General features: G+C 45.5%; 3 protein-coding genes across 5 annotated transcripts; all 3 read left to right on the plus strand.

Moving 5' to 3' along the window:
- Positions 1-1090: 1090 nt before the first annotated feature.
- On the plus strand, positions 1091-40963 carry HEPHL1 (hephaestin like 1). Of its 3 annotated transcripts, XM_083436154.1 has the most exons (20): positions 1209-1401; positions 6600-6844; positions 7510-7722; positions 11220-11399; positions 13697-13951; positions 16624-16792; positions 18179-18318; positions 18534-18665; positions 19734-19945; positions 24769-24919; positions 27853-28065; positions 29445-29658; positions 30928-31067; positions 31998-32132; positions 33678-33784; positions 34432-34654; positions 36230-36369; positions 37651-37810; positions 38214-38285; positions 39959-40963. In XM_083436154.1, the coding sequence occupies exons 1-20, from the start codon at positions 1232-1234 to the stop codon at positions 40162-40164; spliced, it is 3477 nt and encodes a 1158-aa protein (XP_083292280.1). In that variant the 5' UTR covers positions 1209-1231; the 3' UTR covers positions 40165-40963. The 3 variants fall into 3 exon arrangements, with proteins under 3 accessions (XP_083292282.1, XP_083292280.1, XP_083292281.1); XM_083436156.1 differs by lacking the exons at positions 6600-6844; positions 7510-7722 and adding an exon at positions 1091-1174 and having other exon boundaries at positions 1299-1401; XM_083436155.1 differs by lacking the exon at positions 27853-28065.
- UQCC5 (ubiquinol-cytochrome c reductase complex assembly factor 5) lies at positions 20591-21344 on the plus strand. The gene has a single exon (XM_083436966.1). It carries the CDS (start codon positions 20802-20804, stop codon positions 21012-21014), a length of 213 nt encoding a protein of 70 aa, XP_083293092.1. The 5' UTR covers positions 20591-20801; the 3' UTR covers positions 21015-21344.
- A 3113-nt stretch (positions 40964-44076) lies between the features above and the next one.
- PANX1 (pannexin 1) lies at positions 44077-60742 on the plus strand. Its single transcript, XM_083436634.1, has 5 exons — positions 44077-44490; positions 52547-52686; positions 55412-55626; positions 56484-57154; positions 57857-60742. Exons 1-5 carry the CDS (start codon positions 44310-44312, stop codon positions 57946-57948), a joined length of 1299 nt encoding a protein of 432 aa, XP_083292760.1. The 5' UTR covers positions 44077-44309; the 3' UTR covers positions 57949-60742.
- Positions 60743-60948: the final 206 nt, after the last annotated feature.

Here is a 60948-nt window from a genome sequence, read left to right on the forward strand (position 1 = left end):
GGACATGCCTGACTAGTCCAACCCTCTGCAATGTAGGAATATGCAGCTGGCTGAAACGCAACCTTGGTGTTATCAGCACCACGCTCTAACCGACCGAGCTATCCAACCGACTGATTAACAGCAACTAGTTGCAATGACTACTTTATGCAGATGTTGCTAGACTACAACTCCCATCAGCCCCAGGCAGCGCATATAGTCCAACAACATCTGGAAGACACAAGGTCCATGAAGTCTGGCCTAATACAACTGGGTCAGACTGCCTAGTTCAAGAGTAGCCAACTGATTGGACTACAGCTCCCATCAACCCCGACCATTGGCCATGCTGGCTAGGGCTGATGGGAAGCAGAGTCCCACAATGCCTGGAAAGCACATGACTGGTTACCCATGGCTTACCTCACAATAAACCTGTTTCTCTTTATGAAGTGCCGTGATATTATTTGCTGCTTTTGCTGCAAGAGATTTGCATTGGCACCCCTCTGGAAGATATACCGATGCGTGCATCGAGGAGCAGTTATGTGTGAATGAACTTCCATGTTTGCTTCCATGTATGAAATCACATTAAGAACATCAGGATGTAATATGAGCCTGCGGGATCAGACCAATGGCCCATCGAGAACGTCAATTTATATGCAGTCTGTCACAGCACAATATGAGTTTGGGAGAGGGGAAGATTTGCCATAAACTCACAAATTCATGAAATAAGCTAAGTTTCGCCAATTAACACTAAGCCAAGCACTGTTTTGTTCAGTTCAGGATCACAGTGGAAAACAGAGCAAGGAGAGGCTTGTCAGAGCATGTCAGTGTACCACCCTGCAGACAGACATAGGAGTCGAAGAAGAAAAAAAGTCCCCATTGTAACACTTTTGCACCGTCCTTTTCATACAGTACGGACGGCTGGGGGGGGGGGAATCGCCCAAATTTACAAATAAAGCGCTCTCTTCATTTAGCTCGAGGGACAAACAACACTAAGTCACAGTTCCACACACGCGGGCCTTCAAAGCCTGGCAAGAGGCTCGTCGCCATGGCAACCCCACACCACAGGCCCTTTTTCGGCCAGCTGGCTCAGGTTTTCTGGCCTGTGCCCTCATCAGCCCCAAATTGCTGCCTGGGAGGGGCACGGCTTTGTCCATTGCCTCCTGGCTGACTAGTTGGAATGTGAGTGGGCAGGGCTGAGGTGAGCGCACTTTGGCTGCCTCCTGCTTGAGTTGCACACACACACAAAAACACACAAATGTCTTTCATGAAGCGAGCTGCCTGCATTCTAACCAGCCTAATCTTCTGGCATTTGTTTTTAGCAGAAGCGGCTACCAGGACGTACTACCTTGGAATTGTGGAGGAGAACTGGGACTATGCACCGAGCGGCGAGAATCTGATCACAGGACAAAATCTCACAGAGGATGAGTAAGTCAAAGCAGGAGTCCCTGCTGGCGTCTTCTAGGTTTCTGCTGTTGCTTTTAAAGTAGTTAATTCACACTTGCCCACAAGATGCATATTGGGCTCAGTGCTTTCCAAGTTGTTTGCTTGTTTGTTTGTTTCCTCCAAAGAAGGATGTCTGGGCAATGAAACACGTTTTTGAAGCGACCTTAAAATGCACCGGAAAGCAGCATAGGCTGGTTAAAACGGCAATGCGAGGAGTTTTTTTAGGCTGCCTATCGTTTCACATTTGCAATGGGCATTTAAGGCGCACTGCTACAGGTCTGCACACTTAGCAATTAAATTAAATTAAATCCCAAGGGATTTGGAGGGGAGTTAAGACCTGTGCCGCGGTCCTTTTGTAATAATGCAAACTTTCCTAAGCTTCAGTACCACAGTGCAACTGCCATTCAACTGCATTTGACTTAAACGCCCCAAGATGATTATGTATTTATGGTTGAGCTATCGTACTTGTATCGGGAGGAGTAAAGATTGCAATCTAAGCACGCTTACTAAGAAGTAAGTCCCAATGAACTCAGGCTGGTGCTTTTCAGACTATTTTCGGCCGGGAGCTTCGGTCCTCACAACGGCTGCGCTTTTCTTCAAACCAGCTTCCATTTGATTTGAAGACAGAAGCCAAAATCAAACTGTGGCGCGGAAATTTTAGGCAGTGGCTGCGCATGCGCACATGATAGCACATGCGCAGACAACATCAGTGAGTTGGAGTTTGACGTGGGGAAAGAAATCAGGTAATGTGAAGACATCTCTGGCCCCTCTCTGGTCTGACATGAAACACAGCGGAAGTGGGGGTTGACTTTGCTGCGTTTCAAGCTGCTAATGTGTTGAACTGGCCCTTGAACTGTGGCCCTGCTGATCCCCACACACATTCACACCCCAAATATAGATTTCTGAGAAGGGTCTTTGGTGTAGGCCAGGCATGTCCAAAATCCGTTTCGGGGGGCTAATCCGGCACGCCGGTTGGTTTAATCCAGCCCCTGTGATAGTTTATTAGTTTATTTCCTGGGGTAAAATCCTAAAAAACCCTCAACTACCTCAATCCTAAAAAAACCCTCAATAACTTCAATCATTAAAAAAAGCTCAGCAACTTTGGTCGGCCCTCACCGCCCTTCACTTCATCAAATCTGACCCTCTTTGAAAAAAGTTTGGACACCACTGGTGTAAGCAGACAGAAGGGGGCACTTGCGTGGCGATTCACAATTCTTCAGAATTCTCCATGTAGGCATAAATCTCTGGGACAGAAAGAGAACCATTTTTGAGAGATTAAGGTCACTACCAGACAACCTATGTACTGATCATTTATCCTAATTTGTTTGCAGAATGTTAGGGAGCTGAGATGATACGAGCTTTTAAAGCATTTATTTTGACAAGCAAGCACCACCCCACTCTCCCCAGTGCCTTTCCCCCATCACTTTCCTTATCACAGAAAGTCAGATTTGGGCTTGGGGGCGGTTGTTGCCCAAGAGCACCAAGTCAACTTTAGTTGTGCAACATGAATTAAAGTCTAGAAGCACCCAATGCTGGCATTCTACAGACGCTCTTCTGGTTTGCTACATGAAAGTCAATGGGACTTGCTTGTGAGTCAGTAAGCATGTATATGCTTGCACAGGAAAAAAAGAAAAGCTCCTATTATCAATGCATAAAGGAGATGGACGCTTTATGAAACGCTTATTGATTGCCAAGCATCTGATGTTTTCGATGTTTTCAGAGTCTGCTGTGGCCTTCAAACTTTGTGGAGAAATAATGACTTCTACATAGGCTTGTGTGTTTGCAAGTAACCTTGTAGACACAATCATTGTGAGGCACAGGTTTTATAACACTGATGAAATGTGGCCTCATCTGAATGGTTTGAGATGGATAAACAGAACAATTTGTATACATGATGGTAGAAGCTTTTCTGCAATAATAATATATGGATCTGCCCTAAATTTTCAGTTCTTTTTTTTCTTCAAAAGGCTTCAGAAGTTGAATTTCTAAGTTTATTTTAACTCATTGTTGCATGTTAAAATGTTGTTGCATAGTGTTTGCTTCTGGTTTTTCATGACCAATAGGGTTTGCAGTGCTGGACGTAGCAAATTCTTAGAATTCCAAAGCACTGACCAGTCCTTTGCAGACATTCCCCAGATCAAATGTAGACCTGACAAGTCTACTCACGGTCCCTTCCAGATTAGTGGTTTATTGCAGTTGGATTCTGCAACATGTTTAGGGTTGCCATATGTCCGGAATTTCCCGGACATAGCCAGGATTCAGCTGTCGAAAACAGTGTCCAGGCAGAAATCACTGGAATGTCCGTGAAAATCCAGACATATGGCAACCCATGTCGGAAGTGTAGATTTTGGCGAATTTCCTTTAAAATAGCTTAGAAACTTCATGTGCTGTTGTTTCTTCAGATTTTGCAAAAATAGCTAAACAACTTTGCCAAAAAAAAAAAAAGCTGAACAACTTTTGTGTCCAGATTTTCACTTTTTGAAATACAGTGGTACCTCGGGTTACATATGCTTCAGGTTACATACGCTTCAGGTTACAGACTCCGCTAACCCAGAAATAGTATCTCAGGTTCAGAACTTTGCTTCAGGATGAGAACAGAAATTGTGCTCCGGCGGTGCGGCAGCAGCCGGAGACCCCATTAGCTAAAGTGGTGCTTCAGGTTAAGAACAGTTTCAGGTTAAGTACAGACCTCCGGAACGAATTAAGTACTTAACCCGAGGTACCACTGTACACGTGTTAGCAGGTGTTTCCCTAAAATGTTCCCCGATACTTGATTACATCTGCGTCCTCGGTCATGCTCCAGCCAAGGGTTATGTTGAGTAACCAAATCTGTGAGAGGACAAACGGTCAGGGGGAAAACTAAGTACTTAATTAAGTACTTAATCCAAGGTATGGCTACCCTAATTGTTGGCACAATGACAGTGTATTAGAGGTGGGCGGGGTTTTCTGCTTTATTAGCTGTTGTGTGACGCTTCCCCTTATGCTACAACATAATTGCTATTCAGAGGGCAATTTGCAGAACAAAAAGTTACAAGATTACAGCAGGAAGTTAAAGGAAATGAAGCAGTATGGCTGCCCCAAAACCTTTTCAGGCACAGTGTTGAAAGTAGGATTGTGTCTTGGCAGAATCATGAGCACAAATCATTGTGAATGTGCAATAAAAAGGATGTATTGAGAGGCCCTTAATTAAGCAAGCTAAGCTACTGAAGTCAAAATTCCCAGCAAAGTCGCCTCTGCAATTGAATTGTGAACTAATTCATAATGGCCTCTTTTTCCGCTCCATTAGCTAGTGTTTGTTTCCTACATCCTATGTATGGTTACAGCCCTGTAGGGCCGGGAGTTGCAAAAGAAATGCATGTGCCATGCAAAGGTCAAGGTACATATTGATGCTTGCCAGGTGTGTGGGGGCTGAGAAGACAAAGAAGAGATGGCTTCTGCTTCACAAGATCTAGTTTACATTATGGGACAATGAAGGAAAAGTCATCACAAAATGGGGGGAACAGCTCCAAATATTCACTCTCAAGACCTAACTCAATGTTGCCAGCATTTCACATCTCTTCTCTGTGTTGCTTATTAATGTTTAGTTGAAGTAGAGGTGTAAAATGGTAATTTATTATTACAGTGGCACCTCTGGTTGGGACGCGGGTGGCGCTGTGGGTTAAACCACAGAGCCTAGGACTTGCCGATGAGAGGGTCGGCGGTTCGAATCCCCACGACGGGGTGAGTTCCTGCTGCTCGGTCCCTGCTCCTGCCAACCTAGCAGTTCAAAAGCACGTCAAAGTGCAAGTAGATAAATAGGTACCACTCTGGCGGGAAGGTAAACGGCGTTTCCGTGCGCTGCTCTGGTTCGCCAGAAGTGGCTTAGTCATGCTGGCCACATGACCCGGAAGCTGTACGCCGGCTCCCTCAGCCAGTAAAGCGAGATGAGAACCGCAACCCTAGAGTCGGTCACGACTGGACCTAATGGTCAGGGGTCCCTTTACCTTTACCTTTACCTCTGGTTGCAAATGGGATCCATTCCGGAGGCCCGCTCGCAACATGAAAAGAACGCAACCTGCAGCGACACGTCTGCACACATACAGGTTGTGATTTGCCGCTTCTGCGCATGCATGTGATGTCATTTTGCACATCTGCGCATGCGCGAGCGTCGAAACCCAGAAGTAGCCGTTTCCAGGACTTCTGGGTCACCACGGGACGTAACCTGAAAGAACGTAACATGAAGCGGACGTAACATGAGGTATGACTGTATTATTATTAGTGAAATGGTATCATGATATCAGGAACTGGGCAGAGGAGGAATGGTGGCGACCGCCTCCCCAGCTTGACCCTTCCAGGGAGGAGGAAGATAAAGACAGTTTAGATTTACAACAGGGAGGTCACAGCTCAGAGGGAGATGAGGAGGAAAGTTGGGAAATAATAGGAGAGGAGGAGGAGGAGGAGGAAGCAACAGGGGGGCAACAGCTGATGGACACAGTGTCTTTAGAAAGCATTCCAGACACACACCCCTCTCCCAGAACCTGGCGAGCCTTGAAAGTAGAAGAGCAAAGAGCTCAAAGACAGAGGGCATGTAGCAGCACCCATAGGAGAGACAATGAGGTTGATGAATGAGGAAGTGGGAGAGACGATGGGTGGAGATTCACTCGGGACAACACCATTATCCAAGAGCCTGGGTTCTATAGCCTCTCTCTGTAAATACTGAATAAAAAGCAGACAGTAAGAAACATTCCCTTGTCTTTGTACAGTCGTACCTTGGGTTGAAGAAGCTTCGGGATGAATATTTTCAGGTTGCGCTCTGTGGTGACCTGGAAGTAACAGAGCGCGTTACTTCTGGGTTTCGCCACTCGTACATGCACAGACATTCAAAATAACGTCACACGCATGTTCAGAAGCGGCGAATCGCGACCCACACGGACGCACAGACGCGGGTTGCGTTCACTTCAGGATGTGAACGGGGCTCTGGAATGGATCCCGTTCGCATCCAGAGGTACCACTGTACGTTCCTGGGCAACCAGCCTGACACATAATGACATTCAGTGTTTACCTGTCCCCTACATAAGTTGATTGGTTCCCACACATGGAGTGCTTGTGTTGGTGTTTCAAATCTCATCGTCCTCATCTGTTCCATATGATTCATGGATTGAAAATTAACTTAAACTCACCCCCCCCCTTTTCTACTGCAGAGAAGCAATTGTCTATGTGAGAAGAGGCCCCAACAGGATAGGTCGGGTTTACAAGAAAGCAATTTTCAAACAATTCACAGACGACACGTACTCCCAGGAGATCCCCAAACCATCTTGGCTGGGTTTTCTAGGTCCAGTTCTGAGAGCCGAAGAAAGAGATACTTTTATTATTCATTTGAAGAACTTTGCTTCCCGGCCTTATTCTGTACATCCACACGGAGTCTTCTACGAGAAAGATTCTGAAGGTAAAATAAAGATTTGCTTTTCCTCTTCTGCTGTTTCAGATTCTATCTCTTTCCTCTATTACTCCTGGGAGCCAGTATAGTGGTTCAGGTAGCATGTTGGAAACTTGACAGAGGAGACCTCAGTTCAGATCTGGGCTCACATCAATTTGTCTGCAGAGGAATGTAAGAGAGGCCTCCTGGGTCAGACCAAGAGTTCATTTACTCCAGCAGTGTGGAAACTTCATTAGCCTGAGGACCACATCCCCTCACAGGGAATCTTCGAGGGGGTGGGGTGTCACATGTCAGTGGTGGGCGGGGCCAGAAGTAAAAGTGGGTGGAGTAATAAATGTGACTCTTGCCTTCGTACAGTAGGCTGTGCAAAAGCCAAATATTTTTATACCAGTATCAGGTGGTGGGGCAGGGCAATGGTGCCTAACCTCACATCATTAATTTCAGTGGGTTTATTCTGAATAAAACCTACTTGAGTGCTGCCCTATATTTACTTAGCCGCTTTCCCACCTTTTCTCTTTTTGCAAAAGTGATCAAAGCAGCTTTAACAGAGAGAGAGAGAGAGAGAGAGAGAGAGAGAGAGAGAGAGAGAGAACAAACTAAAATGCTCATGTGTAAGATGTCTAAAAGGGCACACAAAGAACTTCAATCTTTTTTTTTTTTACGTTCCTCCTCAGGAGCCCTCTACCGAGATGGAACAGGTGGCAAAAGCAAGGCTGATGATTTTGTTCTCCCTGGTTCCAATTATACATATACATGGCTGGTTACAGATGAGTTTTCACCTACACCGGCAGATCCACGGTGCCTGACTTGGATTTACCATTCGCATATCGACACGCCAAAAGATATCAGCACTGGGTTAATTGGGCCGCTGGTGGTTTGTCGAAAAGGTACGGAACATGCCATGCCAAGTGCCTCTGCGGCAGCAAGATTTGGTTAAAAAATTCAGGTCTGCATCCACAAATTCTGATACGTTCAGCAGTTGTACCTTTGCATGACCTCTGAGTAGCCTAGCCCACTTCTGGTGTCCAATTCACACTGCTGGTTATTATGTTGAAAGCCCTAAACAATTTTGGGCCAAGATACCTAAAAGAACCATTTCCTCCCATCAAGTCCCATTGATAGCTGGGGAGTGGGGGAAAGGAGAGAGTATTCTCAGAAAGCCTGAATTGCAGCCTTACAAAGAGTTTTCTCTTCCAGCAAGTTTTTGACCTGCCAACTTGAAGATATTTTTTAACTGACCCCTCAGAATTCATATCTCTTTTACCTGCTGTGCTCCTGTACTTTAACGGCATTTTTTCATCTCTGCCAAGCTAAGCAGTTGGCTCCTTACCTCTCTTGCCCTGACCTAGCCACTGTGATCCACGCGACAGTCACCTCCAGACTTGATTATTGTAACTCACGCTACGTGGGGCTGCCCTTGAGACTGACCCAGAAACTCCAGCGGGTGCAGAATGCCACGGCGAGATTCCTTACGGGGTCCTCGCCACGGGATCACATTCACACAGTGCTATACCAGCTGCACTGACTCCCGGTGGAGTACAGGATCAGGTTTAAGTGGACAAACGCTGGCTCCCTCAGCCAATAAAGTGAGATGAGCGCTGCAACCCCAGAGTCGGTCACAACTGGACCTAATGGTCAGGGGTCCCTTTACCTTTAACCTTTAAAGCCCTATACGGCCTAGGACTCTCGTACCTATGGGACCGCCTCTCCTGGTGTGTCCCATGGAGGACTTTACAGTCTTCAAACAAAAACATCTTGGAGGTCCCAGGCCACAGGGAGTTTAGGCTGGCCTCAACCAGAGCCAGGGCTTTTTCGGCTGTGGCCCCGATCTGGTGGAACGCTCTGTCACAAGAGACTAGGGCCCTGCGGGACTTGACATCTTTCCGCAGGGCCTGCAAGACAGAGCTGTTCCACCAGGCCTTTGGCCAAGGCACAGCCTGACCCCCCCTCCTTTGGTAATCCACACAGAACTCTAGCCCAATGGTTGCCATTAATTTGATTCTGAATTGATTTTAGAATGCTGTGCTTACTTTTACTGTTGTTAGCCGCTCTGAGCCCGGCTTCGGCTGGGGAGGGCGGGATATAAATAAATTATTATTATTATTATTATTATTATTATTATTATTATTATTAATGTGATTTTTCATGGCAACTGCAGCCAGCTCCTGCCTTCCAAATGCCATGCTTCACTGCTGCTTACTGAGAAGAAGAGGAAAGGGGAAAAGCAGCAGGGAGTTAGGCAGCAGTGGCGTAGCGTGGGGAGTTGCCGGCCGCACCGGGCGCAACATCTGGAGGTTAGGGTTAGGGGGCGCAAATCCACGGGTTAGGGGGTGCAAATTACTTGCCTTGCCCCGGGTGCTGACAACCCACGCTACGCCACTGTTAGGCAGTGTGGGAGCAGCAGCAGGAACATCACATTGACTCTGCCGCCGCACCCACACCATGCCAAGCTCCCCACTGCCTTGTCCCTCTTGGGGAGCTGCAATGAAGTCTGGTGCTGGGAAGGCAGGAGAGCAATGCATTCCCATCCATCCCATTAGTTGGTTCTGTCTATAGCAGATACACACAAGTGCAATTATTGCAAATGATGTTGATAGGAGTTGGGTATGTTCAGCCTGGGGAAGAGAAGACTGAGAGCCGATAGGGCAGACATCTTCAAATATATGGAGGGCTGTTTTCTGCTGCTCCAGAAAGTAGAATGGATTCAAACTACAAGAAAAGGAGATTCTGACTAAACATCAGGAAGAACTTTCTGGCAGTAAGAGCTGTTCAACAGGGGAATGGACTGCTTTGGAAGGTGGTGGACTCTTTTAAACAGAGGTTGGATGACCACCTGTCAGGGATTCTATAATAGTAACAACAACAACAACAACAACAACAACAACAGTTTTATTATTTATACCCCGCCCATCTTGCTGGGTTTCCCCAACTACTCTGGGTGGCCTACAGCACATAAAAAATGGCAAAACATTAGACATTGGAAAATTTCCCAATACCGGGCTGCCTTCAGATGTCTTCTAAAAGTGATAGTTGTTTATTTCCTTGACATCTTATGGGAGGGCGTTCCACAGGGTGGGTGCCACTACCAAGGAGGCCCTCCGCCTGGTTCCCTATAACCTCACTTCTCGCAGTGAGGGAACCACCAGAAGGCCCTTGGTGCTGGACCTCATTGTCTGGGCAGAACAATAGGGGTGGAGACGCTCCTTCAGGTATACTGAGCCGAGGCCATATAGGGCTTTAAAGGTCAGCACCAACACTTTGAATTGTGTTTGGAAATGTACTGGGAGCCAATGTAGGTCTTTCAGGACCAGTGTTATGTGGTCTCGGCGGTCACTCCCAGTCACCAGTCTAGCTGCCGCATTCTGGATGTAGTTCTTTAGCTGTGATGCCAGCACTGCAGGATGACTGGATGACCTTTGCGGGATCCCTTCCAACTGTACAATTCTATGAATCTATAAATGCTGAAAGCAGCATAGAGCTTTTCCAAAAAGTAATCTGGAGTGTAAATACAGCAGCAGGTGATGCATTCCTTGGAGGTGGGTTTGCTGCCCCTGTAGATTCTGCTACCTGAGGCATCACCTCACCTTACTTCATGGATGGGCCGGCCCTGGCCCTTCCCCATGTACTGGTGTGCTGCTCACGAGTCAGGCCTGTCCCATGTTCTTGGTCTGTAAGTTTAAAGAGTCCCCCTGTGCAATTGCTAACAACATCATTTACGTACATAATATGTACCTAGGCCTTGAGTCTGCACACTGATTTCCTACTCGGGATTGATTTCAAGGAAAGAGTTTTTAGAACATGTGAAGTGGCTCCAAATAAATTAACTTGAAGGGTTTACAAAAAAACAAACTTTTAATAAGCCTGAGTTGTACAAGATTATGATTCTAGCTGGAAAGGCAGTTATTGCTTTGGGATGGAAAGAAAAGTCCAAATGGAATATAGAAAAATGGAATGATTATGTTTTTGAATACGTACAGATAGTGGCAGAGGATAGATGGGAAAATAAATGCCAAAGAATCACAAATAAATGGGCATTTTCAGGAACTGGATAGAAAGAGGGGAAGCCAACCCTAACATACAAGCTCAAATGAACAGACTGTGTACATGGATAAAGATATGAAGAACGAAGGCCTGACCAGGGTGGGGGCTGGAGTGGGGGGGGGGAGGGAAAAAAAAGTAAACCGGATGGTATTTTGAATTGATTTTGTTATGTAAGCCTTTTTTCAGAAACCATATATATTAATGTTATGTAGTTACGAATTGTAGTATGAATGAATTTTGTTTTGTATTCTTTGTGTTATAGAATATATATAATAATATGTTACTAAGCAAATTTAATAAAACAGTAAAAAAAACAAAAACTTTTACATGTTTGCTTTCTTAGGAACATTAGATGATGCTTCAGCGCCAGCGGCCAATGCCGCAAAGAGCTTCGCTCTGATGTTCAGCATTGTAGATGAAAATCTCAGCTGGTACCTGGATGAAAATATAAATACCTTCTGCTTGGAACCCAGCACTGTGGATAAAGAGGACGAAGATTTCCAACTGAGCAATAAGATGCACGGTGAGCTGTGCTGCAGGACAGGAAGAGCAAAGCTTGTTTTGCAATTGCTGCCAGATTTGGTTGCAGTTTCTAATTGCTGCTGCTCCTCTTCCTTTCCTTGTGAGAGGAAATAGTCTGGGGCTGTGTCAGGATATTAATGCCTCCTCTTTTGTCTACTACCCACAGCTTGAAACACAGGCCAAGCCGGATTAGGTGCCTTCAGTTCAATCCTGAGGCAGGTTCCTCAGCTTTGAGTCACCTCAGCAGCTCTTACGGGGAAAAAAGCAGAGGTTAGGCAAGCAACCCATTGTGAAATGCCTTTCATCATGGGTAGGCAAACTAAGGCCCAGGGGCTGGATCCGGCCCAATCGCCTTCTAAATCTGGCCCACGGACAGTCTGGGAATTAGTGTGTTTTTACATGAGTAGAATGTCCTTTTATTTAAAATGCATCTCTATTTGTGGCGTCTACCTGGTGTTTTTACATGAGTAGAATGTGTCCTTTTATTTAAAATGCATCTCTGGGCTATTTGTGGGGCAGAGGAGTTTGTTCATTATTTTTTTCCCCTTCCAAAATATAGTCCGGCCCCCCACAAGGTCTGAGGGACAGTGGACCGGCCCCCTGCTGAAAAAGTTTGCTGACCCCTGCCTTTCGCCATGAGTCCCTAGGACTTGAATGGAGGGCCTCTGGGTTTGTGCGCAGCTTCTCCTTGTGGTGAAACCCTGAACTGCAAGTTGCAGCATCAATCTGAGCAGTTTAGCAGCCTCAGCCCCTGGACTGACCCCATCAGGCAGGCTGTCCATAGGATTCCCCTGGGCAGGAAGGAGTTTGAAGGTCTTCCTGTTCCAGCTGCGCCTTGCTTGAGCAGCAAGGTTGTCCCTGAGCTCTGGTGTCTTCCTGTATTCTTGGGTTCTGACAGCCGGCTTGTTCCTAAATGCTGCCTCCTGCCTTTCAGCATGTCCTGTCTTTAGAATCGTAGGGTGGGATGCAACTAAGTTGTTGAATGCATGGAATGAGGTGGTCCACTTGTACAACAGGACTTTCTGTTGCACAGGAAAAGGTGCAGCAGAGGGAGAAAAGGTGGGAAAGTCTTGCTGCATGAGCAGATCTCATAGAATCATAGAGTTGGAAGAGACCACAAGGGCCATCGAGTCCAACCCCCTGCCAAGCAGGAAACACCATCAGAGCACTCCTGACATATGGTTGTCAAGCCTCTGTTTAAAGACCTCCAAAGAAGGAGACTCCACCACACTCCTTGGCAGCAAATTCCACTGTCGAACAGCTCTTACTGTCAGGAAGTTCTTCCTAATGTTTAGGTGGAATCTTCTTTCTTGTAGTTTGGATCCATTGCTCCGTGTCCGCTTCTCTGGAGCAGCAGAAAACAACCTTTCTCCCTCCTCTATGTGACATCCTTTTATATATTTGAACATGGCTATCATATCACCCCTTAACCTCCTCTTCTCCAGGCTAAACATGCCCAGCTCCCTTAGCCGTTCCTCATAAGGCATCGTTTCCAGGCCTTTGACCATTTTGGTTGCCCTCCTCTGGACACGTTCCAGTTTGTCAGTGTCCTTCTTGAACTGATTCTCCACCTGAACACCCCACTTAGTGCAATGTTGAATTCCATTCATAGAATTGGAAGGGACCTCAAAGATCATCTAGTACAACCCCCTGGCAATGCAAGAAAGTCACTACTACAGCAACCCCATGAGAGTGGCCATTCAGCTTCTACTTTTAAAACCTTTAATGAAGGAGAGTCCACCACCTCTGAGGCAATCTTGCTCTTTGGCGCTGACTTCTGGACTCATAACTCTGTGCTGACCTCAGACATCTACTCCTGGCCCACAGCTGTCAGTGTCTAGACCCCAGAAGCCATCTCTAACCCCATCTTGAAGCATGGGGACCTCTTCTAAGTGCCCAACTTTTCCCTTCTCTGTTGTTCTTCCTTTTATCTCACGTCCCCTTGGTTTTCTTTTCTTTCTTTTTCTTATTCTCTTCTTCTGTCTCTTTAACCTTTCAATTTCATATAATAATAATAATAATAATAATAATAATAATAATAATAATAATAATTTTAAATTTATACCCCGCCCATCTGGCTGGGTTTCCCCAGCCACTCTTTATCTTTAAACAAAGGAGAGAAGGGTGATGATGACTTCATTTGAAGCCATTTTGCTTCCGTTACGTTAGTGAAATAGAGAACAAGAAGGAAAATCTTAAATGTGGCACACATTAGCTATTTTAAAATGAATGTCCCTGTCATTCCTATCCCTGTAACTCATGGATTATCTTTTCTTATATTGTGTTATATCTTTCCAGCAATTAACGGGTATGTTTTTGGAAACCTCCCTGGCCTGGAGATGTGCGCTGGTGAATTGGTGTCCTGGCATTTGTTTGGGATGGGGACCGAGATCGATGTTCACTCTGCACAGTTCTTCGGCCACACTTTGCTTAGCAGAGGCCACAGGATGGATGTCATCAGCCTCTTTCCGGCCACTTTTGTGACAGCAGAAATGATGGCAGAGAATGCTGGGAAGTGGCTTTTGACCTGTCAAGTCGATCATCACATACAAGGTATCTATGCACCATTCGAGAAAGGTCAATAGACATTGCAGTTGGGCCAGAACAACTACTACTGCTAGTAATATTTTATATACAGTGGTACCTTGGGTTAAGTACTTAATTCATTCTGTAGGTCCGTTCTTAACCTGAAACTGTTCTTAACCTGAAGCACCACTTTAGCTAATGGGGCCTCCTGCTGCCGCCGCGCCGCTGGAGCACGATTTCTGTTTTCATCCTGAAGCAAAGTTCTTAACCTGAAGCACTATTTCTGGGTTAGCGGAGTCTGTAACCTGAAGCGTATGTAACCGGAAGCGTCTGTAACCCAAGGTACCACTGTATCTGCATCGGTGTAGATAGTGCTGTACAGAACAGAGCACAGGTCTCTGCCCCAAGGATCTTACAGATTCAACACCAAGGAAACAAAAATAATAATAATAAGGGGAAGGAACTGGAAGGATGAATAAGCAGAGAACTGATTGTTTCAGTTGTACTGTGTGCATAGGCTGAGGGTACAGGATGAGTTACAGTAGGACATGGGAACAAAACAAAAAAAATGCTCAAAAGGTGACATATCAGCAAAGGTTTCTAAGCTAAGAAGTTGACATTCTACACAGTACATCGACCTTGAAATGATTCCAGAAATGTATTGTGTAAACTTTTTTTTAAAAAAGCCATATAGCAATAACAGGCTCTCTTCCACCGATAATAACTGCTGCTTCTGGCGGCTGCCAATTGGGACTAATGTTTTCCTGTGGTTTCCCTGTTTGTTGCAGGGCTGTATAGGCTGCATCTAAATTAAAAAGTGCTCAAAATGATAAGCAATAATAATCAGGCAGCCACAGCAGGCCCTTCAAACAGCACAACATTTTTTAAAAAAGTATTAAGAATAGCCATAAATCCCCATATGAACCACCCCAGAGCCTGCAATCATCAGTCTGAGGCCTTTTGTGTTCCCATCCTTCACAAGACGTCCAGAGGGTGGCAATATGAGAATGGACCTTTTCTGCAGTCGCTCCCCATTTGTGGAATGTTCTCCGCAGGGAGGCTTGCCTCATGCCTTTGTTACATATCCTAAGGCACCAAGCAAAAACATTCCTGTTCTCCCAGGCCTTTGGCTAATTAAATGATCCATGGCTTTTTAAACTGGGGAGTATTTGGTTGGTTGGTTTGTTACTATGTTATGTATGTATGTATGTATGTATGTATGTATTTTTATACAGCAAACTCCACTGTGAGCTTCAGGTGAAGGGCGGTATAGAAATTTAATAAAATTTAATAAAAAACAAGCAAACAAATAAGTAAAAGCACAAGTTAAACAGTAGAGGGAAAGAACCAATAAAACCAGCATTTAACCAACCTGACTTGGCACTCATACTGTGTTCTGGTTCCCAGGAGGAGCCCATGGGGCAAGGCATTCCAGACAGCAAGGCAGGTCCATTGTTGCAGCACCACGGAGAGCTCCCAGTGGAGCCACGTGTCCACACAAAAGATGGCAGTGAACTGATACTTTCTGAGCCTCTGTCTCCAGCCCATCTCTCCTAGACTTCATCCCGTTTTAGATAATTAGGTCGCATTCACACCATTTAAAGCACTCTTGTGCCATTTTAACAGCCCTGGCTTGCCCCAAAGATTTACTGAAGCCTGTTAAGGGTGCTGAGAGTTTTTATAAGACCTCTCACTCTTCCTAGCTCCAGCGTCTTTTAAAGCCATCCAAGTTGACAGCCATCAGTATTTCCTGTGGCAGCAAATTCCATAGTTTAACTATGTGCTTTGTAAAGGACCTTCTTTTCTGGGTCCTGAATCTTCCACCAATCAACTTCATTGGATGCCCCCAACCTCTAGCATTATGAGAGGAGAAAAACTTTCCCTATCCACTTTCTTCACACCACACATCATTTTAGACTCCTCCAACACGTCCTTCTCTTACTCATATTTTCTCTAAATAAAAGTGGCCTGAATACTTTGACCTTTCATCAAAAGGGGCATTGCTCCATTGCAGCCTTGATCATTCTAGTTGACTCCTTTCTGAACCTTTTTGAGGTTAGGCCACCACAGTGTTCCAAATGCAGTCACACTGCAGATTTCTATAACTGTTATGTACTGAGGTTCTCACCCTGGGCCAGCAGGGGGATACTGTAGATAGTTTTCACTCAGGTCCACATATGCAAACAAGGAATTGAAAGTGACGTTCAGTGATTGGATAGTTACAGAAAGTTGTTACTGTTGCGTTGTAGTGGAGCTCTATATAAGCAGGCTGGCTGAACCGTTCAGTTCTGTTCTGGGTCTGTGAATAAACAAAAGCTTTTTGAAGAATCTCTGTGTCGTCTGATATGTTCAGCCACAACTTAACAATAACAGCATTACGATATTGGCAGTTTTCAGCTCCTTTCCTAATAATCCCTAGCATGGAATTTTCCCTTTGCACAATATTGTAACCTTTGCTCATAGGGGAAATTGTTCCATCCCCTTGACAATTTTGGCTCTGTTTGTTTGTTTGCTTTTTTGCTTGTTGTTTTTCTACCTCACCTTTGTCCCAACTTGTGATTCATGATGTTGGTACTCTTTTGGCACACTACTGTGCCCCCTGACAACCCAGTTTGGAAATTACAGCATTAGAATAATTGATTGCATGTTGAGACCAGATCAAATTAAAGACTTATTGTGTGTGCTTTCCTACGCTGTAGCTGGTATGATGGGATTCTACAACATCAAGGCTTGCGGTCAAAACATTACCGGGCCTTCACAGAGTGGTCAGGAAAGAAGATACTTCATTGCCGCTGAAAGAATTTTGTGGGATTATGGACCTGGTGGTTTTAATAAACTCACAGGCCAGCCTTTAAATGCTACTGGCAGGTATGTGTTGTGATATTATTTATTTCTTCTTTTCCCCTTTTAGCTGAAAGCTGACATTTTTACTGATGTTTTAGTTACTGTTATGTACTGAAGTTCTCACCTTGGGCCAGCAGGGGGATACTGTAGATAGTTTTCACTCAGGTCTACATATGCAAATAAGGGATTGAAAGTGGCATTCAGTGATTGGATAGTTACAGAAAGTGGTTACTGTTGTGTTGTAATGGAGCTCTGTATAAGCGGGCTGGCTGAACCCTTCAGTTCAGTTCTGTTCTGGCCTGTGAATAATCAAGAACTGTTTGAAGAATCGCTGTGTCATCTGATATGTTCACCCACAACTTAGCAGTTACCTTGTTGTGATTTTGTATGCTATATGCCATCTTTTTCTAAATGAAATTGCAGTCTATAAATAGTTTAATAAATAGGTTACTGAGTTAACTTATGCAGATATATGCACCAGGTTTTTGCTGTTGTTTTTAAAGCCCATGTAGAATAGCAGATTGAGTGTTTGACTTAAATATTAGAAACCTAAGTTTGAAATCAGTGGGGTAGAATTCGATATTATTATTATTATTAAAAATTTGTATACTGCCCAAATCTGTAGATCTCAAGGCGGTTCACAACATAATTTATTACAATCTGAAAAACACAAAATACATAATGAAAATAAGAATGAAAACAAACCAATAAATGGGTGCAGTTGAAAAAAGAAGCCTTGAGACTCCTGCTTGTCTCTTCCCTGATAACTTGTAGAGAAATAAAATGATGTTGTTAGATTCTGAACTGGAACTCGGCATTGTCAAATGGTGCAATTAATTTCTCTGCACGTTACCTTAGGAGAGAAAAGAAAGTGATTCAGGACTTCTGCTTTAGGCAGGAATCCCATGTCTCTCATATCATCTTTATCTTTATCTCCCCCTTCGGCTAATTAGCCTTGGGATAATGGCTACCTGTTATGTTGTGGGCGAACATAGCAGACGACACAGCGATTTCTCCAAAGCAGCTCTTTATTTGTAAGCTGGACAGAACTGAACAGCAAACAGCTCAGCCGGCCTGCTTTTATAGGCAGCCGGCTGTCGACAATGTAGCAACAACAACCCAGGGTTTCCCGCCTAAAATAACTGACGTGGACCTGAGTGAAAACTACATACACAATACTCCTGGTGGCCAGGGCGAGAACTTCAGTACATAACACTACCTATCAGTCTAACGTTCCTCACAGGGTTGCTGTGAGTCTAAAACGGCAGCTGTAAGCTCCCAGGAAGAAAGGTGGTTCTCCAAAAAAAACAAATTAATAAATCTATTTTGTGCATAATCTTACCTGTTTGCTTTAAACTGAGCATTTCAAATCAGCTGTACAACCGGTATCAATACTTTGTTCTCTCACAGCGACTCAGCACCTTTCTTCATACAAGGGGATGACCGAATCGGAGGGCAGTATTGGAAAGTTCATTATGTGTCCTACACCGATGGAAAATTTACTCGCAAAAAGAAGCAAACAGAAGGCGCCACTCACCTTGGCATACTTGGTACGCCTTGTGGTTTTGAGTCTTCTTTTTTTTGGCACTGGTTTCAGTCCCGCTACAGTCTCTCACATTGGAAGTTGCAGCCAGTCACCCTGAGAACATTTCTCCCATCTGAGCAATGCCCCTAACCAAGGGGATGGGGGCAAGTAGGGAGAGGCTTTAAAGCTCAGCGTCCCCTTCCCCAAACCAGCTCATTTCTCTTCCCTGCTCTCCCCCAGGCCCAGTTATCAAAGCTGAAGTTGGAGACACAATTTTGGTTACTTTTGCCAATAAAGCCGACAAGAACTACAGCATGATGCCTCATGGCGTAGCTTTCAGCAAATCGTCAGAAGGAGCCCCTTATGAAGATGGTAACTTTATTTATTTATTTATATTGTTATGATTTGGGGGGGGGGTCATTCTGGATGATGCCCCGAGTTCTTTCCATTTCTTGGGATCCTGTATCTGTAAGGGGTAGAATGTATAAGAGCAAGCTTGCCCAACCTGTCCCTTTGCCTAGGTAATGGCTTGGGGCTGACTAGTTGCTCTGTGCTATAGAGCAAATGGGGGAGTGTTCCCCAGCCCTCAGCTAGCTGCTAGGTCAGAGAACAATCACCAGAGTGGTGTGTGACAGTTGAGCAGAAAAGGACTGGAGGCTGAAAGCTGCAGAGAGGAAAGGGTTCTGCTCTGTTCTGGGTCCAAAGCTGTGACGAATGGAGGAGCAAAATCCTTTGGGGGTGTCCATGCTGTGAGCCTCCTCCATCCTTTGCTCAGGCTGTGTATATCTTAACATAAAATATTATATCCCTAAGACACCGCAGTCTCCATCCACCTTCGTTCCAAGGAAACCAGATGAGAGCAGGAAGCCCTAGGGTCCCTCACGGCTTGGAGATTAGAGTGGCATGAAAATATACAGTGGTACCTCGGGTTAAGTACTTAATTCGTTCCTGAAGTCCGTTCTTAACCTGAAGCACCACTTTAGCTAATGGGGCCTCCTGCTGCCGCCGTGCCGCCGGAGCCCGATTTCTGTTCTTATCCTGAAGCAAAGTTCTTAACCTGAATCACTATTTCTGGGTTAGCAGAGCGTGTAACCTGAAGCGTATGTAACCCAAGATACCACTGTACTTATTTATACATTTTTACACTGCTTTTTCATGAAAAAAAAGCATGCCTAAAGCAGTGTGCAAATTTCTTAGGTGACACAGCTGCGTGAAGAACAGCCTAAACAATCTAACAGTCAAAATAGAGGAAGAGAAAGATACTGGCTTGTCATCCAAAAAGGGGGAGGGGAGTCACATGGAAAAATTAGTCTGATCCAACTACAGTAACTCAGTTAAATCCCATTTCTTTCTATGAAGATATTTACTTGAATTATCTTCTTTTATTATTCTGTGTGTGTTACCATGAGTTTCTTCTGGGAGGGTGCTTTTTATTTTTAGGGCACCAGAAGCCGGGGGCTTATGTTAAACCCGGCGAGACCTTTAAATACAAATGGAGAGTTCCTGAAAGTGTCGGCACAACGGGCGATGATCCACCGTGTCTCACCTACCTGTATTATTCAGCAAACGATCCTGTCATGGACACCCAGTCTGGTCTGGTGGGGCCTCTAATAATCTGCAAGAAGAATGCTCTGGAACCAGACGGAACACAGGTACTAATTCTGATTGATCCATGCATTTTGAATGGCTGAGAGCGTTCGCTGAGCCCAAAGGGTAGCATGTTAAGCAAATCCAGATCTGAACTAAGTTATATTGATTGGGTCTACTCAGTGGCGTAGCGTGGGGGGTGCAGGGGGGGCCGGCCGCACCGGGCGCAACATCTGGGGGGGCACGCTCGCACTCGCAGCTCTCTGCCCCTACCTGGCTCATTCACTCTCTCTCACTGCAGTGCTGGCTGTGCGAATCCGATCCGAGCCGCCGGGTCGCCGCCCACTGTGGAGGGGAGGGTGCCAGGCGTGCGGTGCGGTGCGGTGCGGAGAGAGAGCGAGGGACTATCTGGGGGAGGGACAGTGCAGCGGGGGGGGGGCGCATATTACTTGCCTTGCCCCAGGTTAGGGGGCGCAAATTACTTGCCTTGCCCCGGGTGCTGACAACCCACGCTACGCCACTGGGTCTACTTACAACATAAGAACGTATGATCAGAAAAATCATTTTCTAGTTCTGTTTTGGGCCTCCAAGAGTCTCTAATCAAATGCCCCTTCGAAGCTCACAACAAGAAAAAGAGATAACAAGGGAGTCTGCTGCCCCTATGGATTCTTCCACCTGAGGCAGTCGCCTCGCCTTGTCTCATGCATGGGTTGGCCCTGGGTTTAGACAAAATTCATGGAGGATGCTGAAGATTCTGTTTATACACTGAATGTTGCAGAAATGATTTGATATTGCAGTGGAGTCTTTATTTCTCACTTGTTGATGTGAACCTGACTAGGTTGCATCCCAGGCATAGAAACACAAATAGAAAGTTGCAAGGATCAACCACTCCCTTGCAAGGATGATAAGTTCCTATGTAAAATGCTTGTCGAACATAAAATAAAACTACTCTTGAACATGGTGCCTGGAAAGCAACGCTTTGGAGTATATAGATTTCTCCCTTTCTTTTTTATCCTTGGAGGTGCTATGGAATGGTTTATGATCAGAGTCCGAATTGGGAAAGAGACTTTTTATGACGTTTACCGTAGAAAAAGGTCTGAGAGACAGCATGAGCGAAATTTGGAAGGAAGATGACTTTGACGCTGAATAATTTAGATGAAGTGAAATCTGAACTTCTAAATTCTACTTGCCTTTCATATCTAACTTAAGAAAATTACAAGTGTTCAGACTGAACGATGACTGTTTTGAGTCCCATGAAGTTTTTGTTATTCAGGTTTCCTTGAAGAAGATGCTGTAGTTGTCTTATTGTAGTCACAGCTACCCAGAAACTGAACAGTAAAGACCGGTTACAATATTTATATTTATTTCAGAGGCTGTAATTAATTGTACATCTAAAACATTTCATCATTGGTTTATTGATTAATCATCTGTTTTTACAAACCCTTCCACAAATAATAATAAAAAGAGATCTCTTTGTAGGGGTGGAGAGCTGTGCTCCTCCAGATGTGGTTGACTCACATCCTCCCTGAGCATTGGCCCTGTAGACTGGGGCTGGAGGAAGGTTGAGTCCATCAACACCTGGGAGGGGGTCACAGATATCCCTACCCTGCAGCATGGCCAATGGTCAGAGATGGTGCAGGTTTTGCCAATCAACATCTGGAGGGCTATGTGTTCCCCACCCATAACAGGTGCTTTAGGAAGCGGTCTGTAGCCTTGTCTTGTTACCAGTAAAAGGGAATTGCTTCAACCATCATAAAGTCATAGAATTGTAGAGTTGGAAGGGATGCTGAGGGTCGTCTGGTCCAACCCCCTGCAATGCAGAAATCTCTGCTAAAGCATCCAAGGCAGATGACCATCCAACCTCTGCTTGAAAACCCCCAAGGAAAGAGAGTCCATCACCTTCCAAGGGAGTCCTTTCCACGGTCGAACTTGTCTTACTGTCAGAAACTTCCTGATGTTTAGTCGGAATCTCCTTTCTTGTAACATAAATCCATTGGTTGGAGTCCTACTCTCCAGCAGGAGAAAGCAAGTTTGCTCCATCTTCCATGTGGAAGCCCTTTAGATATTTGAAGATGACTATCATATCTCCTCTCAGTCTCCTCTTTTCTAGGCTAAACATACCCAGCTCCTTCAACCATTCCTCATAAGGCTTGGTTTCCAGACCCTCGATCATCTTGGTTGCCCTCGTCTGCACACACCTGTTTGGCGGCAGCAAACCTGTAGAATAGAATTTTATTATTACGGTCACAGACCAGTTCCGGCTCACTTACAATATCAGGAAAATCACAAAACACAACAGGAATACATTGAATTGCTATTGGGTATAACAAAGACAATTCAGATATAGCAGCAGTTAAAAATATGAATTAAATCTTGATCACTAAAATATAACCTAAAATTGTCATTTAAAAAACCTTTATCATTTTGGTAGTACAGCTTGTTCTCTAGGTTTTATGGCAGTCGCACAGAATTTGGCCACCCATAGTGTGATCTCTACCAGGAGTTTTAGACATTGAAGTTCAAACCCATTTGGAGATTTTTGTATAACAGGAGTGATAAATACCGAGCGTATACCCCCGTAGAAACGGCAGCGTAACAAGACATGAGAGGCAGTTTCTACCTCCATCAAGCCGCAGGGGCAGACTCGTTCCATGTATGGCACCAAACCTGTGTACACTACCTTGTACAGTACACTCATTGAATGTTAAAAGGTAAAGGGTAAAGGGACCCGTGACCATTAGGTCCAGTCGTGGCCGACTCTGGGGTTGCGGCGCTCATCTCGCTTTATTGGCTGAGGGAGCCAGCGTACAGCTTCCGGGTCATATGGCCAGCATGACTAAGCCGCTTCTGGCGAACCAGAGCAGCGCACAGAAATGCCGTTTACCTTTCCGCCGGAGCGGTACCTATTTATTTATCTACTTGCACTTTGACGTGCTTTTGAACTGCTAGGTTGGCAGGAGCAGGGACCGAGCAACGGGAGCTCACCCCGTCGCGGGGATTCGAACCGCCAACCTTCTGATCGGCAAGCCCTAGGCTCTGTGGTTTAACCCACAGCACCACCCTCGTCCCTTTCGTTGAATGTTACGTGTCAATAAATGTATGACTTTGTGTACACAGATTTCACACTTGTTGAATGTGAACATCCACATATCAGAAAATCGTTGAGGTGGAAGGGATTCAAACCAAGTGTGGAATGACCACATAGGTGCATAATCAGATGAGGAAACACTGCAGCTTAGAGGGAGTGCACAAAGCTAAAAGCTTCAATCTCTAGGATCTTCAGTTAGGCTGGGAAAGACGCCTCCCTGAAACCTTGGAAAAATGCTACCAATCAATGTAGACACGTTTATTTCTAACCAAAACCTCTTGGACTAGTTTTATAATCCTGTCAAAGAGATTTTTTCTCCTTCAATTTGGTTAATCCTTTTAATTCAGTATGCACAATTAGGAGCTGTTTTAAGAACGTCATTTTCTAGGTGGTTAAACCTGTGGTGGTTAAACAGCAGTTAGTCCAGGGACATGTTCTAGTTTTGTTTTTAAATAGCACAGTACGTTTTCTGTATAATATATAGCACAGGTTATCCATGATGAGAAAAGCTTGCTCTTTAAGAGCAGAGTGTTGATGCTGACCTTTAAAATCGTAAATGGCCTCGGCCCAGTATACCTGAAGAAGCATCTCCACCTCCATTGTTCAGCCTGGACACTGAGGTCCAGCTCTGAGGGCCTTCAGGCAGTTCCCTCATTTCGAGAAGTGAGGTTACAGGGAACCAGGCAGAGGGCCTTCTTGGTAGTTGCACCCACCCTGTGGAACTGTTGGGATACTGCCAGGGAGACAAAGTCCATCATGACTCCACGTCGTCTCCGGACGTCCATCGATCTCCCATAGACACGCAGTATCAGCAATTAGCGACACGAGCTCCAGAAATAGCTTGCCACATTCCAGAGCCGATGCACGCTCTATCAGCAGATAATGCACAGCGAAAGATGCACTCAGGAGAGCATATTTACAACTTTATTCAGCATTGGTCAGAACAAAGAGAAAACATGACTGCCTGCTTCAGTGTTTCCGGCACAGAGAGAGAAACGAAAGCAAAGACACAACATAAACTTCCTGTGAACAGGAAATACGCAGACTCTGTGACTCACAAAGCCTGCTCCCTTTTAAGGTGGAACGGAAATATCCTAAAAGGAACACCCACCCACCAAATGTCAAGGAAATAAACAACTATTTGACTTTTAGAAGACATCTGAAAGGCAGCCCTGTTAAGGGAAGCTTTTAATATTTAATACTGTATTGGGGAAACTCAGCCAGATGGGTGGGGTATAAATAAATTATTATTATTATTATTATTAATTATTATTATTAACTTTTAAAACAGTTAGTCACCAAAGAAAGCAGCAAAACTCGCCGCAGAAATTCCTGGATGTTTTCTGCCTTCAGACGCCCCCATGTATAAGACATCCCCTATTTTGGGGGACTCCGATTTAAGAAATTGGGGGGGGGGGAGAGAGAGATATCCATGTATAAGATGCCTCTAAAATTTTGACATTATATTTTCGGGGGGAAACCTAGTCTTATATACGGGAAAATACGGTAAATATTAAATTGTTGTTGTTGTTGTTGTAAACCAAAAGATCCAGATCTTAGAATCATGAGTGCATTCCAGGCTGAAAGGGCCATGCAAACTTTCTTTAATGTTGAGTGGGAGAGATTCCTGAAGCTATTGTAGAGTATTTTATAGCTCCGTATTTAATACTAGAGAAAGTTCAAAATTTAGCACTGGAATGTTATTTCATTGATTCTAGCGTAATGATTGTGATCTCCTGCTTAAAGAAAAAAGTGGAAATGTTTCCCTCCCCCTAACGCATATTTGTTTTTTGACTGCAGAAAGGAATAGACAAAGAATTCTACCTACTGTTTACAGTATTCGATGAGAACTTGAGTTTCTATCTTGACACAAACATCAATTCCTTCACTGGTGACCCATCCAAAGTTAATAAGGAAGATGAGGATTTCCAGGAATCCAACAGAATGCACGGTATGGTAAAAAAAAAAAAATCACCATTGGGTATTGGTTTGTAGCAGAGGTATCCATTATGAAAGAGAAATGAGGGCAGAATTAGGTCCTAGGGGAAGAGCATAGGGCTTCTCCAAACAACCTGTTTATTGAGCTTCCGTCCTGATTTGCTTGCACAAAGCTTACACAGTACTTAGACTATGTCTGGCCTTTATTGAGCATTCATTATGATTTTTTTGTGGGAGATTAAAGGACAATGAGCATCCAGCCTGATTTGCTTTTGTTTATATGCCTTTTCATAAGTCATTTCTTCATTCCGCACTATTTGTTCATTCCAACGCACTTCCCCATGACTTTTCTAATTGGAGTCAGTTTCTTTTTTAAGTGGATTTGTTGCATTAGGGTGACAGAGCACTTTAATCAATTCTCCCGGTATTCACTTGAACCCCTCCCACAAAATACTGACCATGGCGGTGCCATTGAGGCACCATGTCTGTTGCTGAAATTTGCAGAATGAGCTGCAATGTCTGACTGCCAACTTTCTTCAGACGTATTGCATCTTTATGAAATGCATACAAATTTTGTTGTTGTTTAGTCGTGTCCGACTCTTCGTGACCCCATGGACCAGAGCACACCAGGCACTCCTGTCTTCCACTGCCTCCCGCAGTTTGGTCAAACTCATGCTGGTAGCTTCGAGAACACTGCCCAACCACCTCGTCCTCTATCGTCCCCTTCTCCTTGTGCCCTCCATCTTTCCCAACATCAGGGTCTTTTCCAGGGAGTCTTCTCTTCTCATGAGGTGGCCAAAGTATTGGAGCCTCAACTTCAAGATCTGCCCTTCCAGTGAGCACTCAGGGCTGATTTCCTTAAGAATGGAGAGGTTTGATCTTCTTGCAGTCCATGGGACTCTCAAGAGTCTCCTCCAGCACCATAATTCAAAAGCATCAATTCTTCAGCGATCAGCCTTCTTTATGGTCCAGCTCTCATTTCCATACATTACTACTGGGAAAACCATAGCTTTAACTATACGGACCTTTGTTGGCAAGGCGATGTCTCTGCTTTTTAAGATGCTGTCTAGGTTTGTTATTGCTTTTCTCCCAAGAAGTCTTTTAATTTCGTGACTGCTGTCACCATCTGCAGTGATCATGGAGCCCAAGAAAGTAAAATCTCTCACTGCCTCCATTTCTTCCCCTTCTGTTTGCCAGGAGGTGATGGGACCAGTGGCCATGATCTTAGTTTTTTTGATGTTAAGCTTCAGACCATATTTTGCGCTCTCTACTTTTAAGAGGTTCTTTACCATCAAAGTTGTGTCATCTGCATATCTGTGGTTGTTGATATTTCTTCTGGCAATCTTAATTCCAGCTTGGGATTCATCCAGTCCAGCCTTTTGCATGATGAATTCTGCATATAAGTTAAATAAGCAGGGAGACAATATGCAGCCTTGTCGTGGATCACTGCCTTGTTGTGGCGAAGGGTCTTGAATAACTCAGAGAAGCTATGAGCTGTGCCATGCAGGGCCACCCAAGACAGACAGGTCATAGTGGAGAGTTTTGACTAAACGTGATCCACCTGGAGCAGGAAGCGGCAAGCCACTCCAGTATCCCTGCCAAGAAAACTCAATGAACATACAAACTTAGCTTGAAGTCAAAGAAGTGTTTAAATCAAGCTTACTTGCCTAGGACCAGCAAAAGGCACTTCTGGGGAAACTTTGCAAAAGTTTGGTATTTTTTTCAAGGAGGCCGCAAAGGACTGACCTGCGTGTCAGGACAGCAAGCCAGGAAGAAATGTAAACCATTGTCTTCTGCGAACTTAATTGTAGGGTTGTGTTAAATGCTACAACGCAGTCTGGATGAAGACTCAAGCCGCTCCTGCCTATTAGTATCCTATCTGCAAGATCTGAATTATTTGGAGGACAAGTTCAGAGAATAAAGCAGGCAAGCATTAATGAAGTTCTCTAGACAGCGTCTTTTCCTCCGGCAGATAGGTGCCGAGTTCACAGGACATGAACTAAACTGAATGAGTTCATTATACATTGAGTTTGTGAGCATTCCTGTGAACCGAAATGGCACATAAATGATTGTGCATTACCGTAATGATGCACCCAGAGTTACTTACACATGTAAATGAACTCATATTTATTGTGTCCAGAGGATGTGGTGTCATCTTGAAAATGACAGCTGTATCTTTGATGTCAATCAAAGGTGGATTGAATCCACCTAGTAGCCTCACTGAGGCAACCAAAATCTAGAGCGCAATCACTGCTCTCTTCACAGAACCTCCCAAGACATGATCAGTTCTGGCAGAGGTGAATGTTCATCCCTTGTTAGCCAGGTCAACTATTCCTTAAGGCAGGGGAAGCCTTTCCGGCCACTGGAACAAATCTTAATCACCCTTTTCCCTGGTGGGCCCGGGACACATTTCTTGCACATTTGTGTATAATGTGTAAGGTAAAGGTAAAGGGACCCCTGACCATTAGGTCCAGTCGTGGCCGACTCTGGGGTTGCAGCACTAATCTCACTTTATTGGCCGAGGGAGCCGGGGTACAGCTTCCAGGTCATGTGGCCAGCATGACTAAGCCGCTTCTGGCAAACCAGAGCAGTGCATGGAAACGCTGTTTACCTTCCCGCCGAAGTGGTACCTATTTATCTACTTGCACTTTGACGTGCTTTTGAACTGCTAGGTTGGCAGGAGCAGGGACCGAGCAATGGGAGCTCACCCCGTCACGGGGATTCGAACCGCCGACCTTCTGATCGGCAAGTCCTAGGCTCTGTGGTTTAATCCACAGCTTCACCCACGTCCCAGTATAATGTGTAGTTGAGCCCTAAAATCTGCCAGTAGGTGAGAACAGAGGAGCAGAGAGGCAAGGGTAACAAGCTGGTGAATATGAGAAAATTCAGTTGTGGGTTTGCAAAAGCACAGTAATCTGATATATTGTGTGTTTTTTCTTCCTTCAGCTGTCAACGGCTATCTGTTTGGGAACCTGCCCGGACTCACTATGTGCAAGGATGACAAGGTTTCTTGGCATGGTATTGGACTAGGCACGGAAACAGACATGCATGGTGTTCATTTCGAAGGAAACACCATTCACTTGGGTGGCACAACCAGGGATACCCTTGCCTTGTTCCCTCACACGTCAGCAACAGCCCTGATGCAGCCAGACCGAGTAGGTGGGTTTTTGGGACCTGAGCATCCTTTCTCCATGCAACTACAAAGCTGTCACCATGTGCATTGATAAATCAACTCATTGTGATCCTCACTGGGTTATGAATGTTTAGAACACTGTAAATGTTGCTGTAGCATCCATACGCTCATTGAGCCTCTACTTTGAAGTATCAGTGTATCAACTGATTTATAAACTGCTTGAGCCAAAGGACATAGCATTGATGCAATGCAAGACACTGCTATGTTATAGTCAACATTGCAATAATACTATTGTCAGTGCTGTGTTGTAAGGGAGTGCCTTCCTCATGTGTGCATCTCCATCCATCAAGGGCAAAACACAGCTGAAAGAGGTCGCTGCAGAATCTGCAGCAACGTCTTCCTTCTGTATCCATATGTATAGGGAAAGGTAAAAAGGTAAAGGACCCCTGGACGATTAAGTCCAGTCAAAGATAACTATGGGGTTGCAGCGCTCATCTTGCTTTTCAGGCCGAGGGAGCTGGCATTTGTCCACAGACAGCTTTCTGGGTCATGTGGCCAGCATGACTAAAACCACTACTGGTGCACGGAAGACCGTGATGAGTGCCAGAGTGCATGGAAATGTCGTTTACCTGTTTATCTACTTGCGCTGGCGTGCTTTCAAACTGCTAGGTTGGCAGAAGCTGGGACAGAGCAACGGGAGCTCACTACCGTTGAGCAGATTCGAACCGCTGACCTTCCAATCCGCAAGCCCAGGAGGTTCAGTGGTTTAGACCACAGCGCCACCTGTGTCCCCATCCATATGTATATATGTGTGTAAAGCATTTTTATACCCTCCTTTGATCACATTCCGTGGCCAATTCGCAACGGGAGTAAAACATTTAAAATGTAAACGTACCACCACAGTCTGTTAGAGCATGGTGCTGATAACGTCATGGTCACAGGTTTGATCTGCCTGCATATTCCTGCATTGCGGGGGGGTTGGGATAGATGACCCTTGGGTCCCGTCCAGCTTTACAGTTCTGTGATTCTGTGTGAAATAATCCAATCTTCCCCTACATACTCCTCCCTGGATCCTTCACTCTACTGGTTCAAATCTTCTTGTCAAATCTTTGATCGCCTTCTCTATTTCCCACCTGCACCCTTTTGCTTTTCTAGCTTTCTACAGTCGCATGCCTCCTGACAGCTGATGCTCTCTGTTCACCTTGGCTTTGCCTCCAGCTGAACAGCCTTCCTTTTTATTTCATTCCCCACACTAATATATATTGTCTCTTTGCTTTAGATTGTAGCCAGCAGGCAGAGGAGTGCTGTATTTCTGCTTTTGGTACAGTGATTTGGAGTGCAATAACACCAACAACCATCTCCTCGAGCAGCTAGCATGGTGATAAATGTCACAATTTCCTTTCAGGGACTTTCCAGTTGGTTTGCAGGACATTCGATCACTTTACAGGAGGGATGAAGGAGCTTTATGAAGTTAAGCCCTGTGGCAAAACACCTCATGATGGGAGGCACTATGGAACCATGAGAACATATTATATTGCTGCCGAAGAAATGGAGTGGGACTATGCCCCCGATAAGAACAGAGCAGAGCAGAGGGCGGAGGCAACGAGCAAAGAGGAAAGGTACAGATAAGGGACAAATTTGATTTTGATAGGATAAACTGCCAAATTCTCACTTCTGGATCTAATTTGTGAACCAAAGCCCAGCTGTCCTTTGAGATTCACAGTCCTCTGAATTTCGTGATACAGTTCTTCAACTCAACAATGTGTTTTAAAAAATATATATAAATGCATTATGTTAAGGGAAAGCACAGAAAAATGCATATGTTAGTGAAGATAGCATGCAGAAATGTGTTGCACCGGGGTAAATTGCTTGCAGAAATGTGCATATTGGTCAAAACTGAATATTTATTAAAATAAACTCACACTAAAATGCTAACAAGTATTCATAAGGATTTATTTTTCTAAAATAAAAGAAAATAGCAAACTGATGTTAAAAGGTAGAGGTGGATTAAAATGTGGAAAAAAGACAACCCGATAGAACCAAAATTCACAGCATCATCCTTTGTTTCCGGGTCACAGGTCATGGCTTCCTGACAGTTTTGAGCCTTTTGTCTTTAGAAATTAGGCACTTGCAGCCTGAGCTTATGTATATTTACTTGGAAGTATGCTCTGCTATTCAATGGAGCTTAATTCCAAGTAAGTTTTGCAGAGAATTGCAACCCAAGGTACCTTTATCTTGAAGTAAACCCTATTGAAGGGGGACGCGGGTGGCGCTGTGGGTAAAAGCCTCAGCGCCTAGAGCTTGCCGATCGAAAGGTCGGCGGTTCGAATCCCCGCGGCGGGGTGCGCTTCTGTTGCTCGGTCCCAGCGCCTGCCAACCTAGCAGTTCGAAAGCACTCTCGGGTGCAAGTAGATAAATAGGGACCGCTTACTAGCGGGAAGGTAAACGGCGTTTCCGTGTGCGGCTCTGGCTCGCCAGAGCAGCGATGTCACGCTGGCCACGTGACCCGGAGGTGTCTTCAGACAGCGCTGGCCCCCGGCCTCTTTGAGTGAGATGGGCGCACAACCCTAGAGTCTGTCAAGACTGGCCCATACGGGCAGGGGTACCTTTACCTTTAAACCCTATTGAACACAATGGGACTTGCAGCTGAGGTAAATGTGCATAGGATTGCACTGTGCATCGCTTCAGCTATTTCCGTTTCGGCCCTCTCACATCCTGGGGTAAACAAGGCCAACAAATTTAACTGTCCAGATAATCCGAACACAGTTTGCCTCTTCAAGTGTCACCCTCTTTCTATCACTGCCTCACTTTTTATTATTCTGCTTAAGAATGGTAAATATTTTGGGGAACTTTTAAACTGTTTTCTCGCTTTGTACAATGTTTTCAAGTTACGGGCATGTCTTTGTGAGCCAAGGTGAAGGCCTCATTGGTTCAAAGTACAAGAAGGCGGTTTATAGAGAATACAAAAGTGGAGATTTCGTGGAGCACAAAAGGAGGAGCGCAAAGGAGCGACACCTGCAAATTCTAGGTGAGAAATTTGGGGCTACGTAATTCATTTGAAACTCTTGAAGCACCTTGCGAATATTAAGCATTGGTGTTTGGTTCAGCTTGTGAGGAAAAGGCATGGGATGAAAGCTAGCCCCTTTCAAAGCTGCCATCTGAATGCATCCACTCTGCAAGGGTTTGGGTTTTTTTAACCGCAGTCAAAGAGCTAATCAAGCTTCTCACCAGGAGATGGAGCTACATCATTAGAGTTCCCCTGAACTGTCCCAATTATTGGTCCGAGTTAAGTTTGGAAGAAATGTGTGTGCAGGCTTCTTCTTCAATGATTTATTTTAAAATATTTCATTAGTAATAAGTTGAGTGACTTCACTTCAGCAATGCATGCAGAGTAAATAAGATGCTTTGTGCAGCCTTCGTTTAAAGCAAGGATGGGAAACTTGTGGCCCTTCTGGTGCACAGCTGTCAACTTTTCCCTTTTCTTGCAAGGAATCCTATTTGGACTAAGGGAATTTTCCCTTTAAAAAAGGGAAATGTTGACAGCTATGTTCTGGTGTTGATTACAGGGCCGGCCCAACCATGAGGCAAACTGAGGCAGCTGTCTCAGGCGGCAGAAGCCCATGGGGCGGTGCCCTCATGCAGGGCCATCTTACCCATAGGCACTAGGGGTACGGGGCACCCAAGTGCCGGGCTCTCAGGGGCGCCAGGCCACGAGTCCGGGGCCCAAGAGTTGAGTCCGAAGAAGAGCCCACCTGTTGGCCAGAGCGCTGCGGTGGGCTCTTCTGCTGCGGGTGGCTCTGCGCCACTTGCAGGCCCAAGTCTGGGAAACCCTGATATGGAAGATTATGGTGCTCAGCATTTTGTGTGTGCTTTTTGTGTTTTCATTTCTTTTATTTTAACTTTGCATCATGCCTCTCTGTTACTTTTTGGCTTTTTCAAAAAACAACAACCACCTTAGGGCCCTTGATCCATGCAGAAGTTGGTGACTCAATACTAATTGTGTTTAAGAACAAAGCTAGTCGTCCATATTCAGTATCGGCACAGGGCGTGGAAGCAACAGCAGCTGGGAATAAAGCACGCACCACAATGCCAGGTGAATTACACTGCATGTTTACAAGTCTTTAGGTTCTGTTAACAGTGTGTTCCATTTAGTATTATAATGCACACTAAACTAGAACTTAGTTTAGAATTTAGGGACGCGGGTGGCGCTGTGGGTTAAACCACAGAGCCTAGGACTTGCCGATCAGAAGATCGGCGGTTCGAATCCCCGTGATGGGGTGAGCTCCCGTTGTTCAGTCCCAGCTCCTGCCAACCTAGCAGTTCAAAAGCGCGTCAAAGTGCAAGTGGATAAATAGGGATCGCTCTAGTGGGAAGGTAAACGGCGTTTCCGTGTGCCACTCTGGTTCGCTAGAAGCGGCTTAGCCATGCTGGCCACATGACCTGGAAGCTGTCTGCGGACAAACGCCGGCTCCCTCGGCCTATAGAGCGAGATGAGCGCGCAATCCCAGAGTCAACCACGACTGGACCTAATGGCCAGGGGTCCCTTTACCTTTAAACTAGAATTAATCGCAGTAGGGAAATATGGAGATGTCTTGATGTTGGCAAACCTATAGGTGTGGCCAAATTTTTCAAAAAATATCAAGTTAAGATGGTTGTATAATTAGTACAATCAACAGATTTTGGCCAGGGATTGCTTGTATTGCCCAAGACCATCGCATTGCTGCTATGGTGTTTTACTGTGTTTACAGTCATACCTTGGGTTACAGATGCTTCAGGTTGTGTTTGTTCAGGTGGCAGGTGTGCCGAAACCCAGAAGTACCGCAACGGGGTACTTCCAGGTTTTGGTGGTCACGCATGTGCAGAAGCCCTGAATCGCAACCCATGCATGCGCAGATGCGGCGCTATGGGTTGTGAACGCTGCGGGTTGCGAATGTGCCTCCCACACGGATCACGTTCACAACCCAAGCGTCCACTGTAATTTTATTCTGAGTCTGAACTGTTTGTTGTAAGCTGCCTTAAAGGTAAAGGTACCCCTGCCCGTACGGGCCAGTCTTGACAGACTCTAGGGTTGTGCGCTCATCTCACTCTAGAGGCCGGGGGCCAGCGCTGTCCGGAGACACTTCCAAGTCACGTGGCCAGCGTGACATCGCTGCTCTGGTGAGCCAGAGCCGCACACGGAAACGCCGTTTACCTTCCCGCTAGTAAGCGGTCCCTATTTATCTACTTGCACTTTGATGTGCTTTCGAACTGCTAGGTTGGCAGGCGCTGGGACCGTACAACGGGAGCGCACCCCGCCGCGGGGATTCGAACCGCCGACCTTTCGATCGGCAAGCCCTAGGCACTGAGGCTTTTACCCACAGCGCCACCCGCGTCCCATAAGCTGCCTTATATGTAGCAGGAAGGTGGGAAATAAATATTTCAATTTTTAAAAAAACCATTAGGGACTGGAAATCCTTAATTTTGGTAGGGGGTGGTGTTAACACCTTTTGAGTTTTGTACCACACCAGCCTGAGAACCATAAGCAAGCTACTGTCTTTAATGTTTTGGTTTCAAACCAAAGTACTGCGTTTCATCAGATTTCTGGATTTTGACAAACTGTTATTTATTCCTTTTTATAAACATACATGTATGTGGACAGGAGAAATAAACACCTACCGATGGAACGTCCCAGAAAGCTCAGGACCTGGAGTCTCTGATCCCAACTGTATCACTTGGGTTTACTACTCAACAGTGCATTTTGTTAAGGTAAATGTAGCGAAGGTGTGCCCCCGCCCCCCCGCCCTGTGTGTCTTTTATGGGAGAACCCTTGAGAGGGGGGTTTATTTGCCTAAAATGTTAAATGAATACTATATTATCAAGCTCCATCTGTACAAAGCCAAATGTAAATCAGGGATGGGGAACAGGATTCGGCCTGGATCCTGTTATCACAGTTGCTTTAGCAGCCTTTTATTTAAAAAGTTGGGTTTTGAACAAAATAACTGCATGCATCTATATATTAATGATGATGATAATAATGATAATAATTTATTGTTTATTGTTTATACCCCGCCCATCCGGCTGGGTTTTCCCAGCCACTCTGGGCAGCTCCCAATCAAATATTAAAAACACAATACAGTGGTACCTCGGGTTAAGTACTTAATTCGTTCTGGAGTTCCATACTTTACCTGAAGCACCACTTTAGCTAATGGGGCCTCCCGCTGCCACCACACCTGTGGAGCACGATTTCTGTTCTCATCCTGAAGCAAAGTTCTTAACCCAAGGTACTATTTCTGGGTTAGCAGAGTCTGTAACCTGAAGCGTATGTAACCGGAAGCGTATGTAACCCGAGGTACCACTGTACAGTGTTTTTAACACAATATTATTCCCTGTTTTCCATTTCTCTTTAATTCCAGGATATGTACAGTGGTTTGATCGGGCCGCTTATAATTTGCAGAAAAGGAGTCTTAAATGAAAAGGGTTTAAGAACAGACATTGACCGAGAATTTGCCCTTCTGTTCCTGGTCTTTGATGAAAACAGGTCCTGGTATTTGAATGACAACATTGAGAAATATCTACAGGAGGATCCGAAGGCGTTCAACCACACCGATGACTTTGTGGAAGGGAACAATATGCACGGTATGCTGTTGAGCATAGGATTATTATTTTAAAATGTTACTTCGTGAAACATTCAGGTTTGCTACTGAACAGTTGCACAATGCGACATGCACTAAGCGGGAATAAATGCAGACATTCAAAGCGCTTCTCCGTTATAGTTCTGTTAGGACTGGTGGGGCTGGAGGATAGGCAACACAAATGCTCCCTGCGCTTAAGAAAGCATTGTGTCAAGAAGAGGGCACCTCCTGAGGCACTTGCTTTCTGAGTGTGACAAGCTTTTCAAGCTGGAAAAACATTCAGACAAGGACCGGCTGGTGAATAGGTAAATAAGAGAGGAGGTTTTCCTTTCAGGGCTTAGAAATGAAAACCTTAATACAAAGAAATGCTTGGAAATAAAAAGCTTTAATCTAAAGCAGGGATGTCAACTGGTTGATCATGATCTACTGGTTGATCAACAACTTTGGCTTCCCCCCAAAAAAAAGCTCAACAATTTTGGGTAGAACACTGCCAGTTGTTTTTTTTATAGTGGGGGTAGATCACAGTCTCTTGAAAGTTGGACATGCCTGATCTAAAGAAATACTTCTTCAACAGGAGTTCCCTGTTGCCTGCTTAATGCTCTAGCGAAAGCTGATCCGGAGGGTTTGGAAATCCCCTGGAATGGCAAAGCATGTGGTTCAGAGAGTTGCCAGTAGGAGGGAGGAGACCAGAGGAAATCCACAAAGGCAAGGGATTCTCTGGATCCAAGCCAATCATTCTAGCAAGAGCAGAGGCTTTGAATAATGTACCGTATTTTTGTATAAGACGACCCCTATTTTTTTAAACCCAAAATTAGGAAATTACCGTATTTTTTGCTCTATAAGACGCACCAGACCATAAGACTCACCTAGTTTTTGGAGGAGGAAAACAAGAAAAAAAATATTCTGAATCTCAGAAGCCAGAACAACAAGAGGGATCGCTGCGCAGCGAAAGCAGCGATCCCTCTTGCTGTTCTGGCTTCTGGGATAGCTGCGCAGCCTACATTCACTCCATAAGGCACACAAACATTTCTCATTACTTTTTAGGAGGGAAAAAGTGAGTCTTATAGAGCAAAAAATACGGTAAGTTGTTTAGCTTTGGGGGGGGGGAGGTCACTTCCGCCAATTGCTCACCCACCTGCCTGCCACTGCCGATCACTTGCCACAGCCACTGCTCATTGCACACCTCGCCGCAGCCGCCAATTGTCTGCCCGCTCGCCGCCACCAACAGCCCACCTGCCCACTTGCCACAGCCACCAATCGCCTGCCCACCTCGCCACAGCCGCCAATCGCCTGCCCAATTGCCGCAGCCACAGCCAATCACCAGCAGGCCTTGCCACAGCCACCAATCACCCACCCAATCACCACTGCCAATCTCCTGCTTGCTGCTGCCATTAATCACACGTCCCCTCTCTGCATTCACTATCCGTGTATAAGACGACACCCAATTTTTGCCTATTTTTTTAGCGAAAAGCATCGCCTTATACACAGAAAAATACGGCATATACCTGATTTTAATTTGCAGTAGAGCACACTGATAAACCTGCATGCCTCTGCAAACTTTGCAAATCTCTCCCTGCAGCAATCAATGGAAAGATCTATGACAATCTCCATGGGCTAACAATGAACAAAGGGGAAAACACCAACTGGTACCTGATTGGAATGGGAAATGAAATTGACCTTCATACTGTCCATTTCCATGGAGAGAGCTTTCTGTTCAAGGTTGGTATAAGCAAAATAGTACCATTTGCATTGTGACGAATAACTTAAATAGAAAGCATTAGCTCTCAGAGCGGGGATGTTATTGCAAACCAACCACGTGTGTATGCACATCCTATACCAGCAGGAAATTAGTAGGTCACAATTAGTAAAAGGAGGTAAAGCATTTTGGTCATGCTGCTACAATTAGCTACTTTTCCATAAACACAATGCCCTTGGATTATATCCTATTAATCCCTGAAGAGTGATACATAAGTGGAGGGTGCTTCTATAAGTAAATCCCTTTGGTGGATTAGAATATATATATATATATATATATATATATATATATATATATATATATATGGCTGTGGGTGTATATCTTCCACATAGATGAGAATTCATATCTCCAACCATTTACTTTGTGCCGCGGGCAAAACTGCAGACAAAAATATGCTAAAATGCAGCTGATTTTTCATGAGAACTTTAAAAATAAATAAATTGCAGACTGATATGGAGCTGTGGAAAACTGAATTTAAGAAAAAAATAAGATAAACAAAAATGGACATATTTGCCCATCCTCAAATGAGGGGGAGGGGGAGCTTCTTCTTTTTTATCTTCTCAGAGTTTCAAAAAGCAAACAAAACAGAGGGTATGATTCTGCCAAGACTTCAATGTCCCCCTTTTTTTTAAGGAAGGGGAGGTGAGGAGAAAAAGAGTGTTAAGCATGTGGTCCTCTTCCCCCACTGAAATAAGAGATTTCATAGTCACATACCAAAAAAAATTGTTTGCAATAATCACAGAGGATCCCCATATGGCTGTTTCTGCATGGTGACTGGGTGGCCAGAATACAGTGGTACCTCGGGTTACATACGCTTCAGGTTACAGACGCTTCAGGTTACAGACTCCGCTAACCCAGAAATATTACCTTGGGTTAAGAACTTTGCTTCAGGGTGAGAACAGAAATCGTGCTCCGGCAGCGTGGCAGCAGCAGGAGGCCCCATTAGCTAAAGTGGTGCTTCAGGTTAAGAACAGTTTCAGGTTAAGAACGGACCTCCAGAACGAATTAAGTACTTAACCTGAGATACCACTGTATCCCATTTGGGCCACATTCCCAAAGAGCTGTATAAGAATGCCCTCTGATCATCCGATCAGCACAGTCACCTTTCAGACCGGAATGTTTCTAGTGATTTGGAATTTCTACAGCAGGAAATCCCAAAAGCTCATAAAAACAGAGGGTGAGCTACTTATACCACCTAGGGATAAGCTTTGAATTTACTCAGTGCTCTCCTGTCTTTGACACAGAAGGATCACAATCACAGAGGAGATGTGTATGACCTCTTCCCTGGGACGTTTCAGACTGTTGAACTTGTAGCGTTCAATCCTGGGACATGGCTTCTGCACTGCCACGTTCACGATCACATCCATGCTGGGATGGAGACAACTTACACTATTGTTGAATCAGGTAAGGTTCCTTTGTAACATGGGTTTGGGTAGCTTATGCATACAAGTAGTCATAGAACATGAGAAAAGCCTTGTTGAAAAGCCCACTTAGTCCAGCATCCTGATCTCACAGTGGCCAACCAGCTGTTCTTATTGTTGCTAACCCACACACGTGGGTCTCTAGAGTATCAAACCTAATTAATATATCCTCTTACCAATTCCCGTCAGTAATCACAGGCTCCTGGTTTGGATAAAGGAAGAAACTGTGGTTAATTGAGGACTCCAACATTGCTTTTATTTCCTTCGCTCAAATTAATATATCCTCTTACCAATTCCCGTCAGTAATCGTAGACTCCTGGTTTGGATAAAGGAACAAACTGTGGTTAATTGAGGACTCCAACATTGCTTTTATTTCCTTCGCTCAGATGGTGTGGGACGTGGAGTCACAACCACGAAATATGACACATTTACAGTCAATGGCAAGAAGACTGGAGAAGGTATGACTTTGGGCCGCTTCACATTTCATGGAGCAAACCCAGGTTTGCCGCAAAAAGAACACTCAAGAGGCCAGACCGGGTTCCATAATGAGTGCGTGTGTACGAGGCTCATGTTTAGAAGCACGCATTTGCCCCCACTTCTTGATCATGCTTTCCATATTCAATTACACATTTAGGATGGGAGCACAGGACCCTGCTTTAGACTGAGAGCTCATCCACACTTTGGTTTGCTCCACTGCTTCCCCACGGGAAAGCATGTGGTTGAGCGCTGATTTGGAATAAGGCAATCGGGATTTCCACGGATTGCCGTTTGTTCCGATTTAGCGATAAAGAGTGGGTTTTCCATGGGAAAGCAGTGGGTCAAAGGCAAAACTGCTCAGACCCATGCTCTCTAGGTACAGGACAAGCGGAAGTGTGGGCTATCCCCAGGTCCAACCATTACTCTATATAGCTCAGTATTGTCTACAGGGTTTCCCAAACTTGGGTCTCCAACTGTTTGGGCGGGGTTTTTTGGACTACAACTCCCATCATCCCTGGCCACTGGTTCTGGTAGCTAGGGATGATGGGAAGCATAGTCCAACAACAGCTGGAGATCCAAGTTTGAGAAACCCTGGTCTACACTAAGGTTGCCTATTCACCCTTTTAATTGTCCCATAATTTCAAGTCATGGGTCCAGGCGGTAAACAGTGGGTTTTCCCAGGGACACCAAAAGGGCCAAAGAAACCCTTCTTGGACCCATGACTTGATAGCACAGGTCAAACAAAAGTGTGGATGGGCCCAGACTGACAGCAAACTTTCAGGGTTTCAGGAAGGACCTACCTGCTGAGCTGTGAACCTGGGACCTTCTACATGCAAGATCTACCCCTGAGCTACAGCCCTTCCCCAACTAAAAGGGGAAGATCATAGAATCATAGAGTTGGAAGAGACCACAAGGGCCATCGAGTCCAACCCCCTGCCAAGCAGGAAACACCATCAGAGCACTCCTGACATATGGTTGTCAAGCCTCTGCTTAAAGACCTCCAAAGAAGGAGACTCCACCACACTCCTTGGCAGCAAATTCCACTGTCTTTTCTCTTGTAGTTTGGATCCATTGCTCCGTGTCCGCTTCTCTGGAGCAGCAGAAAACAACCTTTCTCCCTCCTCTATGTGACATCCTTTTATATATTTGAACATGGCTATCATATCACCTCTTAACCTCCTCTTCGCCGGGCTAAACATGCCCAGCTCCCTTAGTCGTTCCTCATAAGGCATCGTTTCCAGGCCTTTGACCATTTTGGTTGCCCTCCTCTGGACACGTTCCAGTTTGTCAGTGTCCTTCTTGAACTGAGGTGCCCAGAACTGGACACACTACTCCAGGTGAGGTCTGACCAGAGCAGAATACAGTGGCACTATTACTTCCCTTGATCTAGATGCTATACTCCTATTGATGCAGCTCAGAATTGCATTGGCTTTTTTAGCTGCCGCGTCACACTGTTGGCTCATGTCAAGTTTGTGGTCAACCAAGACTCTAGATCCTTTTCAAATGTACTGCTCTCAAGCCAGGTGTCACAGATGTACAACTAAAAGCAAAATGTGTCAATCAGCCCACAGTGGGGTTTGTTTGTTTTTTATTTAGTTGACGTTTCCCTTCCAGGGGAAGGAATACATTTCTCACAAATGCCTTTCTCTTTCAGCAGGTAAAGGCAGAGCAGGGATAGAATTCTTGGGGAAAACACTGGGCCCAGGAGAAGCCAGCTCGGTGCTCAAAGCTCTTTTTATCATTGGACTTGTTCTGTTGGCAGCTCTCTTGATCCTTATTCTCGTCGTTGCTTGCCAGAAGAAAAAGGCCCGTTATAGGGCCATAGGTCGCAAATGCAGTCTTCCAATGGAGTCCTTCTGATCTGACTGAACATGGCTTCATTGACTTTGTCAGGAATGTTGCTGCTGCCTTTTGAGGTGAGAGGAAACGGCGACACATATGGCCGCTTCCAGATGACCAGTTTATTTATCATTCATCCCAATGTGTTCCCACAAAGTTCGCGGGGAGGTTAGCCCATGTTAGCTAACCCTCCCATGTCCCTGGTTTTCAGGGAGATTGTACACACTTGCAGGAAGCAAGTGTTATCCCACATTTTACAGTGCATTCCCCAGCACTTTCCTAACTCCAAAAAGTCCAATTTGGGTGGGTATGAGGGAGAAGGTTTGTTGTTCAGGAACTCTAAGCCCGTTTTAATCGCACAACCCTAATTTGCCGGTATGTGACTGAATCCCACCCCGAAATAGAGACAGTCTGGAAGCATCCAGGTATGTTACACAGAGCGAAACTACAGCAGCTACTACTACGGTGCAATAATTCTGAGCGGACTTGTAGTTGGGATAAAACTAGGAATGATTTGGGGAACTCCCTTCTTGCCACATAGAACTATTTCAAAGCAGGCCCCAGAACATCTCGGATTTCAGTTAGGTCTGAAAGGGATATGGATTGGACCATGTGGAGATACACACCTGAGCCAGAATCTAAATGAATTCTTCAAGCAACTAAAGGACACATATGGGAAATGAATCGGCTTGGCTGTCTGTTCTGTTTTTATTTTATTGTTTAATATTAGCTTCATTTGTCTGGCCGTCCAGTAACTCATGTTCTCTAGAAAGCTCACAAAGATGAAAAGGACAAAATACAATCTTAACAATATACTGTATTTTTCGCTCTATAAGACTCACTTTTTCCCTCCTAAAAAGTAAGGGGAAATGTGTGTGCGTCTTATGGAGCGAATGCAGGCTGCGCAGCTATCCCAGAAGCCGGAACAGCAAGAGGGATTGCTGCTTTCACTGTGCAGCGATCCCTCTTGCTGTTCTGGCTTCTGAGATTCAGAGTATTTTTTTTCTTGTTTTCCTCCTCCAAAAACTAGGTGCTTCTTGTGGTCTGGTGCGTCTTATAGAGCAAAAAATACGGTAATGTAAAACAACAATCCATGCAAGTGCTGCTATCAGCCCACTTTGTTGTTGTTGATGTTGTTGTTTAGTCATTTAGTCGTGTCCGACTCTTCGTGACCCCATGGACCAGAGGACGCCAGGCCCTCCTGTCTTCCACTGCCTCCTGCAGTTTGGTCAAACTCATGTTAGTAGCTTCGAGAACACTGTCCAACCATCTCGTCCTCTGCTGTCCCCTTCTCCTTGTGCCCTCAATCTTTCCCAACATCAGGGTCTTTTCCAGGGAGTCTTCTCTTCTCATGAGGTGGCCAAAGTATTGGCGCCTCAGCTTCAGGATCTCTCCTTCCAGTGAGCACTCAGGGCTGATTTCCTTAAGAATCTGCCCACTACCTATGTGCAAATTCACTTATGCGAATGTAAAGAATTGTGCCCAAACTCTGGCTAATTAAACCATCTATGGCCTTTTAAACTTGGAGGGGGCAGGGATGTTGCTTTTGTTTGTTACTGTGTGCTATGTATTTTTGTGTTTTTATATTGTAAACTGCCCTGTGATCCTCAGATGGCAGGCCGTATATAAAAATAAAATAAATCGAGACATTCGGAGCAAATAAAAAGGCGTTCCTCTGGTGCCAAAAAGACCGCAAGAATTGTGCCAGATGGGCTCCTCCCACAACCAGGGTGCCACCAGTGGGAGGGACCTCTCTCTAACAGCCAACAGCCTCAATTGGCAGCAGCAGGATCAGGGCCCCTGATGAGGATTGTAAGGCTCTAGAAGGTACCGGTAGGTATGGGAGAAGGCAACTGGTTCCAAGGAATTTGGGGCTTTATTGTTTTAAACCAGAACCTTAAGTTAGAAACTGACTGGGAGCAGTTGGTAAAGCAGTGGCATAATATGATCAAAATGCCCAGTTCTAGTTAATAGTCTTGCCACCCTGTTCTGGACCAGGTACAGTTTCCAGACCATTTTTAAAGGGAATTCCATGTACAGTGCATTGCAGTGCTCTAAGCAGGAGGCTACCAAAGATGCATAGAATAACTGTGGCCAAGCTTACCTCCATCCAAGTATAGTCTCAGCTGGTGCATCAGCAGATGCTGATGACATGTGCTTTGAGCCACTCATCCTAATATTAGTAAACAAATTCCAAAATCCTGTTTCACCAGAAATGGCAGCTGGGCAAACAAAATTAGTGTGTACACCTAAGGTAATAATGCTTTTTAATCTCTCTTGAAAGCTATTGTCCATTGCCAGTTTGTTCAAAGTATCAGGAAGTGGCTTTAATTGCTGGTTTTGCTGCTTCTTCTTTGGCGATCACTCATAGCCAAGTAAGATTGTCTTTCATTAACACAGTTTTAACAGTGAGTCCATAAGTGACTGTGGAGGCCAATTCTGGATCCACCCTTCCTTCCACAGTGGGGGCATAGGTTTCCAGGAGGGAGCTGATCATGGTATGGATTTGCCATACTTATCATGACAAGTAGAATCATTCAGTTCTGTCTCACTCCTCATGAGAACCTGTTGCAAAAGCCTTCTTCAAGGGGGTCAGTCTTAGACCTAAATGGCCCTTCTATTTTTCTATTCTGTGATGCATTTTATTGGCGTGTGTACCTTTCCCCATTTACCCCCATTTGTTGTAAATCAATAAAGTTATTTCACTTTATTTGTGCTAGTTTTTGTGCTAACATTTGTGCTAGCTTTTTTACCACAAGTCACTGAATTAATCAGCATGCCACTCAAAGCGTTATCAAAACTCTGGAGAGATGTGGATTGCTTTGGCAACTTCAAACCCATTTTCACAGATACACCCCAGCCACAATTAAGTACCAGACTTTGCACTGGCATATGGTTGTGCTATTTAGATATTATTATTTCTTTAACCAATCATCTTCTTGTATAGAGCGCTCTGCAAAAAGCTGAAAATTAGTTTGCTGTTCCATTCCATCCAATTTAAGACAGCAGTGCAACTGAAAAACTTTGTTCAAGCTTCCATTTTTCGTTTTTCTCTAACGAAGGCAATTCAGTACAGAGTTTCAGATTACCAGTTTGCATCTGGTATGGCTTCAGCTCTGAAATGAAAGTAAACAATAAATAAAGACGGAGTACGTTTAAATCACAAATCACTAGTAAGTGGTCTTGAGATGGGTAAAATTCAAAGCAATGTTTTGTTCCATTACTGCTAGGACTGCATCAGATGGTCCTATATTCTTTTAAAATGTGGCTCTCGGGGGGGGGGGGGCTGTTATTGGGTTATGGTTATTATTTTGATTTTGTATATTGTGATCTTTAACAGATTGCGGATGGATCTGAGCTAATTCCTTATCCCGGTTACAGTGGTACCTCGGGTTAAGAACTTAATTCGTTCCGGAGGTCCGTTCTTAAACTGAAACTGTTCTTAACCTGAAGCACCACTTTAGCTAATAGGGCCTCCCGCTGCCGCTGCACCGCCGGAGCACGATTTCTGTTCTCATCCTAAAGCAAAGTTCTTAACCCAAGGTACTATTTCTGGGTTAGCGGAGTCTGTAACCTGAGGCGTCTGTAACCCGAGGTACCACTGTAGTTGCTTTGGAAGACGATCATCAGGCATCCGCACAACATGACCAGTCCAGCCAAGTCGATGTTGAAGAATCATTGCTTCGACACTGGTGATCTTTGCTTCTTCAAGCACACTGGCATCAGTTCGCCTGTCTTCCCAAGTGATGCGTAAAAATTTTCGGAGACACGGTTGGTGGACTCTTTCGAGGAGTTGGAGATGGCGTTAATAAGCGTACAAACAGCACTCTATTGAAAGAGCCTCCTCCGCCTCGTCTTCTGGGGCGGTGGCAGCCCGTTCCCGCCCGGCGACGGAGGCGTGGAGGGGGCCGGGCGGAGGCGGAGGCCTGAGCAGCGCCCTCCCTTCTCTCTCGCGCTCCTTCGCCTCGCCGCCTTGCGAGGGGGGCGCGCTCGCCAAACAAAGGCAGGCAGGGCGCGCAGGCACCGGGGGTGGGGGGTGGGACCCGGCGGAGACCCCCACCAGGGAGCCCGCGGACGAAGCCAGCCCGGAGGAGAGCGCGGGTCCGGCGGGTGGGCGAGAGGCGCTTTGGGTGAGCCGGCAGCCGCCTGGCCCTCGGCGCGCCACCATGGCCATCGCCCACATCGCCACCGAGTACGTCTTCTCGGACTTCTTGCTGAAGGAGCCGTCGGAGAGCAAGTACAAGGGCCTGCGGCTGGAGCTGGCCGTCGACAAGCTGGTCACCTGCATCGCCGTCGGGCTGCCCCTGCTGCTCATCTCGCTAGCCTTCGCCCAGGAGATCTCCATAGGTAAGGGGGCTGCTGCCCCACCCCGGGGCTGGCACCGCCCGCAGGCGATGGAGGGGCAGGGCCTGGGGAGAGATAGGCACGCGTGCTTAGGCACGCACCTTGCGACGGGGTGTGGGGGGGGGGGGAGCGGCTGTACCACTCCGGGCTGCAGGGGCGGTAGGGATGTGACTGTACCGCAGCAGCCAACTCCTAGCATCTTTCCTCCCACCCCCCAATAAAATAATTGACGCACAAACACAGCCGCATAGTTGATGGGCATTGCCATTCAAGGGATGTGCGTGTGTCACATGATCGATTATTTGGGGCGGGGCTTACCTGCCCACCACCGCCACCTGCCTCAATATTTTATTCAAGTTGGCACCCCTGGACTGTACCACTCTAGACTGCGGGTTATGGCTTTTTAAATTACTATGGGTTCTGAAGGTTGCAAAAGCAAAACTCGATGACCCTAGTCAATTAATCCAATGGGTTTTAATAGATTAAATCTGTGCAAAGGTACATAGAACTGAAACAAGTTTTATTGGAGTGGGGAAGCAGAGGCATTGTAGACTGGGGAAATCATTCATAAGGAAAAGGTATTAGAACAGGTCAGGAAATACGTTTATTAGAATGAATGAATGCATTGCATTGCATCAACCACTTAGAGGTTTTGACTTTTAAGCGGTATATAAAAACTGCTAAATAAATCTTAACTCCCAAAGTGCTTTGAGAAGAAGTAAATGGACAGACAGGGCATTTTATTTTATCACATTTATTTAAAGTTTTCAGCCTTTGGTCCTCCCAAAGTTGTGTTCGGAGCATTCTAAGGCACATTATTTAAAAGCAGCAAGTTAAAACTTCTGCAACCTCCCTAAAAATGAGCAGCGTTTTGTGAAAAGCTCTTAAATCAGTTTTTGTTTTAATTCTTTGTCTGTCTGCCTCCCTCATCTTTACACTTCCACTGACAGTTCAAAGTCCTGCTTTATATATATATCTGGGTGTGGATACGGGCTGTGCTGCACTTCGATGCATGACTCAACAAAAAGCCACTTACGCTGCATTTTAATAGCCCTGAAGCATTGTTTTGCAGGTTTTTTTAATCAGAGAATTATGCCACAGAGAAGGTGCTGTAGTTACAGTGTTGGCCTAATACCACAGAGGCCAAAGTTCAAATCCTCAGACAGCCATGAAGATCACTTGGGCCAGTGAGTCACAGTCCCTCAGCCTGACCTACATCTCAGGGAGATGGGAGAACACCACTGTATGCCACTTTGAGCAACTTGGATAAAAGATGGAATGAAGGGTAAAGGTGAAGGGACCCCTGACCATTAGGTCCAGTCGTGGCTGACTCTGGGGTTGCGGTGCTCATCTTGCTTTATTGGCCGAGGGAGCCGGCGTACAGCTTCCGGGTCATGTGGCCAGCATGACTAAGCCGCTTCTGACGAACCAGAGCAGCGCACGGAAACGCCGTTTACCTTCCCATCAGAGTGGTACCTATTTATCTATTTGCACTTTGATGTGCTTTCGAACTGCTAGGTTGGCAGGAGCAGGGACTGAGCAACGGAGCTCACTCCATCGCGGGGATTTGAACTGCCGACCTTCTGAACAGCAAGCCCTAGGCTCTGTGGTTTAGACGGAATAAATACACAAATAATAATCACAACATTTTCATTTTGAAAAGGGGATTTTTCTTTTATGCAGGCCAACATTTTGATGAAGCCCAAATCAGCTTCATTGCTTGAGCACTTCTCAAATTCCAGGGCATGCCTGTACCAATATCCTTTGTTGCGTGCCTCTTATTTTCAGTTCCATAACAGCTGTTGCTCCTCCTTGTCTCAATGCTGATATCGTCACATGATTTCTTTATAAGCCATGCTTCATCCTCTAGGGCTTCTGCATGGATTGTTATTTGTTGGTAGCTATGGCTGTTTTCCTTTATTGTAAAGCTGCTTCGAGGAAAGGAGAAACAGATGCCAATGTTTTAAGAACTGGAACCGATGGATTTTTGAGACAGAAGCCAAAACTTGCATCATCCCCCGGAACAAAAATAGGGAGAAAAATTGTAGGGCTTCAAGATTTCTGGTGGTTGTCTAGTCCAGTGTTATCCAAACTCACTTGCCAACAAAAGGATTCCTTGTTTGGGACCCAGCTGCCTGGTCCCTCCTTGTGACCTAGAATCTATTGAACATGTTATTCCCATTGTCTGCAGATCCCGCCAGTAACCCACCCACCCCCAAGACTCCAGTGACCTATTTATTCTCAACCAATCACTCACGAATCACAAATCCAATCCAGACAATGTAGCAATCTTTTTAGCGCATATGGAGAAGAGATCAGTTTTAGTGCTTCTGTCCTTTAAAGAGCTCTGTATGTATACTATGGGACGTGGGTGGCGCTGTGGGTTAAACCACAGAGCCTAGGACTTGCCGATCAGAAGGTCGGCGGTTCGAATCCCCGCAACGGGGTGAGCTCCCGTTGCTCGGTCCCTGCTCCTGCCAACCTAGGAGTTCGAAAGCACTTCAAAGTGCAAGTAGATAAATAGGTACCACTCCGGCAGGAAGGTAAACAGCGTTTCCGTGCGCTGCTCTGGTTCGCCAGAAGTGGCTTAGTCATGCTGGCCACATGACCCGGAAGCTGTACGCCGGCTCCCTCGGCCAATAAAGTGAGATGAGCGCCGCAACCCCAGAGTCGCCTGCGACTGGACCTAATGGTTAGGGGTCCCTTTACCTTTATGTAGAATATATGATATCACCATGCTGCAGGGGTTTGAATAAAATACTCTGTGGTGGAAGGAAGCCCGTCACCCTGCAGTTCAGTGATGACTAAACATAGTCAGTAGTCACAGAATGCTGACTAGAGGAGAATCCAAAGGAGGCCTAAGTCACAATCCTGTCAAGTTTTTCCTTGCACAGTGGGACTTCCCCACTCCCTCCCCCTGTGCACTGTTGAAATCTGCTCTCTGGGTTCTCCCACTGGAACAGATTTGGGATGGGTTGCTCGGTCCCTGCTCCTGCCAACCTAGCAGTTCGAAAACACGTCAAAGTGCAAGTAGATAAATAGGTACCACTCCGGCGGGAAGGTAAATGGTGTTTCTGTGCGCTCCTCTGGTCCGCCAGAAGCGGCTTAGTCATGCTGGCCACATGACCCGGAAGCTGTACGCCAGCTCCCTCGGCCAATATAGCGAGATGAGCACCGCAACCCCAGAGTCGGTCATGACTGGACCTAATGGTGAGGGGTCACTTTACCGTTACCTCGAGTTAAGTACTTAATTCATTCCGGAGGTCCATTCTTAACCTGAAACTGTTCTTAACCTGAAGCACCTGCTGCCACTGCACTGCTGCTGCACGATTTCTGTTATCATCCTGAAGCAAAGTTCTTAACTCAAGGTACTATTTCTGGGTTAGCGGAGTCTGTAACCTGAAGCGTCTGTAACCCGAGGTACCACTGTACCTTGATTGCTGGGGAACAACAGCGGCAGAGGGTAATTGCAGTCACGTCCTGCTTTTGGGCTTCCCAGGGGCATCTAATTGGCCGCTGTGGAAAACAGGATGCTGAACTAAATAGTCTGACCCAGAAGGATTGCTATTTTCTCACTGCTCTAAACCAGGAGAGGACAATGTGGTCCACTCCCAGTTGCATTGGAACAGTCAGTGCATATTATAATCTTGTTGTATACAGAGTTGTGTTTGTTTTGATTCGATTCAGTTCAATTCTTGGTATTCCTTCGTTGTCTGATACTAAACCAGGAGAGGACATTGTGGTCTCCTCTCAATAGTGCTGCACTGCAACTCGCATCATCCTTGACCATTTGGCCACGCTGCCCGGGGCAGATGGGAGTTGCTATTCAACAACATGTGAAAGGCGGCTTGTTAGCTACGCCTCTTCTACATAATAAGCTAACAATAGTAAACACTATTGTTCCTGCTGTAGCTAAGTGATGCTTAGAACCTCAGTTCATAGGCTGTCTCCTCTAGGCAATCTCTGAGCAGTAAGGCAGGAACAAACTTCAGCTATAGCTGTTGCTTTGACTGCAGCAAGAAAAACCCATGAGCCCAGGTTCAAACGGTAAACCAAACCATGGCTTAGCAGCAACACAATCAGAATATAAGCACAGGGCCTGTGATGCTTGCTCTGGAACCTGCCCATTCGCAGCAAACCACGGTGTGCTTTAGCAATATTAGCTTAGTGTTACATGCAAACTGGGTCTCCGGGTCTCCACAGCAGAGATGCCAAGATTAAGTTTGCTGATCAGCTCACAAATTAATTTCTAATTTGAAGCAGTAATGGAAACGATTTAAATCTGGAAAATAGCTGTTGCATTTTTGCCTCTTCCCAAAGCTGGCTTGTCAGTTGAGGAGCATATAAACGAGCAAAACAGGCATTCCGAACTACTTTATACAGTGCTAAGAATAAGCAGCGGGACTTTCCATGATTTAGGAATGACAAAGCCTCACAGCTGCCAGAGGTCATGTTTCATGGGGGGGGGTTGAATTTTCATTTGGCTCAAGAACTACAGCTGCTCTGCACGTCCCCCGGCCCACACCCGTTGCAACGTTGGATACAGCCATTTCTTCGGTGGAGCATGAGACTCTTAATTTCAGGGTTGTGGGTTCGAGTTGCACATTGGGCAAAAGATTCCTGCATTGCAGGGGGTTGGACTAGATGACCCTCGGGATCTATGACCCTATGAGCACCCCAGCTCAGAAAAGCTGCTTTTCCCTACCACCCCACCCCATGTTTGTCCTGATTTTTCTCATCCTCCTTTTCACAGCATCTGGGGTTTGGGTGTTGTTGTTTTCGGAGATTTCTATTTAACAGCTACTGATGGGTGTCTGAAGGGTTCACCAGGAACCTCTGATGTTAAGAGAAACCCAGGGTTCAACTGTTGAGCCATCATGCTTACGTGTTTACCCGGCTGCTAGTGCAAGAGTCCTTCATGTTATTTGGCAGCCCTGATCATCCAGCTTTTCATGGCAGTGCCCAGAATGACAACAACAGCTTTTGTAGCCATAAAGCTCCCATCTCCCGCTGCCTGGCATTTTGGAAGAAAAGGACCACTGGGACCCATGCCAAGTTGGCTGAGGTTTAAAATAGACCCGGCTAGCTCATATAAACACACTGCTGTACTCATAAGGGAGCCCTGTGACTACTATGGCATTGATAGGACAACAGCCTTTGAAATTAATGTCAGCTGTGACTCACACTAAATCTTTTCATCCGCCCTGCAAACAGGACCCCTAAACTTTCATTGCTGCAAATTGTCGATGTGAATGTGGAGATTTATCAGATGTTGGATGCAGTGACGTAGCATGGGGGGTGCAGGGGGGGCCGGCCACACCGGGTACAACATCTGGGGGGGCGCTCGCACTCGCAGTGCTAAAATCAGCACTAAAATCCACGGGTTAGGGGGCGCAAATTACTTGCCTTGCCCCGGGTGCTGACAACCCACGCTACGCCACTGGTTGGATGCTTACTGACTGCAGCATATGTTACAAGCATTTGTGACTTCAGCCTTAGTGAATCTGATCTATGCTGGCGCATCCAGCAATAATTATTTCAGGGCTGCCAGGAACTGCAGATATGAGAGGTTTGCACATAAGACATTAGGAAGCCCTGCTGGCCATACCATGTGCAAAGGGAGCTTGCTTCACCCTGTGTTCTGCTTGTTATCGGAGGTTCCTGACGAAGCCTTCAGAATCTCATGCCTTTTCGCTGGACACATTGGCTATCAGGCGTCTCTGTTTACTTGGTTTATGGCCCGCTGCAGGTGTAATTCGCACTAGGGATCCTCCTTGTCCTTTGTTTATTCACTGTCACTGTCACCTGTAGAAAACTGTTTCCCTTCCTTGCATATCTTCACACACTCAAGAACACATTTGGTTTATCTGTCTCCCTCCCTGCTCCATTGCTCTTAACCAGGCATCCCCAAACTCGGCCCTCCAGATGTTTTGGGACTTGGGTTCCCATCATCCCTGACCACTGGTCCTGTTAGCTAGGGATGATAGGAGTTGTAGTCCCAAAACATCTGGAGGGCCAAGTTTGGGGGTACCTGCTCTTAACCTTTCAATTTCACACCCCTACTCCTTATCTTGCTCTGCCTCTAGCTTTTCCTCTACACCCCACACTTAGAAGCTGTCTCCCTGCTGCTACTTCCAGCAACCTCACCCTGCTCACATGCTTCTTCTCTCAACATGCTTCTTTTGGGACGCAGGTGGCGCTGTGGTCTAAACCACTGAGCCTCTTGGGCTTGCCGATCAGAAGGTTGGTGGTTCGAATCCCCGCGACGGGGTGAGCTTCCGTTGCTCTGTCCCAGCTCCTGCCAACCTAGCAGTTCGAAAGCACGCCAGCGCAAGTAGATAAGTAGGTACCACTGTGGCGGGAAGGTAAATGGCGTTTCTGTGCGCTCTGGTTTCCATCACAGTGTTCCGTTGCGCCAGAAGTGGTTTAGCCATGCTGCCCACATGACCCGGAAAGCTGTCTGTGGACAAACGCCGGCTCCCTCGGCCTGAAGCAAGATGAGCTCTCCAGCCCCATAGTTGCCTTTGACTGGACTTAACCATCCAGGGGTCCTCTACCTCTACCTCTCTACATTTCTCTCTGCTCCCTGAAGCACACACCTCTGCTATCTCCACTGCTTTCCCCTCTTTTCCCTCTGCTTCCCTCCATCTCCTTTCTCTGTTGCTTAGCCTGTACACCCACCTACGCTGCCCCACCCATGGGTCTCTTATCCTTGCATGGGTGGGGCATGGCAGTGTTCCCGAAGGGCTCCCCTTGGTGCCCAGCTTCCTAGCTGTGCCCTTCCCTTTCCTGGGCAGATTGACAGCGCAGAAAGACAGCTTCTCTGCTGCAGCCGCTCTCTCTCTGCACAGAGTTCTGTGCATGTCTGTTTTATACACTACTTCTCAGGTAGGAAACCTGTGACCCTCCTGATATTGTTGGAATACAGTTCCTATCTGCCCCAGCCAGCGGGGCCAATGGTCAGGCATGATGGGAGTTGCCGTTTAGCCCTGGGCCCGTTGTTGTTCAACACCTTTATAAATGACTTGGAAGAAGGAATTGAGGGGGTGCTCATCAAATTTGCAGATGACACCTGTGGCGATCACACAGGGTCCCCGGACGTTTAACGGTCTCTTGATCCCTGTGCCACCACTGTGCTCGCTTCCCCGCTGCCACCAACCCGTTACTCTCTGGTAAAACACTGAGTCCAGTCAGTTGTTAAAAGTGAACCAAAAAAAACAAGTTTATTTTACAACATTAACAAGTTTATGGATTCTCAGATAATATTCCTGTCAGTATCTTAACTTCGGTTTCTTTACCGGCCTATACCTTCCTAATACCTTCTGACTGATTATCTCAACTGTTTGACTGACTCCTCTTAACAAATTCTCTCACTCTCTCACACCAGACTAGCCCGACCCACAGACTTCTCTGTCTCTCCTAACTCCAGACTGTCTTCTCAACCACCCTAACTCTAACTCCCCTTAACAAATTCTCTCTGTGCTTAAACTACTTAACTCTGCCCCTTGGGTTCCCACTGGTTAGTCATTTTACAATTAGCTGATCCTTTCCCTATGAACCCAGTATGACGTCACACACCTGGGAGGGCAAACGCCACAACACCAAACTGAGAAGGGTAGCTAATGCTGCAGAAGACCAAATCAGAATTCAAAATGACCATAACAGATTGCAGAACTGGGTCCAAGCTAGCAAAATGAAGAAATGACACTCATGTGAAGAAAACTGTGTTTTGTAATGGGTTTCAATGGTGAACCTTTCCGATGGGTTCACTGTTTCTAACTCCACCTTGCATGTAGAAAAATCACATGTCAGGAAGATGACTAGGCTTCCTGGTTTTCTATGTCCTCCCCACCCACTTCAGACATTAACACGTGTTTGCTCAGTGCATGTCTGCTCACATGCCATGCCTGCAGCATGAAATGGTGCAACCTGGGCAAAACTTCCTTTACTTGACCCAGCTGCCTATCAAAATGGGTTCCAAACCCTCCGTTTTTGTATTGCACCCTGTATATTTCATGTTGTTACCCCCTTTTACAGTGCATCCTTCTTTACTTGCTAGGTACCCAGATGAGCTGCTTTTCTCCAAGTACATTTTCCTGGCGCCAGGCTGCTTACGTGGACTCCTACTGCTGGGCAGCTGTACAGCAAAAACAGCTTTCACAGAGCGACTCGGGGCACCTTCCACTCTGGCTTCATAAAGTTTGTATAGTTGGCCTTCGTCGCCTTCTTTATTCTGGGTAATAAAAACCCAGCTCAGACACCTGAAGCTGTAGCATTGCATTCCCACTGGCATTCATGGTTTTTCTCATGTTAATGTACGAGCTATATTTTCTCTGTGGTTTGATTGTTATGGTTCATTAGCTGCCTTTTGCCCTAATGCCCCAGAGCTTTTAAACTTGTTGTTGTTAGAAGTAGTAGTTTAATTTTTTTGAAAAAATAGCAATCATAATCCCCATGACCCAATTATGTCTGTTTCCATTTGAAAGCGGCAAATTATAGGGTAAAAGCTTTCCTAATCTGTGCCGTTTCAAGTGGAATCATTTCATAATTCAATATTCTCTCTTCTTCTCTCTCGCACATATATTGAAAGCAGCCTTCCTTGAAACGGGGGCAGGGGGCGTGAAATGCCAGGAAGAAGAGCTAGCAATCACATCCATACCGTAGATCAGAACCACATTTAACATGAATAGCCTCCCCCAAAGAATTCTGGGAACTGTACTTTATCCCTCACCCACATTGTCAGTGTGAGGAAAATAGTATGAGCAGGAGTTCAATTAGGAAACAGGGAATTGTGTGTAGGTTAACAAAGCAAGCAAGGACACAGCCCCTAGAGGAAATAAATGAGTTGGGACTGTTGTTTATAGTTAACAAAAGCTGCTGCGGGCCATGAAAACTTATGTCGTCACGCATTTGTGAACGGGGTCATAGGGTTCTTCGCTTGGTTTTGCTGGCAGTCCTTTTGAAGCGCATTCACTTTGCTGTCGTTCTTGCAAGTTTACAGCAGTGCTAGTTCAGAATGATAAAGCGAGAGAGAAGCAGCTGCTTCTTACCTAAAGGAAGCGAGGAATGGGCAGATGAGCTTGCAGGGGAAGAAAACAAGGTCAAGGGGAAAGGTTGAGAGCCAGAAAGCAGCTGAATGCAAATAGGATTCTCATCTAGTCTTAATTCTCTAGCTGTTACCCCCAAAAAAACAACAGTCCTCTTGGTTGGAGTAAGAGCTCTTCAAGACTGATTTGATTCCAAAGATTGGATCATTTCCCAGATACAGACTCAATCTGCAGAGGAATAAAGAATGTGTGAGCCAGGCAGCCGACGCGGTTTCAGCCTGACCTCAGCTCCGCTTCCATGTGTTCCCATACTGCCGCAGCTCCTCTCGTCTAATTTCCCCCCACTACATCACAATGGAGTCTGAATTCCTAAGGCGCGGCTTAAGATTCCAATTTGCTCTTACAGCCCATGTTCCTATCAACCTGTTGTTTTGAGTTGTCCTTCGTCCCAAGGCCATTCACAGCCGCTTGTGATGCAACAACATCAGTAGTGAGCCGTACTTAACCGCATCAGTCTGCTACTGCTCTTACACCCTCTCTGGCTTTGGGTGGCCATCTTTTTTCCATTGGTCCTGCTCCTTCCCTTTTACAGCCTCTGGCATCCCCCAAAAAGAGGACACTTCTGCAGTCATGTTAGCGCGATAAGATGCTCTGTATCTGGTTTCTCAGTCTGCTGTTAAAATTGCAGCAGCAGGGTCAGCTAAAATGTTGGCATGCAGACTCTTATTTATTCATGTACCGTATTTTTCGCTCTATAAGACGCACCAGACCACGAGATGCACCTAGTTTTTGGAGGAGGAAAGCAAGAAAAAAAATATTCTGAATCTCAGAAGCCAGAACAGCAAGAGGGATCGCTGCGCAGTGAAAGCAGCAATCTCTCTTGCTGTTCTGGCTTCTATGATAGCTGCGCAGCTTGCATTCGCTCCATAAGATGCACACACATTTCCCCTTACTTTTTAGGAGAGAAAAAGTGAGTCTTATAGAGCAAAAAATACGGTATTTTAAAGACGCTATATTCTGCTCTTTAGTGGTGCTTCCAAGGCAATCAGCCTCAGTCTCTTGCACAATCCTAGGCAAGTCTACTGAGAAGTATACCCCTTTAAGTTAGTGGGACCTATTCCCAGATAAGTGTGGACAGGATTGCAGGAAATGTTATTATTAGTACGCTTTCCAGACCTGTATTGCAAAATAATCCCAATATTAGGAATAAAGGAAACAGCCCTATACTGAATCACACCATTGATCTATCTAGCTTGGTTCTGTCTACACTGGTTGGCAGCTGCTCTCCAGGATTTCAGATATTCCCAGCCCGACCTGGAAATGCTGGCGACCTTCTGTTTTTGTTTTTGGTTTCCCCCCAATAATATTTATTAAGTTTCATACAAATACGACACATACTACAAAATCAATGAAACAAAAATAAAATAAAAATAAAACAAATATAGCAAATGATAACCAAAAATACAAACACATAAACAATAAAAATTAATTAATTAATTAAACTTCCAACTTCTTAAACGTATTACTTGACTTCCTCTAATCTCCTCCATCTGAATTTCTTTGTACCTGAATGTAGCAGTTTTCCAATATCATTATTCAGAAATACAATATTCCAATTATAATCAAATTTCTTAACTTTTCTTAACATCCATGTCTCATTTATTTATTTAGTCCCAATTTAACTCTAGGCCTATTTAGTACCTTCAAGTAACTACTAATCTTTAATATTTGACCTTCTGCATACAAAGCAAATGCTCTATCACGGAGCCACAAATTCAGTTTGCAAAACGTCTCAGCACTCCTGCTTGCCTCTTATTATTTAACAGATTGGGGATGGATCTGAGCTAATTCCTTATCCCGGTTATTTTCTTCCGCAGTTTTTCCCATACATCCTCCTGCTGGTTGCAATCCTCCTGTACCTGCCATGTCTCTTCTGGCGCTTCACCTCAGCCCCCCACCTTTGCTCAGACCTGAAATTTATTATGGAAGAACTCGACAAATCCTATAACAGGGCAATCAAAGCCGCAAACAGCTGCCGCAATGGGGACGTGAGGGGCTCATCTCCGACCATTAATGAGAATATGGCTCAGAGGTAACATCCCACTCCTTTCCATTTTCTAAAATTAAAATGAACTTGAGTTGGAATAATAGGTAAGCTACTCACATCCAGAGTCTGACAACTTCTGGAGGACCACAGGGCCCCCATTCTTGACTTAGGTAATAGGAGGCTTTTCTTCAGCTGCACCTGCCATCAGAAGTTAGGCAGGTGGCAATCAGAAAAGAGCCTTCTCTGTGGTGGCACCTCAGTGTTGAAGCACTGTCCTCAGGGCTGCTCACCTGGCTCACCATTTTAATTGAATTTCAAGCAGGTCTTCATTCTGCCATCCCATTGCAACCCCCCCCCACACACCATCATCATCCTCATGAGAGCCAGTGTGGTGTAGTGGTTAAGAGCAGTGGACTTGTAATCTGGTGAACCAGGTTCGCCCCTGCTCCTCCACATGCAGCTGCTGGGTGACCTTGGGCTAGTCACACTTCTCTGAAGTCTCTCAGCGCCACTCACCTCACAGAGTGTTTGTTTTGGGGGAGGAAGGGAAAAGGAGATTGTTAGCCGCTTTGAGACTCCTTGGGGTAGTGATAAAGCGGGATATCAAATCCAAACTCCTCTTCTTCTTCATGTTGGAGGAAGTAGACTCTGTCCTGCAAAAGCATGCGCTGAACACAGTAGTCTTTGGGGTGCCATGATGCACTCTGTTGTTTTTGCAGTTGCTCTTCCAGGACGTCTCTTAAAAAAAAAAAATGACGCTGGTGCTTTGGAATCTGAGCCCTCCCAGTTGTGTGTGTGTGTGTGTGTGTGTGTGTGTGTGTGTGTTGTGCAGCATCTGAGGAAATGAAATCCTGGTGTAATGGCTCTGGATATTGTCTCTTTGGTGTCCCCCCCCCCTCCAGTTTCTGGGAAATATCCGAAAGCCACTTCAAATACCCCATTGTGGAACAGTACCTGAAGACGAAGAAGGGCTCCAAGAGCTTAATAATCAAGTACATTATTTGCCGTTTGTTGACCCTGATGATCATTCTGCTCTCCTGCCTCTACTTGGGATATTACATCAGCCTCTCCTCAATGACCGATGAGTTTATCTGCAACATCAAAACCGGGATATTGAAGAACGACACCACCGTTCCCGAACGCTTCCAGTGCAAACTGATTGCCGTCGGCGTCTTCCAGCTCCTCAGCTATATCAACATCATAGTGTACCTCTTGCTCATGCCCATTGTGGTCTATGCTCTGCTGGTCCCTTTCAGGCAGCGCTCAGACATTCTGCAAGTGTACGAGCTCCTGCCGACGTTTGACGTCCTCAAAGTCAAAACCAAACACTACAACGACTTGAGCCTCTACCTCCTCTTCCTCGAGGAGAACGTCAGTGAGCTCAAATCTTACAAGTGCCTCAAAGTTCTGGAGAACCTGAAAGGCAGCGGCGAGAAGTTCGACCCCATGCAACTCCTGATGAATCTCGGCTCGATTAAAACGGACGTTGCAGACGGCAAGTCAGCCACCGTCAGAGACGGCTCTGGAAAGAAAGCAGAGCTGGAAAAGGCAAACAGTGCGCTAGAACTGAAGGGTAAAGTCGTTTTGCTTCGTTTTATGTTATGCATATATCACTGCTCCTAATATATTGATCAAAATGGTTTGCAAGTTTTTAAATACTGTATTTTTTGCTCTATAAGACTCACTTTTTCCCTCCTAAAAAGTCATGGATCACACATCCAATGTGTTTTCATCTTGAAGTAAGCCTGCTGAATTCAAAGGGAAATGTGTACAAGATGGTCACCCCAATATCTTTGAATTTTAAATACCAGTTAGGAAAGAAATGCTGTGGACTACTACCCTGCAAGCCTTATTTCTGGAGTTACATCCCAGATGTCCTAGAATCTGTGGGTATTTTTCAAATGCCTCTGATATTGTTGTTGTTGGTGGTGGTGTTATTGTTGTTGTTGTTATACCACCCTATACCCAGAGATCTCAGGGCGGTTCACAGAAAAAAATCAAAATATAAAACCAAAAAATATACACTCAAAATAAAAACAACAATTCAATAACCTCCCTAATGGCTACAAACCTGCAGACAGCTAAGGAGGCAACTCCAACAGCCTAGATGGACATATAGCTACAGTCTTAAAGTATATGAAGGCCTGGAAGTTCCTCTTCTCTCTCACACACACACACACGGACATTTTGTTTGAGGGCAACAAGACTACTTTTTGGTGATTTCTATAGAAAAGGATAACTGAACTTCCATTTTCCACGACTTGCTGTCTTTCAGATGCAACAGAACAGACGTCAGCTGGCAACGGAGCAGAAGCAGGTAAAGAAGACCCCAAACTTCGCCAGAGGCTTCTTGATTCTTCGTGCTGATGGGCCCACGTAGCAATTTGTGGATTGTGACTGTTCTTCCCAGTTACTCCAGCGTAAGCCACACTGAACACTGGGTGCTCGCCTCATTATTGAGTGTGTAAGGGGGCTGGGCCTAAGGGCAAACCATAGTTTACAAGCTTTTTATATGCCTATGTTTACATGCCTGCCCAGCCCCTATGTCTTATGGCCGACGGTTGAGGATATTTATGCCAATTCTGTGGGATAGAAACAATGGAAGAAAGTCCACATTGTAAGTAGGGCACAGAGAGAAATATCCTGGATGACCTGAAGGAAAAAGGAGTTAGCTTTTCTCACCAATGGAACGCTTGGGGCCTAGTTGTACACAGGTGTGGATATCACAGCATAAGCCTAACTATGTCTACTCTGAAGTAAATCCTATTGATTTGCAGCCTTAATCACTCTACACTTGAGTCTGGTTTGCATGTGTGCATGTACGCACTTGTTTTCCCGTTCGATTAATGACCATGCACTTAAAACCAAGGTAACCAACAACTTAAGCTCTGAAATTAGGAATATTTCATGGACTTGGATCAACGCACATGGCACAAAGAGGTGGACTGAACTGTGGGGATAAGACTGCAGAGGGGGAAATGCTGGTGGGTTTTTCATGATCTTTCCAAAGATGGGGAAATCATGTCCTCTTTCAGTTGTTTGTTGAAACAAATACACACCTGCTAAATACATACATATTAATCTGCTGTGGTGTCAGAACCGCCACTGTGATTGCACAGAGGGATGCTATGAGAATATACATAATAATTCAGGTAACACAGATAAACGGTGCTCCTTGTGTTCTTGTTATTTCAGTTGTGATGCACATGCAAGAGATCCTTGTGCCCCTTAGGATTTTCCTGCAATCTTCTGTGTGGGACTTTCTGTGGTCAGCTGCTACTGTGCTTCCAGGGAAGGTGCCCTACAGTCACCCCTCCCCCTTAGAAACAATGGTGAGGACAGCCCTAAAAACTGAATTAGACCTGTTGCTTTTGGAAGTTGACTGACCGCGAAACCGGGCTTTCTTTGCAGCCGGGGTTCCTCCTTGCACAGAGGAACTCCTCATGCGCACAAGTGTAGATCTCTTTCCCATTATATCCAAAGGAGTGGATGTTGCAGGCAGCAGAAGCCAGGGTACAGCCGTGTGGCATGACAGAAGCAACAGCAGCGGGTGGGGCTGCCTTGTAGGGATTGCAGTCCTCTCAGGTGCTCTTCAAACTGCAAGCAGAAAAACCTCTTTTAAGGACGAGGGTGCTTGTTTTGAAAAACACCATTTCAGCGCTGTCCACATTGATGCAGTGTTTTATTCTGTTGCTACTTGTGTTACGTCGGCATCTGTGGAGAACCTTTGTGCCTCCGAATGTCCCTGAACTACAAGTCCCCTCTTCATGGGCCATGCTGCTGGGGCAGATGGGAGTTGTAGTTTAACAAAGGGCCAGAGGTACCTATATTAAGGGAGATTTGACAAAGATCTATGATAGGGCTAAAACCAACCTTAACCTTACCAACTGTTGCCTTCAGCATTCAGTGTCAGTGGTCTTTTTAACAGTGACAAAATGCAGCTAACTGTGTGATTATTCACAGCTTAAAGGGAGGTTTTGTCATGTTCAGCCCAGACACTGAGGTCCACCCCTGAGGGCCTTCTGGCGAGAAGTGAGGTTACAGGGAACCGGGCAGAGGGCCTTCTCGGTGGTGGCACCCGCCCTGTGGAACGCCCTCCCATCAGATGTCAAGGAAATAAACAACTATCGATCTGACCTTTAGAAGACATCTGAAGGCAACCCTTTATCGGGAATTTTTTTTAATGTCTAATGTTTTACCGTTTTTTATGTGCTGTAAGCTGCCTAGAGTGGCTGGGGAAACCCAGCCAGGTGGGCAGGGTATAAATAATAAAGTTATTGTTATTATTATTTACTTGTGGTAAGATATAGGGGAAGATTGTAGATCTGTAATCCCTGTCCAACCCCCAGGATAAAGGACTGCTGTGGCGTTCGTACGGAGACCCCAGTTGTCTCACGGACTATTGACCTGTACACCACTAATCCGCTGCCACCAACCAGGTCCTCCCTGGTAAAATCACTTAGTCTCAGTCAGGTTCTTAAGTTAACAAAGAAGAGTGTAGTTTACTGCAGACGCAAACAAAATTTAACTGCATTCCAAACGTTGTTACTCTTTACCTTCTTGGTCTCATTTTCTCCTGTCTCTATCTCGTCTACCTCCCCTCACACAAGAACCAATTGCACTGTCTCTCTATTTCCAACTGCCTTTCCCAACCAACCAACCCACTACCCACAACCCAAACCTCGGGCTAAGCCCTTTTATAAACAGGTAGGCTCCGCCTCCAGCTTTCCTATTGGTCCACATACTAACCCTTTCTCTCCACCCTGTACAGACATTTTCAAACGAACGGGGAAACGCCACATCTGCCAATTGCAGTATAGCCTTTGAGACTTTGAAAGCTGCTGCCACTTGTAGTAGGCAGACCACTTTTACATGTATATGTATATGTATATGTATATGTATATGTATATGTATATGTATATGTATATATGTGTGTGTGTGTGATCATGTTCACTTTGTATAGGAGTATTGCATGGAGTAGACTTGGGGGGGATTTGCATAAGACATTGACAGCTTGACACATTTCAAGGACTACTGCAATTATGTTTGAACAAACGACTAACTGCACTGTGTCAACAGTAAGATTTGTCGCATTTGTTTGTGGCTGAACCAAAAGCCATTTATAAAATAATGTGTCTGAATAAATGTTGCCTCCTTGTGACACGTTTTCTGGATTCTTTTCTTCGCTGAATGGGAAATGATTTGGAAACAAATAATAAATCTACCAGCAGCACTTGACATTCGCCCCCTCCTCAGGCGTTTCTTTTCAGCAATTAAAGCTCTTTATTTAAAGCTAGTTTGAAATCTAGCTTTTTGTCTGTTAAAAGTGTGTGAAGGATTCAGGAGTCTTTCCACTTGGTTTGATGC

The sequence above is a fragment of the Podarcis tiliguerta genome (genome assembly GCF_965153285.1).
Source record: "Podarcis tiliguerta genome assembly, chromosome: 4".
NCBI classification, from domain to species: domain Eukaryota; kingdom Metazoa; phylum Chordata; class Lepidosauria; order Squamata; family Lacertidae; genus Podarcis; species Podarcis tiliguerta.

Coding starts and splice junctions, on each gene's coding strand:
- HEPHL1 (XM_083436154.1), top strand. CDS start 1,232: ATGTCTTTCATGAAGCGAGCTGCCTGCATTCTAACCAGCCTAATCTTC. Junction 16,793..18,178: donor CCTTTAAATGCTACTGGCAG/GTATGTGTTGTG, acceptor GTTCTCTCACAG/CGACTCAGCACCTTTCTTCA. Junction 31,068..31,997: donor GCGACACCTGCAAATTCTAG/GTGAGAAATTTG, acceptor CAACCACCTTAG/GGCCCTTGATCCATGCAGAA.
- UQCC5 (XM_083436966.1), top strand. CDS start 20,802: ATGCTTGTCGAACATAAAATAAAACTACTCTTGAACATGGTGCCTGGA.
- PANX1 (XM_083436634.1), top strand. CDS start 44,310: ATGGCCATCGCCCACATCGCCACCGAGTACGTCTTCTCGGACTTCTTG. Junction 44,491..52,546: donor CGCCCAGGAGATCTCCATAG/GTAAGGGGGCTG, acceptor TTTACTTGCTAG/GTACCCAGATGAGCTGCTTT. Junction 57,155..57,856: donor CAGTGCGCTAGAACTGAAGG/GTAAAGTCGTTT, acceptor GCTGTCTTTCAG/ATGCAACAGAACAGACGTCA.